We start from the raw sequence: 61,158 nt of genomic DNA, 5'->3' as shown, positions 1-61,158 counted from the left end.
ATCCCACATGTTATCTTTTGTATGGTGCACCACTACTCTGTCATGTTTAGGTCACTAGCTGTGTGTAAACTGAGAATGTGCCCCATGCTGGAATGGCCAGACTGAACCATTTATAAAAGTGAAAATTCTCTTAAACCACACCCGTTTTTAGAATTGTGCAGTTTAAAAATATATACTGACATGAATGTACCAAGTATATTAAAATGCAAAGTTTCTGATGTATTTGGTATGTGTATGATAAAATATAACTTCTCTCTGTGTGCGGAAATATATGTAATACAAGTTTAACATTGGCACAGTAATTTAGCAGTTTTACCATGTTTTCCAATACTTTTTGTGCTGTTATTTGTTTGTATTCTTTTTTTTTTTTTTTTTTTAGGAAATCATAAATGTACAGGTTATGCTTCTCAAGCCAAATAAACTGTTGTATTACTAGGGATGTGTATGCTTTGAGTTTATTCACCATATCAAAACTAGTAAAATGCAAAAATCGTGGGCTGTGAAGCGCAGACCGGACTACGGGTGGGTTCTAATCACGTGGACAGAAGCAGAGGTGGCGAAACTTTGAAAAAGTTTCTGCTCGGAGGGGAGCCTTCATCATTCAGTGGTTTCTCACTAGAGGTACCTGCATGGTTTGAAATCTCCCTCTCTCTCTCTCTCGCTGTTCCCTTGTCTTAAAGTTCCTGTTCGTGTGTGCTTAAAAAGTGAAGAATATAAGGAAATGAATCCTGGAAAAGGTGGGAAGACACAGGATTTCCTTAAGATTTAAAAACTTCAGGATCTGTTCTTGCGGCTCAGTCGCTCAACAAGTTCGCCTTCGCAGTTGGTTTTTCACTAATGTAAAAGTAGGAGCTGCTCGCCCTTTCTACCCTGCAGTTTACCTCTCGAGGTGAAGGAGAGCTGCTGACCCGTTGGAACGTTTTGCGATTGTGAACAGGTAAGCAGTGAGCGTGCAGGTTTATAGCACCGCAAACAAACTAATTGAATAAACTGTATACAATCCGAACAGACGCAAGATCGGTGGGAGGAATGTACTGTACAGACTTGTTCATAGACAGAGAGCTGCTTTTCTCGATGCTTCACTAATCGAGATTTCATAATGCGCAGAGGTTTTGATAAAGTCGTGTTTTAATATTTGATAGAATATTTGATACACACATAGGGAAAACTAATCATAACGCACTACTTGTACGATGTATTATTAAATGTAATATTATATTCTTATTCAGCAAACAGGTTGTCGTAAAATTAAACTCCATATGAATACCTTTTGTTCAAGTTTAAAATGAACGTTTCTGATTATTCTTAGCGGTATGTCAAATAAATGAGAAGCAAACCCATATTTCAAGTGTCCAAATATGTGCGTGTGTGTTTGCGCGCGCGCCTTTGTGTGTAATAAGCAACGGTGGATTAGCAGATTTTCTCCAAAACGATTGGACTGTGAGCGCACTTCATGAAGTGGTCTAGTTTGAAATTGTAAGAAACCACTATTAAATCTGTTCATCTCGGTATACTGTAAAATAGGACATGTGTCATCGCACTTCAATGATTGCTCTGCAACTAAGAAACCCCTCATACTCTAATGGTCAATTCCTGCTTACAATATTTGTTTCACAATGTCCTATTGTTAGTGACTCTGCATATAATGCACAGTTCACAGCTTACCTCTGTAAAGCGCTTTGTGATGGTGGTCCACTATGAAAGGCGCTATATAAAAATAAAGATATATTATTACTATGTGCAAATGGAATTATATGAACTGACAGTATTTGCAATGTAATTATTTGCAAAGGCCCCATATTACTAGTTTATTGAATTCTAAATGGTGAGTTGTACTGTTGTTTAATCATTTTAATTGAAACAATTTAACAATGTTTAACAATTTTTAGTTTCTTTAACATGTTTTTTTTCTTTCATTAGAGTTCTCAAGTTCCCCCTTCTAAAATTGCCTTAACATTTATTGGTGTTCATTAGCATGGTGGTCAACTCCATGATATTCAATTACCCACATCAAGTTTAATTCCCAGTGACTCAAATGTCATGCATATAAATACTATACGTGAGCAGACTCAGAATGCTGTAATTGTATATTACATTAGCAATGCACGAGGGCTGATGCTGAGTCTTAACTGGATGCTAGACTTTTTAGCTTGCTTGTTTAATACTGGTCTGTAATTACAATACCAACACATACAGTAAATCTTTGTGAGCTGTATTTAAATTACTCTCAGCACCAGATGCACCCAGCTCCACATCCCCGTTACTCCTCAATGGGAATCAGTGAAACTAAAATTGAACTCTGTGAAATGTCTTACGGATGTAGCAACATATGAGCTGCCAGGATGGCAGTGATCCAGATGGTGAGTCTGCAAGGGATTGTATTAGGGGAGAGGTGACCTTTCCTTTAGGGGAGTTGATGATGGAAATTTGTGTAGTCTTGGAATCAGAAGCACCTGCCAGCTGAGATCCTTCTATCGGCTAGCAGTCAAAGTAGGTCAGATATCCATTGTGACTGAAACTAACTTGGAAAAGGAAGCTACCTAGAATGTTAGGTTTGTTAAGTTTAACTGTGTTGAAAAAAAAGATTTAAAGACTTTAAAGTGAATAGGGCCCAAAGTGTGTGAAGTAATGTACAGTATTAAAAGTGCCCTGTAATATAGCACCTTATTATAACAGTTACAACTCCCCATAGTGTAGGTTGAAAACTAAGCCTTATATTAAGAGCTGCTCTTTACACTTCCCTTCACCCAGGGAAGCACATTTAGACTTTCTGTTTGGGAAAAACGTGTAGGGGGCAGTGTGTTTATTAGTTTCTGAATAATTGAGATTAAGACTCAAAAAAGAGCTTTTGGCAACCTTTAAATGCTTTTCTACAGTTATTGTTCACTAAGGCATTTGGAAACAGCCCTTAGACAGGAAAGTGGGGTTGTTACCACTAATCTATAGTGTGTCACTTTATTTATTGACTAGTTCTGTTACAGAGTAGGAGGTCATTGAATGGTGTTTTGGTCAGTTGTTGTGGGGGCTAAACCAAAAGTCAGTGGTCACCCATAGCAAGTTGGGCCAACTCTTGTAGTTTTAGCAGCCTGGGCATGCCAGGAATGAAGTCTACAAGATGTTAACAGTCTCCTAAGACATCAGAGTTCATTAATCTTCCAAAGCCTCAGAGTGTGTGCCCAGTGAAACCATAGGCCAAAGGAACTCAAGCCTAAATATCACAGCAGTTCATTGATCTGGATGTACACCTCTCTAAATATCATAGCAGTCCATTGATCTGGATGCACACCTCTCTAAATATCATAGCAGTTCATTGATCTGGATGCACACCTTTCTAAATATCATAGCAGTTAACTGATCTGGATGCACATCTCTCTAAATATCATAACAGTTAATTGATCTGAATGCACACCTCACTTTGCCTGCCCAGTTCCTGGTCAATCCAGTTAGGACCCTATGTGATAAACCTGACCAGATCCCAGCCTATATAGGGCATAGACCTGAAGTGGACATGCACAAGGAAAGAGAGAGATCTACTTTGCACTCCACCATTGCAGAGGTCCATGGTAATACGGTAGTGTCAGTCTTGAGGCAGTCAGTGGCAACAATGATGGCCAATGTAGTGGCATCACAGACACAGATATAAAACTTGTCTGTGCAAATGAATTATATTCACAGAGTATTTCTGGGTCTTTGCTTTTTAAATGAATTACTTAGAATTAATATTTCTTCAGATGTGTTTTGTGTTACCTCAGTTTCATTGTTAAAATAATAGAGTTATGAGAGGGATCCTACAGGTAGAGTTGCATTGAACTGGCGCTCTTGCAAGATTGGTTAGACAAAAAAATTATATTAAAATGTAGGAACAATTTAAAATTAAAATTAAAACTCAGCATGTTTTGTAAGTTACAATGAATTATCTGTATACACTGCTCATGACAGACACTACAGCACTGTGTTCAGAGGGGTTAAGATGTGTTTGAATCAATGGGATATAAAGGGTTAACTGGAGTAGCTAAGCCGGTTATGAATCAGGTTCAGTAAATTCAATGTCTTGAAAGGGGCGGGGCAGATAAAGAGGTAAAAACTTTAGTCTAATGGACTGTGTGTTTCACATCAGATTTTCAGGCTCCTGGACGAGCTTCATTTAATGGATGGGGACACTGATTAGCTTGTCATGTCAAAGTGATGGGAGGGGCTGTGTTACAGAGAGGGTGTAGTACTGAGGAGGCTGTTATAGTGTAGAGTAGGTACCACGCTTGCAGAACTTGTTGTATTCAATCTTCCTTCCTGATTTTCATTAATGTGGAATGGACCTTTTTATCTGCTTTATTTCACCATTCTGTTGAAGAGAACAGAAGGAGCACATTCATACATTACAATATATTTTTTTCCCAGAGGAAAATTTTACAAAATATACATAGCACAAGCATGATAAAGGGAACTTTATTTTTGTTAGATCTTTAAAAAAAAAAAAAAGATCATTTGTATAATTCTTTTGTAATATAGTATGATTGTAGAATATATCCGATTTACATTTGCCTCTAATTTAGAAATGCATACATTTACTTGAGATTGACTTGGTAACTCCCGATAGCATAGGCGCCTGTCTTTGGCCGGAATTGCTCCCTGCAGCCTGGAATGCATGGAACACAAATATTTCTGGCACAGATTCATACCCAGTCAGTCTGACCAATTTCTCTGCAGGAAGCTCTTTGACAGCCTGTCACCCAGAGCGCCACCTTCACCCTGCGCATGCTGGATATAAGCAGGAACAGAGACAAGGGCTTTATATTAAAGTGTTGTAGAACGCCCTCTAGTGTTTACAATAAACACACATCGTGGGTCATGGATCACCTGAACCTGTTTCTAAACTGTCACCCTAGTGCTTGTCATTAGTATTTTAGCGTGTGCAGGTTTGTCGTGAGTATCTTAGTGTGTAGGTTTGTCGTATCTTAGCGTGTGCAGATTTATTGCGAGTATCTTAGTGTGTGCAGGTTTGTCGTGAGTATCTCGGTGTGTGCAGATTTATCGTGAGTATCTTAGTGTGCAGGTTTGTCGTGAGTATCTCAGTGTGTGCAGATTTATCATGAGTATTTTACTGTGTGCAGGTTTGTCGTGAGTATCTCGGTGTGTGCAGATTTATCGTGAGTATCTTAGTGTGTGCAGATTTGGTTCCCTCCTGCAGCAAGACTGCTCGTAGTCTCCCCACAATACACCAATCATTTTAGATTTCAGTAAGATTCATCTGATGAAATATGATTTTACTGTTAGGATTGGAATAGATGAAAAAAGAAGTAAACCAACCTTTGGACCAACTTTAGTTACCAATACCCCTGTATGGTGTGTGGCAGTGGTGTGCTGTTCAAATGAGCAATAAAAAATACAGGGTCTTTGAACGTGTCTGATCATATGAAAACAGTTAAACAAGAGAATAGTAATTGACTGTAATGACCTGTGCAAAGTCCCTTTCCAAGGAGACTTCACCAAATGGGACAGGGCCTCCTTGGTATTGCAATGCATGGTCAAATAGATACTTAACATTACTGTTAATAATTACTGTACAGCACAGCATGGGGCAATAGGAAACCCAAGCGAACTTGCAGAATGTTTACTGCAGTTGGAAAGCTTGATTAATAAAATGTAAATGCCAAAACACATTTATAAAACCAACTTTATTGACTGTGAAGGAAGCCTTTATTGACGTAAAAATATGGGTTTGATGTAACAAGAGAGTCATATAAAGATACACCATGGTATATTTGTAATTGTCCAGCTTTATATTATGCATTTCCATACTTGCCTATGAGTTTAAAATTGCGGCATTGTGTTAACCAGTTTACAAAAGAGCAACGTCTCAAGCAGTTATAGAAATTTTGAATCTGCAATGACCTGTAACACACCCACTATGGTTTACCACAGTAAAGCGCAATTTAATTGTCAGGTAAAACCTGCCTTGAACTATTGCAGTAATAGATGATAACCTTCAGGGCGTATGAAGCTTAAGAATGTGATAATGTTAGTCTTTAAGGACACAAGGACCTACGTAACTCTCCCACAAGGTACCTTATCTAACTGTTCCTTACACATTACTTCATTAATCATTCTTGCCTGCCCTCAACCTTACAGGCTACATCCGAGACCCAGCAGGAGTCAGTTTCTAGTGTGTGTGACACAAAGGAGGTCATGTGATTTGCCTGTGCTTGCAGAGTGAGCCACACCAGGTCTAAGCAAGGTTAGCCATAGTCATTGCTTTCATGGAATCCATCCAGTGAATACCTGGCTGCATCTGGGTTTGCAGAGAAAACCCTCCCCTCTGGGCTACAGTTAAACTATCAACGGCCCAGGTGTCGGTCCTTTACAAAGGAACAAGGTAAGTTCCTATCTAGTACATCGACAAGATTCCTTAGCAATATTCAGTAGAAAGAAAGGTTTATAGTTTGAGTCTGGCTAATCAGTGAAGGCAAATTAACGACTGGGTTTTTATGGATGTGTGCAGGAGTTTTTCTTAAAGATCCCTGCCCTGGTTATTTTAGCCTATAAAAGGCTGCATGACATCATGTATAATAAATGAATACTAGGTTTGTACGGTCAATTACAATAGCTTAAGGACACAAGAAGGATCAGACGCTGGCTCGTTTTTAATGAGACGTGTTCTGTACTGTATAGATCACCTTGAAAAGGTTGGATGGAGAATGATCATCTTGCCACATGTTTGGACCCCTTTGTTTGCAAGTTTTGTACGCTTTAGCCTCATTCTAAGCTGACCTTGGGATCCGAGCTTCCCCTTGTAGTGTAACAAGGTACTCATTATAACAAGGTTAACCTTTAAACTGCAAGGAATTCCTGGAGTATTTGTTTTAATTAAAGGCTTTGTTCACAGAGACATGCAGGTTTTCATGTATGATGGAATGCCCATTTATAAACACTTCTATAAAAACTTGAGAACAATTCACAATCATAAAAAGGCTGCCACGTTTACACTGGCTGACGTTTCATATTTATGACAAAATTAAGGAAATGCAAAACAAGGGATCATCTCACTACAATGGAAAAATGTATAGAAAACTTCTAAATATTTCTTCTACCCGACTAGATGAATTCTCCTAAATCTCATCTCGCATTTGGTCCTTGTGTAAGAGTTGGAGACCCCAGCTCCCAGGTCTCACCAGTAGAGTAGCCGGTGCAGTCAGCCAGACTGTGAAAGCACTGGCAGTGTGAAATAGCAGCTTTCTCTGATATAGGAAGGGTGGCTATAGGCCCTGTTTAACAGTCTAGTTGAAACAATTTAGTGAATAATCAAAACAGTCATTAAAAATATAACAACGAGTTCAAACTGTGAACAGTGCTGTGTGTCATGAAATGGACTGCAGACAAGTTCAAGCGTTGAAAATATTGTTCAGACAAGGACTGCTTGATACAGTAGCACTAGGCAGTGTCTCACCATGTGGACCGCTTCCATCGAAACAAGTTTATGGCTAACCAGCAGCACAGAGCTTAGCTGGACACTGAGCAGATCCATGTTGTTGTATCTGGGCTGCTTACGCAAGGCAAGGTGTGGTTGTGTGGTTGTAGCATGCAAGTTCCTGTCTGTGCTGAGGTTTGAGGTTTGGGTGGGTATGCATGTGAACACAATAGAAGACATTTTGTGTTAAGCAAACAATGCAAGTTTTCAGATATGTATTGGAACATTTAGAATAGTTAAGTGCCTGGGCGTGTGTTGCTTTGTAATATACTGTAGAGTAAACTAATTCCTTTTAACCAGCTCCTTATAAAAACTAAAACACAATTAAGATCATTTCCTGGCTGCTCTTCAAGTATTTACAATCTTAACAACTCCCTCTATTTAGCCTGTGGGGACTTTTTAGGTAATATTTTGTGAGTAAGTTATACTTTATGACCATTTTTAAATGTTTTTATTTAGGCAGCACAGCTGTATTGTTTAGCGTATTTTTCTAAACTTGTTTTACAGCCTGGATGGGGATAAAATGCCCCATCCAGATAAAATCGTGAGAATGCGTGGTCAACAGCTGGTGATTATTGTCAAACACGTATGAAAACCTGTGCCGAATGTGGTCAAGGGATAAACTAGGTAATTGATAGCCAGTTAATCCCTCGGCCACAATATAAAAACAAGCAGTTTTGGCTGAATGGGGGTTAGTGTGATCAGAGGCAGAACGAGACGTGAGATAAAAATAATACATCTAGAAAGCAATTGCTACCCGTGCTGGCTTTACACCAGCACGATACTTGTTGGTTCCGTAGCTGTTGTGTTTGTCTGTTTTGGCCATCATGCCATTTTGTTTGTTCAGTGTTTTGCTTAAATTTATTATTTATAATAAACCGCACATCAGCCCTTCAATCACACCTCAGTGCTGTGTGTGCCTCCTTCCTGGTCTGCCTCAAGCCATCTCACCACAATTGGGTTTTGCAGCTAAGGCCTATTTTAAACAAACTGTGATTGAATCTTTGTTTTCTCTGAAGACAGAAATATATAAATTAGGGAGTGTTCCATTAAAGGCATCAGTCAGAATTCTACAATGAAGTAATAAATAAGCTTATTGCTGCCACCTGCTGGAATAGAAAATGTTTTTTTGGAAATATTTTGTAGTGTGGTGAGCTTCCAGGAGCTTTTTTTGTTTTTTTTCAGAACCTGTTCTGGTCTAAGAGAAACCAAGTAGCCATATTAATTATACTGATAGTTTAAAAAAAAAAAAAAAAAAAAAAATTAAAGGCATATTACACCTTAACTATACAAATCAATCCGAAAGGAGTGAAAATGTTGGCTTATAAAAGGCCAAAATCCTAACTGAACCACAAACGTGTGGTGTGACCCCTGGGATGTCAGTTGACTCCCTCGTAGGTTCATCACACAGTAAAACTGGCTGAAAGCAGCGCTTTATACCAGCTAGCATACTGGTACGATAACATGTTAGTTACATTATACATCTTTTTCTATTAAGTCTTCCACCAGGGCCTGTAACTAAAATGTACTCTTTCAACAGGTTATCTCCCAGCATGGCACCTTTGCCGACTCTTCTCATCCTCCTGTGTGCCGTCAGAGGCGCTTTGCTCTATCATCCCATCTGGAAACCCATGTGGCCGGCGTCCAAAGTGCCAGTGGTATTGCCTCAGCTGACCGAAGATTTAGATGCCCCAGAGTTCACTGCCGAGGCCAAGCTTGAAGTAACATCTCCATGCGGCCCCGAATGTCACAAGAGGGCATCAGTGCCCAGCTACGAGGAGCTGAAAGAGCTCCTCTCCTATGAGACTCTGTACTTCAATGGGAGCTTGACCCAGACCAACGTTGGCATCTACGGCCTGAACGTGGCAGAGCTGGCTAGGACCCAGGGAACCAAAGGGAGGTCAAGGGCTAAGAGGCAAATATACGGCCATGACAGCAGGTTTAGCATTTTTGGGAAGGACTTCTTGTTAAACTACCCCTTCTCCACCTCTGTTAAGGTCTCAACAGGTTGCACAGGGACTCTGGTGGCCGACAGGCATGTCCTGACAGCTGCCCACTGCATTCACGACGGGAAGAGCTATGTCAAGGGGGCCAAGAAGCTGAAGGTGGGTTTCCTGAAGCCAAGGCAGAAAGAGGAGAGCAGCAACCAGACAAGGTCCCACCTCCCTGAGAAGATGAAGTTCCAGTGGATTCGTGTGAAGCGCACCCACGTCCCTAAGGGGTGGATCAAGGGAAACGCCAACGACATCGGCATGGATTACGACTATGCCTTGCTTGAGCTCAAAAAGCCCCACAAGCGACGCTACATGAAAATCGGAGTGAGTCCAACGGCTAAACAGCTGCCCGCTGGGAGGATCCATTTCTCAGGCTACGATAATGACCGTCGGGGAAATCTGGTCTACCGTTTTTGTGAAGTACGAGAAGAAACCTACGACCTCCTGTATCAACAATGCGATGCCCAGCCTGGGGCAAGCGGCTCCGGTGTCTATGTGCGCATGTGGAAGAGGGAGCACCGACGCTGGGAGCGCAGAATAATTGGCATCTTCTCAGGGCACCAGTGGGTGGAGCGTGACGGCATGCCGCAGGACTTCAACGTGGCGGTTCGCATCACCCCCCTGAAATACGCACAGATCTGTTACTGGATAAAGGGCAATTACGCGGACTGCCGGGATGGATAAAATGATATACATAAATGAAACAAATACATTAATACAGCTATAGCCAAAAGTTTTGCGTCACCTAGAATTTTAGGATTGAGACATAATAATAAAAAAATTATATATATATATATATATATATATATATATATATATATATATATATATATATATATATAAACATAATTTAGATATTTTATTTAACATCATGTAATCAAATAAACTATGAAATGATATCACAAAAGTCTACCAGAAACCAGTACAGTATTTCATGTTATATTTTGAAATGTCACATTTTTCAATTGTCATTAAGTATATGGAAAACTACAAAGCGGTTTGTAATTCAATATGTTAACGTTACATTTTTCAGCAGGTTTCATTCAACTATTAGTTCATTCTATAGGGTGATGAAAAACATTTGGCCATAGCTGTACAGACATAAACACTAAAACAAAAAAAGCACTTTTAAGGTAATGAACCCCTCCCTTCTAGAACTCTGCTTCAGATTGCATTACACAGTTACAGGTTATGGGCAGACAGCAAACAAATCAAAGGGGCAGTGGTTGGCTTGTAGAGGCCCTTTTCTGTTCCTAAAATACCTTATGTTAAAACAACCATGCAACTTATGACACTTCCAAGCAGCCATTCAACAGAACGTTTTCATGGCTCCCATGATGTTACAGGTGCACCATCACAGGACACGGACATCCGAGATCTGGAAAGGACAGTTTTGTTTCCCTTTGGTCATTCGCTTGACCACCTTGTTTTTCAAGTTTAGGGTGCTATATAGTGGCTTTTTAAGAATGTTATGCATAAATTAATTTGAAAAGGATAAGGCCTTATGTTATACACAGACACATGTTTACATGAATTCCTGTTGCTTACTTTAAAAGACAGTATTTCTGTATCTTCCAGTCATGTATCATGATTTTAATTAATTTAAGTTTCACACACAGTTCATTAGATTTATTCTTTTTCTAGTGATAAGAACCCATGTCATTTTTTAGTGTCTCCTAATATACAAATGACAAAATATGGCTAACAGTTAAAAGTAGCACTTATTTAATCATCAAAAATGTTTTTGTTCTTGTTTTGAGTCCTGTTTGGGCCGATGAGATGCAGTAGGTAATCCAGGAATACAAAAGCTGTTTTTTTTTAAAATGACCTGCAATGTAATGGAGATTTGAGGATAGTGTTGGTCTGCTTCGTAAAAAACATTAACATACTATACATGAAACAAAAAAAAATAATAATTGAAATCAACTTTACAGCACTAGAATTTGTACATAATTAGTTGCAAAATGTTTAACCAAAGATTTGAATAGAAGCTTGTTGCAATTTTGTTTTGAATGAAAGTGCAGAGTTTATAGAATTAGTTCACTGCCTAGTGTCGACACGATAAAAGCTCAATGGAAGGGGTTAGGAGAAGCCAACTGTAGCAACTCCTCCAGCAATCTGAGAAATTGAGTATCCAGAAATTCAGACCAATTTGTGGTTTTGTCTTGTTGGAATGTCTGTCTTCCTTTGCCTGTCGCTACATTCACCCAAAAACAACCACGTCCTTTTTGATGATTAAACAGCAGCACAACAAGGCACTGATCATTTCATATAGTCTTATTTACTGCATCTACAAAGATTCCTCCCTGACCTCTAAGCGATCGAGCACTGCTCCCGTAGAAATTAGTCTTTTTAGTACTAGTGCTGAACTAGCCTGGCTTACCCGACGAAGACGCTCCCTTTTATTGTGTTCTCTCATGTGCTACCATCATGGCTTCCGATTGGTGAAATTCCATGCCGCAAAATATTATATTTCTTCATACCACATTCCACTCCAAAAGGATTGGTGCAAATAAATCACACACACTACTTGCAGATAGGAATTCCACAGCAGTGTTGCAGCCTGCAAGTCCGAGGAATAGTTTACTAACCACCTTTTCGAAAGTGCAGAGGGACCTTTCCTATGCTGTTTCTACACAATACTGTGATAAGAGACAGAGAGTGAGAGAGACAGAAAGAAATTTGGTTTGTAACAAACTGTTAACAAGAACACTTGAGTTTCACCAGATTTTAAACTTGATGGATTTTAAACATGACTTGCAAAAAATAAAATACCAAAGCCATACATCTGTATCAGGGTTAAAGTTCAGCACTGACCCTACTTCCCTTAGGGTAAGAACCGTACCGATTCTAATAGATTTTTTAAAAAATTATTATTAAAAATCAATGAGATGTGATCAATTGATGGTTTTTTTTTACATTTCTCTGATTACTAGGGTTAAGAAGCAACAGAAAAAAAAATCTTGTTATCTGTAAAGACTTCAATACACAAACTTACACAAACACAACATTTAGTTTTTTGTGTTTGTGAACTTCAGGCTAACAGAATTTCACAGAATAAAAACATGCTGTCAAAGAGGGACCCTTGAATACCAAAGATAAATAAATATAAATGTATGTGTGGTGGGGTTGGTGTAAATTAATGTAAGTTTTTATGGAAAAACAGAAACATCAGCAGACAGCTAATTGCATACCCCACACCTCAGCGCCACCACATAAATGCTTTCATACAAGCAATTCTTTTCCACAAACAGCCAACAGATTCCCCGTTATTAAATGAATCCCATTGCTTCGAAAAACAGTCGCCAATTTGAAATTTCTAGTACTGTTCCTAGTATATGTTTTTTTAGTACTAATCATCACCAGGAAGAACATGACCTACTTTGAGTCATTCTGTTAAATATATAATTCAGGGTTTGTGTTAATACTGTACCGAGTGATGGACAAAAACATTTGTGTAACTGCTTTATTTAGAACCTCCTCATGCAAGATATAAAGGATTGTGTTTTTTTCCCCTTGCTGTTTTAAAAAAGCAACACTGCACAAATCACAAAACCCACCTCTGACATTCAGGAAGAATAGAAAATAATACAATTATGTGGGTGTGGTAGGGTGTGGGAAGACACAAGACCAAGTTCACAGACGAAACGCTGGCACAGGCGCCCAGATTTATTAGGGTGAGCTCAATTGGCAGGTGTTTCCGTTATAGTTTGGGGCACTCTACCAACAATGGTATTGTGCCCTGTCTTCATACAACACACAGAGATGTGTAATCCAAAGTATAAATAAGTGAAAAGGCGAAAGGAAAAAGGAAAACAAAATACTTTAAGAAAAACTACAAAATAAAGTGTGCGCTTTTTTACCGTGGCTCGTTGCTCCCTCTAGTGGTGGGAGCCCCGAGGAACAGGCACTGTTCTGTACCCTATCATACACTGTGGGACGGCTGAGTCCCACTAAACTCGCTATCTAAAATAGTAGGACAGTAAATAACCCGTGTGGCTTGCTTGCACCCCGGGTCTGTAAGCATCGCGCTGGAATTGCCACTCCGTCTCTCCGAGTCGCTGCTCCAGAGCCTCTGATTTTCAGGATTCTGCTGTGAATTCACGCTCCACTATACTTCCTGTATGAGCCAGAGAGGATACAAAACAGTGCCTTTTTATTCATTAATTCACTCCATGTAGTCCCACCCCCCAGCCAATGACAGAACGTCAGCCAATTTCCTCACAGCTGAGTCCTGTCAACAAAACATTGCCTGACAGCGTGGGAATACACAGAGAATACAAACCAAGGGGGCATGATCTGTGATGAGGGTGAAGTGTCGCCCCAGGAGGTAGTACCGGAGTGACTCGACTGCCCATTTTACTGTGAGACACTCCTTCTCGATGGTACTATAGTTTTTCTCACGGGGAAGGAGCTTCCTGCTGATATACAGGACAGGGTGCTCGCTTCCCCGCACCTCCTGGGACAACACTGCTCCGAGACCTGTCTCAGATGCATCCGTCTGTAGGGTAAACCTCCGACTAAAGTCTGGACTGCACAGCACTGGTTTGCTACACAGTCTCCTCTTCAAGGTGAGAAAGGCCCTCTGACACAGCTCCGTCCACTGGACCGTATTTGGGGCAGCCTTCCGGGTTAGGTCTGTCAAGGGAGCGGCGAGAGTTGCAAAGTTTGGGATGAACTTACGATAATATCCCGCCAGTCCCAAGAAAGAGCGCACCTGGGTTTTTGTGGTAGGAGTCGACCAGTCAGCCAAGGCTTTTACCTTTGCAACAAGCGGTCCGATCTGGCCGTCTCCTACCCGATACCCCAAATACTCCGACTCACTCTTCCCAATTGCACACTTCTTTGGGTTAGCAGTGAGTTCGGCCTCCCGCAAGGATTGCAGTACTGCCGCTACCTTACACAGATGACTCGGCCAGTCCTCACTATGGATGACCACATCATCTATGTAAGCAGCAGCGTACTGCTGATGGGGCTGCAAAAATGCGATCCATCATCCGCTGGAAAGTGGCCGACGCTCCATGCAACCCAAAGGGCATGGTAGTAAACTGGTATAACCCGAAGGGAGTCTCAAACGCTGTTCTCTCCCGTGATTCTGGGGTTAGGGGTATCTGCCAGTACTCCTTCATTAAATCCAGTGTCGTCATAAAGTGAGCCGTGCCCAGAAGCTCCAGCAATTCATCTACCCGGGGAATGGGATAAGCATCAAACTTTGATTTTTCATTGACTCTCCTAAAATCAATGCAAAATCATATCAACCCGTCTGGCTTATCTACTAAAACGATTGGACTATTCCAGTCACTTTGGGACTCTTCTATTACCCCCAGCTTGAGCATTTCCTCAATCTCCGCTTTCACTACCTGCCTTTTACGTTCAGTTATGCGGTATGGCCTTTGACAAACTCGTGTCCCCGGCTCAATTTCAATATGATGATGGGCTACTCGAGTCTGCCCCGGGACTGGAGAGAACACGTCAGGAAAAGCAGCCACCAGATTTTGAACCTCGCGTTTCTGTCTTGGTGTCAGGTTATTACCAACCTGAACTGACCCCATCCTCGCCAAGACAGAAAGATCAGGTCCCAAATCAGTGAAGTCATCTGTGGGTGATGCTAACGTCTCCCGTTGCACCCAAGGCTTCAGGAGGTTCACATGATAAATGTGGCAGACCTCGTAATCCACCGTACCAACCCGGCATGTAACCTCAAAGGGTCCTTGCCACTTTGCCAGGAGTTTAGACTCAGAGCTGGGTAATAATAAAAGCACTTTATCCACCGGCTGAAATGTGCGCAAACGGGCCCCTCTATTATAATTGGTCTCCTGTCTGTGTTGTGCCTGCTGCAGATTGTCACGAGCCCATTGACCTAGAGACTCAAGACGTCTGTGCAGATCCAACACATACTGGACCATATTGGTCGAATTATCCTGCTGTTCCTCCGACATCTCTCTGACGAGATCAAGAACGCCCCGAGGTCTCCTCCCATACAGCAGCTCGAACGGGGAGAACCCCATGGAAGCCTGCAGTACCTATCTAATCGCAAAAAGGAGGGGAGGAATCAGCTTATCCCAGTTGCGCACATCACTTCCAATGAACCTACGCATCATACTTTTTAGAGTTTTATTAAAACGCTCTACCAAACCATCAGATTGAGGGTGATAAACTGGTGTCCTGATAGTCTTAATCTCTAAAAGTTTGCAGACCAGCCGTGGCATAAAATTGGTTCCTTGGTCGGTAAGCATTTCTCGGGGAATCCCCACCTGGGAGAAAACTTTAACAAGCTCGTCGGTGACAGATTTAGCAGAGGCAGAGCGAAGTGGTATGGCCTCTGGATAACGCGTAGCGTAATCCAGGATAACCAACAGGTGCGTGTATCCTGACGCACTTCGCTCCAGCGGTCCGACTATATCTACCCCAATACGCTTGAACAGAGCTTCCACAAGTGGCAATAGCACAAAGGGGGTTCGTGGCACAGCTCTGGGGCTGGCACATTGGCACTCTGGGCACTGCTCACAAAACCGCCTCATGTCGCCATCCAGCCCCAGCCAATTGAACCGTGCCTCAAGTCTCGCTTTAGTTTTGTCCCTACCCAAGTGACCAGACAGGGGAACAGCGTGAGCCAAATGCAATAAATCTTCCCTAAAAGGCTTTGGGACAAGCAACTGGCGATGCACCTCTCCGGTCTGGTGCAATTTATCAACCCTATATAGTAGGTCACGGTCAATTTCAAAGTGTGGGTGCGCGGCGATGCGACCAGGCTCAAGCACCCGACCATTAACCAGCACCGCTTGATCAAACAGCCAACCTAGCGCGTCGTCACGTCCTTGATCGAATCGAAAGTCACGGGAGCGAGCTAAAAAATCAGCTCCCATGTCTTCCAACTCGGGGTCGGGTCGATCCCGAACGGAGGTGGAAGGACCAGGCTCCTGCACCCCCCCCCCAGAATCTTCGCCAACCTCCCCCACCCAAACCTGACCGGACTCCCTCCATTGTCAACCCTCATTCTTAGTGGCCTGGCGTTCCCTTTTTGTTTTACGGGGTTTAAATCTATGACAAAACCAAGCAGGGTCGCGGAAGGGAAAGATATCTCCAATTACTTCCTCCTTCTGTACCAATGGGGTAGGCGGGGCAACCGCAGCACCTACCCAATCATTGAATTGCTGGCAGTCCCGCACCAAAATGACAGGTTGTGGCAACTGAGGAATCAATCCTACCTGTATGCGTGTCGTTATAGTGCCAATTTGTAATGTTATCCAGACTTTAGGGTAGGTGTGAATATCCCCATGTATACATTTAATGTTAACCCGTCCCAACAATCGCTTATGCCCCGGTGAGATCAACCCTTCTTGTATCAGGGACTGACCACACCCTGAATCCAAGCAAGCCTGAGAGCCTGAGTTTGTGTCCCTTCCACTGTCACAGGAAGAACAAAACTCATTTGCTGGAGTGACTGAGACAATTGAACATGCTTACCTGATCCAGCGAGGTCACACGCCATGGCGGGGCAGTCGCGAGCCAGGTGACCCAGGTCGTGGCACGTCCAACAACTTGGTTGACTGCTTTCTCTCCCTGAAGCCTCTGCCGAAGGTTGAAAAACTGGAGAAATCAAAGGGCTCCAACGATGCTGTGGCCGCCCGAGACCCCGGCCCAGTTCCCGGACCAGAACCTCGTGCCGGGATCTAGCCATCCCATGGTATAATTGCGGAGACGGTGGGGGCCAGTGTATGGAGATGTTCCATCTCCCCTAACTTCCCCTCCCGGAGTCTTCGTCAGTACCATTCAGGGGTGGCTCCTACTCTATTGAGAATAGCCGTTTTAACGGTGGCATAGTTCCTCATCTCCTCTGCGGACAGAGTTTGGGCAGCAGCTTGCGCCTCCCCAGTTAACTGCGGCAGAAGGTAGCTCGCCTACCGGTCCTGGGGCCACTGATTGGCCTCCGCCAAAGCTTCAAACAGGCAAAGGTATGCCTCCGGGCGATACTCTGCCGTCATTTTAGTTGGTTGCTGCCATCTGGAAGCAGCTCCAGTCCCTCCCTGCACCGCTGCTGTCAGTGTCTAGCGTAGAAAGGTCATCATTTAACCTTCAACTGTATTGCATTCATTCTGATGATTTTTTTTTTCTTCCAAATGGGCACTGCTGTGTCTTGGCAATGCCAGTTATCCCACTACTAACACCACGTGTGGTAGGGTGTGGGAAGACACAAGACAGACACCAAGTTCACAGACGAAACGCCGGCACAGGCGCCCAGATTTATTAGGGTGAGCTCAATTGGCAGGTGTTTCCATTAAAAAATAAGTGAAAAGGCGAAAGGAAAAAGGAAAACAAAATACTTTAAGAAAAACTACAAAATAAAGTGTGCAGTGTTTTACCGCGGCTCGTTGCTCCCTCTAGTGGTGGGAGCCCCGAGGAACAGGCACTGTTCTATACCCTCTCGTACACTGTGGGACGGCTCAGTCCTGCTAAACTCACAAACTAAAAATAGTAGGACAGTAAATAACCCGTGTGGCTTGCTTGCACCCCGGGTCTGTAAGCCTCGCACTGGAATTGCCACTCCGTCTCTCCGAGTCGCTGCTCCAGAGCCTCCGATTTTCAGGATTCTGCCGTGAATTCACGCTCCACTATGTTTCCTGTATGAGCCAGAGAGGATACAAAACAGTGCCTTTTTATTCATTCATTCACTCCGTGTAGTCCCACCCCCCAGCCAATGACAGAACGTCAGCCAATTTCCTCACAGCTGACTCCTGTCAACAAAACATTGCCTGACAGCGTGGGAATACAAACCCCCTACAGGCTCCCGCATGCACCTGACGGTCAGTCCAAATCCCTCCCCTCTCACAGTGGAGAATCTAAATATTTCCATAGTAAAGCCTTAAAACATATGCCTGCATCTACATAGTTACAATTTCTGTTTTGTTTTTTCTGACAAATTGAAGCAAAATAAAAAAAATTCACATTTTTCAATGTTTGAATACTTGCTCTTGCATGCTACTGTCCCTCCCCTTGAGATCTTTCAATATTCCCTTTATTACATCATGCATAATAGTTCATATTTAGGTGCCCCATATTGGTTGCCTTGGTTTGGTGCATGTTCTCCTGTTACACCCCGGGCCTCTACATTATATTACTCTGCAAGGCAAGACAAATAACGATCAAAGACAATAATGCACGACTCACTGTGCCAGAATTGTGTACACAATCCTTGGATGTCAATTCAGTTGAGCATGGTTGGGATGAACTTAAAACATGTATTCAGCTACTGATGCACCAGTTGTGTGAAATATAAATGTTTGAATAGATTAAATACCTTCCAGCACCTTGTGGAATCTATGCCACGATGTGTTAAGGCTGTGATCAGGACAAACGGGCCCAACCCAATATTAGATGCATATCCTAATAGAGAGGCCAGGAGGTGTGTAATATATATATATATATATATATATATATATATATACACACATACACACAGACGTGCTCAAATTTGTTGGTACCCCTCCACAAAAAACGAAGAATGCACAATTTTCTCTGAAATAACTTGAAACTGACAAAAGTAATTGGCATCCACCATTGTTTATTCCATATTTAATAGAAATCAGACTTTGCTTTTGATTTTTTATTCAACATAATATTGTAAATAAGAAAACAAATGAAAATGGCATGGACAAAAATGATGGGACCGCTAACCTAATATTTTGTTGTACAACCTTTAGAGGCAATCACTGCAATCAAACGTTTTCTGTAGCTCTCAATGAGACTTCTGCACCTGTTAACAGGTAGTTTGGCCCACTCTTCCTGAGCAAACTGCTCCAGCTGTCTCAGGTTTGATGGGTGCCTTCTCCAGACTGCAAGTTTCAGCTCTTTCCATAGATGTTCGATAGGATTCAGATCAGGACTCATAGAAGGCCACTTCAGAATAGTTCAATGTTTTGTTCTTATCCATTCTTGGGTGCTTTTAGCTGTGTGTTTTGGGTCATTATCCTGTTGGAGGACCCATGACCTGCGACTGAGACAAAGCTTTCTGACACTGGGCAGTACATTTCGCTCCAGAATGCCTTGATAGTCTTGAGATTTCATTGTGCCCTGCACAGATTCAAGGCACCCTGTGCCAGGCGCAGCAAAGCAGACCCAAAACATAACTGAGCCTCCTCCATGTTTCACTGTAGGTATGGTGTTCTTTTCTTTGAAAGCTTCATTTTTTCGTCTGTGAACATAGAGCTGATGTGACTTGCCAAAAAGCTCCAGTTTTGACTAATCTGTCCAAAGGACATTCTCCTAGAAGGATTGTGGCTTGTCAATATGCATTTTAGCAAATTCCAGTCTGGCTTTTTTATGTTTTTCTTTCAAAAGTGGAGTCCTCCTGGGTCTTCTTCCATGGAGCCCACTTTCGCTCAAAAAGCGATGGATGGTGCGATCAGAAACTGACGTACCTTCACCTTGGAGTTCAGCTTGTATCTCTTTGGCAGTTATCCTTGGTTCTTTTTCTACCATTTGCACTATCCTTCTGTTCAATCTGGAGTCAATTTTCCTCTTGCGGCCGCGCCCAGGGAGGTTGGCTACAGTTCCATGGACCTTAAACTTCTTAATAATATTTGCAACTGTTGTCACAGGAACATCAAGCTGCTTGGAGATGGTCTTGTAGCCTTTACCTTTACCATGCTCGTCTATTATTTTCTTTCTCATCTCCTCAGACAACTCTCTCCTTTGCTTTCTCTGGTCCATGTTCAGTGTGGTGCACACAATGGTACCAAACAGCACAGCGACTACTTTTCTCCATTTAAATAGGCTGAATGACTGATTACAAGATTGGAGACATGTGTGATACTAATTAAAGAAACTAATTAGTTTGAAATATCTCTATAATCCAATTATTTATTATCTTTTCTAAGGGGTACCAACAAATGTGTCCAGGCCATTTTAGAATATCTTTGTAGAATAAGCAATAATTCATCTCTTTTCACAGCTTCTTTGCTTTATTCTATGACATACCAAAGGCATGCAAGTATACATGATAAAATAGCTTTTAATTTCATCACTTTTCAGGAGGAATGAAGCATTATTTCAATGAGCTGTAAGGGTACCAACAATTTTGAGCACGTCTGTATATATATATATATATATATATATATATATATATATATATATACACACACACACACACATAGAAAGTCTACACCCCCTTTCAAAATGTCTACCTTTTGTTGCCTTAGCCTGGAATTAAAATGCATTAAAAAGTTTATTTTTTTTCATTTACTATTATTATTATTTGTTTATTTAACAGACGCCTTTATCCAAGGCGACTTAGAGAGACTAGGGTGTGTGAACTATGCATCAGCAGCAGAGTCATTTACAATTACGTCTCACCCGAAAGACAGCACAAGGAGGTTAAGTGACTTGCTCAGGGTCACACAATGAGTCAGTGGCTGAGGTGGGATTTGAACCGGGGACCTCCTAGTTACAAGTCCTTTTCTTTAACCACTGGACCACACAGCCTCCTTATCTACACATCCTACCCCACAGCTTCCAAGTGAAAAAAATATTCTAGAAATTTGTAGAAAATTAATTAAAAATAAAAACTGAAATAGCTTGGTTGGATAAGTGTCCACCCCCTTGTAATAGCAATCCTAAATTAGCTCAGGTGTAACCAATCGCCTTCAAAATCACACACCAAGTTAAGTGGCCTCCACTTGTGTTAAATTGTAGTGATTCACATGATTTCAGCATGAATTCCGCAGTTCCAATATCCCAAGCACTCCACAAATCTGGCCTGTATGGTAGGGTGGCAAGAAGGAAGCCATTACTCAAGAAAGCCCACCTTGAATCCCGTTTTAAGTATGCAAAAAAAAACACTCAGGAGATTCTGTAGCCATGTGGCAAAAAGTTCTGTGGTCTGATGAAACTAAAATGGAACTTTTTGGCCTAAATGCAAAGCGTAATGTTTGGCGCAAACCCAACACAGCGCATCACCCAAAGAACACCATCCCTACTGTGAAGCATGGTGGTGGCAGCATCATGTTATGGGGATTTCTCATCGGCAGGGACTGGGGCACTTGTCAGGATAGAAGGGAAAATGAATGGAGCAAAGTACAGAGAAGTCCTTGAGGAAAACCTGCTGCCCTCTGAAGAAAGTTGAAACTGGGACTGAAGTTCACCTTTCAGCATGACAACAACCCAAAGCAAACAGCCAAAGCATAAGCTACACTGGAGTGGCTAAAGTCCCCAAGGTACTTGACAGAGCTTGAACAGTTTTGTAAAGAAGAATGGTCAAATACTGCCAAATCTAGGTGTGCAAAGTTGGTAGAGACCTATCCCAACAGACTGCCAAAGGTGCTTCCATCAAGTATTAACTCAGGGGAGTGGAGACTTATCCAATTATGATCTTTCAGTTTTGTATTTAATATATAATTTTTTTTCTCAATAAAAACTTTTTTCCCCCTTAACAGTGTGGAGCATGATGTGTAGATAAATGGGAAAAAAATCCTCATTTAAATGCATGAAACTCTGACACAACAAAATGTGAAAAAAGTTCAAGGGGGTGTAGACTTTCTATAGACACTGTACATGTATTATATATATATATATATATATATATATATATATATATATATATATATATATATATATATATATATATATATATTATATAGACGCACACACACACACTCTCCATTATTACAGCATGTTATTCAACACACAAATCAGTTGCATTTATTGATTTATTCTTCCCAATCATTGCTACAGCATGGCGTCCGGCTGTGACAGACTTGGCACTTCAGTAAATTACTTTCATCATTTAAAAAGGTTGAGCAAAGCGTATGTTCTGTGATGGCAAAAGTGATGGCAAGTGCTCAAAAATAATGATAACACCTCCAAATGCAAAGACCTGGAACTCTTGAAACAGTATACAAAATATAAAATATCTTTAAATAGATATAAACATGAAAAATAGAACCGTATCAAAAAAAAGATTTTTTTTCTGGTCTCTCTCTCGTTCCCCTCCACCCCACCCAAACTCATGTCTGTTTAATGAGACTTAATTCCAAAGCTGTTCAAAGGATAAGAGTACGCTTTTCCCAGGACTATTCTGTCCCTAAGCAGTTTAAATAAAACATAATAATTACAAAAAAGAATTAAAGCCAAAGAAAGAGTGTGGTTCCACTTTTCAGACCGCAGCAAAGAGTAGAGCTGGTAAAGCACCACGCTGCCTTCGATCAGAATCAGAATGTTCAGGATCCTTAAGGGTTTGTGAAATAAAAACTGCAACAGAAAAAAGAAACATGGGTTTAGATTGGACTCATAACCTGATGATTTTGATTCTGCTCAAACTGGAGCACACTGAAACCTGTGACCTCATACCAGACAGGCTCAAATGTGGTTTCAATGCTGTATGTCAAATTGTAGGAGAAACCAGTTAAGGCACACAGTTAAAGAAGACCATTAACAATTAACACCTTCAAGAAGTTATTACACCAACATTCTACAGACAAGTTGCACTGTCTTTCACTTACTGCTACAATAGCCTCTGTATGTAAAGCTCATGTAAAATTTAAGCATTTTTCACAAAGTAGCTAAAATCAATATTGTTCAGTATTTGTGTCCCGACATGGTGAAAAGTACTTAAAATGCCCCCTCCTTAGCAAGCTGTGTCACAAGCTGCCCAAAAATTGCCACTGCAATTTTTTCATGGGCCTTAGGAGGTGTTAAATTAGAACTGGCCACCAGAGGGCAGCAACATCATATGCATTAAACAAAAAAGGTAAAAAGAATGCACATCACTCTTCAGAAATATATCTTTTGTACTCAGTGGCTTTGTTTAGTTACACTCATAAACCACTTTACGGCACTGTATTGGGGGTATCTCTAGGCTGCCATACATTTGATAAGAGAGGAGTACAACTTTCAAAATTGTAATTGTAAACAGACCAAACACCACCTGAAGCTTTCTCAGTATTCTATCACTTCAATACGGTTGCAAAGAAAAGTGATGGGCTGTAGCAAAACAAACATTTACTGTGCCTGTCCCACTCCTGTTCCTCTTTCTAAACATCTCCAACAAGACCAAGTGAATCAACAGCGGTGCAAACAGGAATCAGTCTAGATTGTATCTCCTGGTTGATCTTCATAAAATTTTGTTGAAGCAACTTTAGAATGATTCAGAAGATTCAATCAAGGTTCACAAATATAATTCCATATACTAATAATGGCTGATCAAGTTACAGAGTATGCCAAGCTCATTAAATCACTTGCTCCAGTGCAAAACCTAACGTGAGGCTTATTTTGACATTGAAGTTTTGTGGGTCCCTCCCTCTTCCCACCATTCATAAAAATGTAAATGTTGAGTGAAAACAGATATACTTACATAAAATCTGGCATGGGATACATCTGAAGGCACTGCAACATTATAAGGTCCCACAGCTTTGTATAAACACCGACTGTGTCGCACCAGTACACCTTGTGGCCATATTGTATTTTCTGACCACCTGCAACAGTAAAAACAACCATCAACCATACATAGCACAAACATATATCTGGATTTCTCTCATTTTACAAGCGAACGTGGTACAAAATACTACAAATTACTGCAAGAAGAAACAACTTCCTCAGCAGATATTGGGGTATACCATAAGACAGAAAATATGCAACAGCTCACTTAAAACTAACAGCTAATCTCAAACTTAATGACCAATTCATTGGACAACACCGATAACTGGCGTTATTTGAAAAAAAAATCATACAAAACAGCACCAACTGAGTGTGATCTGTCTCATTGATGCGTCAAAAAATGTGGCAACACAGGCAATGGAACACTCATAAGACTAGAGCTGTGTACCACATATTGAGACCATATACCCCAGAAACGTGTACATTACATGACCTCAGTATACAGTAGCAGCCATTTTAGGTATGAGGTCATTGCCATGGTCACATTTACATTAAGCACACAGTATTTATAGAACTCTTCCTCAGATGGTCTCAGAGATAAGAGGCGGTGCCATTGTGGCAGTGGCAGCAGCAGCTTAGTAAAATGACTGCCAAAAGGATCATGTTCCTCAGGGAATCTCCATAACATTTAAACTACGAATTTAGCATCTTACATGAGATATCACCAGCAGCGGAATGACAGCTCTACAGAGTTTAAAACCCTCAGGTTAGTTTTCATTATACTCTGCATGCAAGTCAAAACATTGGGACTGCCCATTATTTATGCATACAGGAGCTTAATGACAGTCATACTGCCTTATAACTAGAGGCAGGCCAAATTTGCAGACAATGGATTTCCTCACAGAATTTGCAGTCTTCCACAGATTTGCCATACTCTGCAGCTACATCGTCATCATAATTATCATTAAAAGCTCTGTTCACACTTGTATCGGTACGATACTAGTACAGTTTGTTTCGGTATAGAATATACCAGTAAGAAACCACTTTGTCTCACTTTTCAATACCGGTACAGTACCGATACAGTTGTGATATACCTGTCCACATTCATGCATGTTTAAAATCGACAGTGTTAGGGTTCTGAACTCGACAACCGCTGTCACTGCTATTAGAAATGGATCCATTGGGCTCACGAGTGGCGCATCCAGTAAAAGCACTCGCGTAGAGTGCAGGATGCGCCCTACAGTCTGGAAGTCGTCGGTTCGAGTCCAGACTATTCCTTTGCCGACCAAGGATGGGAGCTCCCAGGGGGCAGCACACAATTGACAAAGCACCCCCCGGGGGGAGGGAGGGTGAGGTCGGCCTGGGTGTTCTCGGCTCACCGCGCACCAGCGACCCCTGTAGTCTGGCAGGGCACCTGTGGGCTTGCCTGTAAGCTGCGTTGTCCTCTGACGCTGTAGTTCTGGGTGGCTGCACAGTGAGTCTGCAGTGTGAAAAAAAACGGTCGGCTGACAGCACACGCTTCGGAGGACAGCGTGTGCTCGTCTTCGCCACTGCCAAGTCAGCGCGGGGGTGGTAGCGGTGAGCTGAGCTAAACAAAAATAATTGGACACTATTAAATTGGGGAGAAAACTACAAAAAAAATGAATTGGCAACTACTAAATTAAAAAAAAAAAAGAAAAAAGAAATAAATGTACAGTATTTTGTTTTGGTGTTCAATCATTATTAAGAGATGAGCAGAATGCAAAAGAATGAGACGAACAAAAAGGCGAAAACAATTAGCCGTCTTTAAAAACATGAGGTTGTGAAGACAACGGGCTTGCATCACGGCTTTGGGAATGCATGTTTTTATTTTTTTGCTTTTTGATATTCCCTCACAAGGGATTTTATTTGCGTGGCACTGCTCTGCAGTACACTTTACCTCATAGTCATCATCACTAATTTTGTGGAGATTATTTTGTCACTTATTTGGGTGTAGCCATGATAAAGGTACTGCAGCTCAGCGTAAAATGTAAAGCTGTTTAAAGTATTTAAACTGTAAAGCAAGACATGCACGTGCTTCAGAATATTAACTTAACTGTATCGATACCGTGTCGGTTTACCTGTCCACACTTAAGTGGTTCCAAGTCGTATCGAAACAGTACCAGTACAAAACCTGCTCTTTTTTGAATTTCGTACCAATACATTTATATCGATTCGACACCGATAAGAACTCCACTCTGGACAGATGTTTCGGTACAGTTCCACAACAATACTGGTATAAAATGCTAGTGTGAACAGGCATTAGAGACTGCTAAAGTGACCTGAAATATATGACTTAGATGTTCAGTTCTAGTTTTGTTAAATTAACAGATGTTTTGTCTCCTTCAAAAAGTAGGAGTTAGTTAGTTGAAAATGCGGCCCAATAAGAAGTCTCATGTGATGTGATATTTTGTTTGACGGTTTCTAAAGGTTTTTTTTGACAAACAATGCTTGATAAATTAAACTGGAAGTAATTAACACATAAATTGTTTGATATGATTATGTTTACTTGATTTACGTTTTTATAAGCCATTATTAATACAAATTCTAAACAATTAAGATGCTCCACGGGACACTCCGCAGAGATCTACTTAATTTCTGCAGTTTTTTTGCATATTCTCCCGCAGATTTGGACTGCCTCCACTTATAACCAGTTCAGTGTTATAAAGGGTTGAAAGATTGGAGGGAACTTACACGTGTTGTGGAGCATTGCTGTAAGAGCCATGTTCTAGTTTCTGCCATTTGCCGAGATGTGCTGCGGATCTATGCAACAAATTACAGTATTTTGGAGGCAGCAACTGACTCATTAACATGACAAAGGCATTTATCCAGACCATGATGAGGTGCTCACATGACCACCGCATGTCATAGTACTGTGTACTCTGCAAAGAGAAGAGAGAACAATTCTTTAGCATCACACGGCAGTACACTGGGAATATGGATGAAAAGGGGAAAAGGCTGCAGATCACAGCCTTGCCAACTCTCATTACACACGTCTTCCTTTTAATTGAAATCTCAACTAGAGAAATCCTGTTTCTCTTGTGGCACCAGATGAATCCGGGTCCTGTTGAAAAAGGAGGGTTTCATGCAGTCATTATGCAGTGGCTGCTGTACAAGACAAGCAGACTTTCAACTGCAGTTGGCTACTGAAGACAAGTGTGTTTGATACCATTTGTAATCATGACTCAAAGAACTCATTCTGTTCATGACTGCTAAAGAATGGGATCTGTGTCACAAGCCCAGCAGTATACACCCATAGCAAACATGCTAGACACAGCAATAAACACTGTTCTTTTTTCTTTTGCTTTGTGCTGAACAGCAAAAGTGCCATAGTAGATATAGGCAAGCTTCACTACTCATCCTTTTCCATATTCATGCACTGGCAGGATATAAAGTTCCTGAAAATAGACAGACTTTACATAATATTGGGTTTTTCACCCATCCCTTAAAGCCTGCCAAATTATATTATATATATAATTCTGTAAGTCTTTGTGAGGAGATTAACCAAAAGGTTTAATATATTTGACTGAGCCTACTCTCATGGAAGCTTTGTATGTGCTGAAAAACACCAACAAAAACAACTGAAAAGCTGTATATTGAGGGAGTCCTATGCAGATAAGCAGAAGTAAAAGACTAAATCACAGTATGTCTTCTCAGAATTGTTTTCTGCTTCCCATAATTAGTGATATAAATACCCAGGGAAGAACTGAGCTACACTGTATAATGTAGCTTAGGTGCTGTTCAATAAAACTGATTCCATGCCAAGTACAATTAGTGTGGGGGTCAGTCATCGGGGGCTATTCAACTGGTCTAAAAAAACTGTCAGTATTTAGATCCTTTTAGACAACGGAGAGGACCACAGTGACTAAAGACATTTATCATCCACTCCACTGAATGAATATTCCTGGTGACAGGCATACATGTAAGCTCTTTTTTTAATGTCTTACCAACACTAAGTACAGTCTGCGTTATTTTTATTATGTCTGTTACGAACAGACCTCATTTTATTGGTAATCATTTTAATCATGTTAATTATAATTGCTGAAATGATTTCAAATAATGTATTATATAATGTGTTTATATAATTATATTTAGTATTGGAAGATAACAGGTTAATACTGCATTAGGTTTGACATTTAGTGTTTCTCTTTCTAACAGAGCTCCTGAAAATAATTAAAGAAATCTGATTTCCTTTTGCTGTGGAGAGCGTTCTGTTTGAATGAGTATGAGAAAGGAAGTGAGAGATGCTTACAGTTTGGTCACTCAAGTGGGCCAGGTGCTATTCTGAAACAATCATTTTAAATGTAATTCAATTGAGATATTCTGTATTATTGGTTAAACAATGTTTGGGATTAATACTCCAAAAATCGATATTAACCTATGTCTATCGTAGCAAAGAGAAAATGACTTACTTTTACAAAACAGAGAGGCAGGAAGGCTACATAATAGGCACTGAAGAGGGAGTTAAAAAGCACTTCTTTAATCCTCTTGTTGAAGTCTGATTTGAGGCACTCCACCTCGTTTCGAATCAGATCCGGCGACATAGGGCAGGAATGCACTGGGATGGACGTGGGGTTATTAAACTGTTCTTTTAAATTCTCCCTCAGGAGCGCCAGGAAGTCCTTGGATTTAATCAGAGGGCCATCAAGCTGCTCCTGGTCCAGGTAACCGCAGTCTGTAGGGAGCGGCTGCGACCGACTCTCCTGGTGGAAGCAGCACAACGGCACATACACACCAAATCTGTGGGAAAACAGGAAAACGGTTGAACCAAATAAACACATCTGACCACAGCAGTTCCTCAATTCATGCATTTGAATTTAAATATTTGTTTACAAAGTAAATGGGCTATTTTATTCCAAATCTGCAAATCCACACAGTCACCACCTTAGAATGCGATAAAAGTTAAATCATACTACAATCCCAAAAAACCTATTTACCTAGCTGCATTATTTTTAGGGATAGGGACATTTTTACTGAATTCGCAAATATGCTTTATAATAATAACCTGTTAATAGTGGCACAATTTAACAAATCACATGGGTAGAATAATTCTACAATAACTGGCATCTCAATCTCCAGCAGTACAATAGACACATATATAGTATGAGGCTGTAATGAGCGTAACTTGCATCAACAATCTCTGTAAACCATCATAGCCGTCATACTTACCTCTTACTTTAAAAAAAAGGCTGAATTATGAAATGTAGAATATCACTCTGATTTTCTGATGTGTACTGTATTATTATTTATTATTATTTGTTTATTTAGCAGACACCTTTATCCAAGGCGACTTACAGAGACTAGGGTGTGTGAACTATGCATCAGCTGCAGAGTCACTTACAATTACGTCTCACCCGAAAAACAGTGCAGAAGGAGGTTAAGTGACTTGCTCAGGGTCACACAATGAGACAGTGGCTGAGGTGGGATTTGAACCAGGGACCTCCTGGTTACAGGCCCTTTTCTTTAACCACTGGACCACACAGCCTCCATACTGTATACAAAAGTGCTTTAAGTTACACCCATTTCCTAATTCAGCCTCATAATGTACATTGGCCCACTGTAATGCAGGAGGCTGCAATTATTTAGACAGTTTTTATGTAGCATTTCAAGGGTTCAGTGAGAACTCCACATCGCAAAAAAACACTGCCTCTTGGAAACTGTGATGTTGGGTATCATCATGGTATGAAGGACTGAATGTCAAGCCCCTGGGTACTGTGATCGCAGCTCTGCTGGTTTAGCACCGAATTGGTAAGATTTCTGTAGAGAGATCTCCTCTATGAATGTGTTTGTTTTATACCTCTTTGTCCTGCCATAAGAATCTACACTGTGACTGTCTTTCACTGCATTGATTAGAAAGATAATGTTATTCCTTACAGGGTTTTGTCAATTCAGCTGTTGAAATAGGTTTCTCCCCAGCACTGATCTACACGGGAGACACTTTAGGACCTGTGATTTGTTTGCTGCTGAACCTGGTGTCTTGCCTCAATCCCTTAGCATTGAACATTGATTGAAAGAATATACAGTGGCTCTCAAAAGTATTCACCCCCCTTGGACTTTTCCATATTTTATTGTGTTATAACATGGAATCAAATTGGATTTAATTAGGAGTTTTTGCCACTGATCAACACAAAAAAAGTCCATAATGTCCAAGTGAAAAATAAAATCTACAAATTGTTCTAAATTAATTACAAATATAAAACAGAAAATAATCGATTGCATAAGTATTCACCTCGTTTGCTATGACACACCTAAATAAGCTTTGGTGCAACCAATTGTCTTTAGAAGTCACATAATTAGTTGAATGGAGTCCACCTGTATGCAATTAAGGTGACTCACATGATTTCAGGTTAAATACAACTGTCTCTGGGAGGTCCCACAGTTGGTTAGTACATTTCCTAACAAAAACTAAATCATGAAGACGAAGGACCATTCAAAGCAAATCCGGAATAAGGTTCTTCAAAAGCACCAATCGGGTGGATATAAGAACATTTCCAAGGCACTGAATATCCCCCGGAGCACAGTAAAGTCCATTATTAAGAAATGGAGAGAATATGGCACAACTGTGAATCTGTCTAGAACAGGCCATCCTCAAAAACTGAGTATCCGGGCGAGAAGGGCACTAGTCAGGGAGGCCACCAAGAGGCCTATGGCAACTCTAAAGGAGTTACAGTCTTCCACGGCTGGGCTGGGAGACACTGTGCATACGGCAACAATAGCCCGGGTGCTTCACAAAACTGGCCTTTATGGGAGAGTGGCAAAAAGAAAGCCATTGTTGAAAAAAACTCACATCAAATCTCAGCTAGAGTTTGCCAGAAGGCATGTGGGAGACTCTGAGACCAAGTTGAAGAAGATTCTATGATCTGATGAGACCAAAGTAGAGCTTTTTGGCCTCAACGCTAAGCGCTATGTTTGGCACAAGCCTAACACCGCACATCATCCTGAGAAAACCATCCCTACTGTGAAGCATGGTGGTGGCAGCATCATGCTATGGGGATGCTTCTCTGCGTCAGGGCCTGGAAAGCTCGTGAAGATAGAGGGCAAAATGGATGCAGCAAAGTACAGAGAAATCCTGGAGGAAAACCTGCTGAAGTCTGCAAGAGACCTGGGACTTGGGAGAAGATTCATCTTCCAGCAGGACAATGACCCCAAACATACAGCCAAAGCCACACTGGAGTGGCTTAAAAACAAAAAGGTCAATGTCCTGGATGGGCCCAGTCAAAGCCCGGACCTCAATCCAATTGAGAATATGTGGAAAGAGTTGAAAACTGCTGTTCACCAAAGGTCCCCATCCAACTTGACGGAGCTTGAGCAATTTAGCAAAGAAGAATGGGCAAAAATTGCAGTGTCCAGATGTGCAAAGCTGGTAGAGACTTATCCAAATAGACTCATGGCTGTAATTGCTGCCAAAGGTACCTCTACCAAATATTGACTCAAGGGGGTGAATACTTATGCAATCAATTTGTAACGAAATTGCCCTAATAATAAAGTTCGGGCGCCAGGAAAGTATATATAAACTTCCCAATAAAAAAAACAACTCGTTACTCGGACCTTGTAGCAAAACTAAGTTTCTACCTACGCGACCCTACAATATAAAAATTGCAACTGACTCTTGATAACTTAAGAATAGGGTTTTAAATAAACACCAATTAACATTTATTCCATAACCAGTACTGTCACTCATTTTCTTATTTTTACACTACACGAAACACACATTTAAGAGCATTCTTCCTTGGCACCTTTAGTACTCAATTAGTTCCCAATTACTGATAACATATCTATTAAGAAACATACAATGGTATATTTCTCAATTTACATGGTCTCCGCATTATCCTAAGCATAGCACAAGCAATTAAACTGAATAGCCAATAAGATTTTTTTTTATAGTTAAATGGTAATTAAATTACTCATATTGAGCCCTCCTAATGGATTAACTATGGTCATTCCTCGGATGCAGTTCTTAACACACAGCAAACATTCACAAACCATCTATATCACATATTGAGAAAATGGCAATTCAGTTTAACCGATTCATATGCAAAGAATCAATTTTATGCCCTTAATACAACAAACATTCATAAACTATTCATATCACAGGTTATGCAAATAGCAATTCAGTTTAGCTGATTCATATGCAAAGAAACTCAAATGGAGAGAGAGAAAAAAAAAACATTAGTATGAAAATAATCAAACACTTTCTTTAAATCTGGTCATAAATATACCTGGTTTCAAACAGGCAATATTTTCCAAGTCATTACACCAACAACCAACATACAGATAATAAACAAGCAGTTTGCATCAAGGTATGTAACGGTAATAATGACCGAGAGGCTATAATAAAGTCAAGCAAAGTAAGAAAGGAAGTGACATAGATCTAAACAGTCATTTTCCCAAAAAAGAAACGACGGGAACTTCCATAATACTGGTTAAGTCCCGCTACAGTTGTCAGCCGTCCTCCTCAAATACACGTGCAGGACAACTCTATAACAATCCAGCAGGCAACAAAAACACAAAAAAAACCAAAACAAAAACAAAAAAACTCCAGGTTTCAGTCTCGCCAGTAATAGAGCAATATGCAGAAAACTCCAGGTTTGTCCAGCTAGTAGTACAGCAGTATGAAAAACTCCAGGTTTCAGAATCGCTAGTTTAAAACAACAAGCAGAATCCACGTTGCTTTCACAGACTCGTGCAACAAACCACTACCCGCAGCTTCAATGGTTTGAACAAAAAAAAAACTCACTATGGATTGCTCTCCACGCATTAAATAACCATTTGTGTATTCGAAATTGCAAACCGTGTCGGCGTCTTCACTGGTCCTGCACGTTTCAAATCACTCTGCACTTTATTCCTCAGTCGTTGACTTGACATCATTCCTGTCCCAACGAGTTTCCCATACACAAAACATCCGTGGTGTCAAAGCTATATTTCATATATTAATTAACAGTAAGCTTAGACACCAAAAAAAAAAAAAACACTATTACAACTTATTGCCATACTGCATTCTCTCTCTCTCTCTCACTGCGTCAACTATTACGTCACTTCCTACGAACATCCTCTCTCTTCCTCCACCCGACGTCTTTATACAACTTTAAAATGATTGACAGCCAAAGAGGCTAGTGCTGAATTCAATACGGCACAAATTATTTTCTGTTTTATATTTGTAATTAATTTAGAACAATTTGTAGATTTTATTTTTCACTTGGACATTATGGACTTTTTATGTGCTGAGCAGTGGCAAAAACTCCTAATTAAATCCATTTTGATTCCATGTTGTAACACAATAAAATGTGGAAAAGTCCAAGGGGGGTGAATACCTTTGAGAGCCACTGTATCTGTTAGTAATTTGAACACCCTACCATGAGAACACCATATAGGGTTAGGGGAATAACAACATTCACTTACGGGTACCCAAGAAAGAGCAGGTTGAGCACTGAATGATTCCTGAAGAGGTTGACTAGTGTCCAGCACAGCACCCAGCCACACAAGGTGAGAAGAACACACCGTGCTGCAATCAACACTGTGTAGCGCACCACTGATGTTGGTCCTGTTTGGGTGGCCTAAAAAAATAATAATTATAATAAAATAATTGACAAACAATTCTAATCTTTAAAAGGTGGACAGGCAAGCCTGAAATAAATATTGTTACAGCAATAAATAAAATAGGACCATATTTCACACTAGGGAGGGTCTCAGAGAGGTGTGTGTGTTCTTCCTTATTGCTGCATTTACATGAAATTGAATAATATTTTCAAATTTAAGATCAAAGCTGTGAAATGAATTCCTTGTCCAAGCAGGAATCAAAAGTGCCCCTTTTACTATCCTCAATGTGAAGCAACTGTGTAAATATATTTAGAAAACCGTAAATTGACATTTACTTTTTTAAATGTTAAGTTCAGTGACATCTAGAAGTCAAGAGACAGTCGCAAGGACTTTTAAGGGTTTTTAAAGTGGCTTTTTGCTAAACTAAACCATAGAGCTTTTGTCCACAAAAAGTATATATTACTTTTTTGGTATTTCACTAACACAACAATAACCAATATGTAACCAATAAGTGTGGCTTGATAAATTGTATTTGTAAATACATATATTTAAAAAGAAAAAAAAGGGTTCAACTATACTGAAAACATTACCTCCGAAATTATTGTCCATACTAATCTTCGGGCCAACATGACTGTAATAAAGGTTGCCAGGTGGTAATCAATTAGGTGGAAATTCTGGAATAATGCAAGACATAAGCAACAGATTATTACTGCATTAGTATTGTTTCACCAAAATCACTTTCAATACAGAAAAGTAAAACATCAAAAATGAGATGTTTTTCAAAGATTACATAGTATTACAATTATGCAATACACTACTTGTTCAACTAAGATGCAGGACTTCAATATGTGTTCATACTAATGTTAATAGCTTGCTTTGTTAACTTTACCTACAGTATGTTAAAAGGTCTTTTTGTTATAAAATCAAACACAAGTGATTGTCTAATGGCACCATCTGCTTCTATGTATTTGCGAATAACTCATGAAGAGTTTCATTAAATCCATACAATGCCATGATTATTACAATTCAGTGGAATCTGCCTTTATTTGCAGCAGTCTGTCAATATTATAGCTCTCTCTGCTTTTATTTAATCACAAGACAAGATCTACACATCTTGTGATTAAGTGACAGAATGGTTTGCAAACTACGTAAAATGGATATACGCGAAATGAGTGATTGGGAAGTGGAAGCCGTATAAGGATGCATCATTAACTGATTATGAAAGATTGTTAATCAAGTTCAAGGTCAGTGCAACATTGTGCCTATAGTAGTTTAACTGAACACCGTGGTACAAAACATCCCCCCCCCCCCCCCCCCCCCATTTTTTTTCCTTATTACTGACAATGAAATGAGTAACTTATTTTATTTATAAATATTTATTTTGAGAAAATAAAAATGTCCATTGCTTATAAAAGACCCTGAGAATAAATGTGTATTATGTCATTGCAATCACTCAGGTGAAACAATGTCTTGGAATCTGCCCAAACATCAATATTTTTCAACATAACGTGCAGGAATAATTGCAAGGTCCCTCAGGTCATAGTATAAAGCTTTTTTATACATGTATCTCTAAGCAGAATACATAATAAAAATTACTTAAAAAAATATTGTGTTAAAAAAAAATGTGTATGGTTCCTGAAGTACTTTATAGTGTTCTGAAAAAAAGACACCATTTGCAAGATGCTACTGTAAAAAATGGATTTTAGTGACTTTTTATAGGAAGAGTCAACTACAGCCAAAAAGCACCTGGTCCTGAGGGGGCATCCCACTGAAAAATGCTTGGTCCTGAAAGGGTTAGGAATGATTTTAGAATATAATATTATCTATACACACAAACACACACACATTTCACCTTTTAAGTGTACAACCCATAATTAGACTACACTACTTCAGGTACACCGAAGTGAAAATAGACTTACAGTACAACTGATGGTCCAAATTAGTTCTTAAACATTACTGTGATTGAAGACTTATTCAGCAGGGTCAATTCAGAATTAAACCATTCTAACTTGTTGGTTGCAACTGACCAGTAATGCTTTAAACATATGATTTATGGCTGTGCAAATAATAGATTATTACCAGTGAGGTAGAGGCAGCAGGGTGGCTATAAGGGTACCACCAGACAGTTTTGTAGATGTTTATGTACTGGACGAAGAGGGCAATCAACAGGTAAATGAAGAACAGGAACTCGAAGAGGAGGCTCCCGTCCAGGGGGAGCTCAGGGACACGACGGTGGCGGACAGGCTCAGGGGTGATGAGGGCGGTGATCGGTGGGGCAGACAGACCGACAGAAGTACTGTTCCTGAAACACAAAGTGAGCATCCATGAAAAGGCAGGGGGAAACAGGGTTTGAGTCAGAAGATTACATTTCCATGCTATGGCCCTACATACAATACAATTATGATTGCAGTTTTTCTCCTTCTCATGTACAGGGTTTTTCAAAAGTCATGTCAGCGGGACCCAGTGTTTGTACAACTGTTCAGTAATTAATCTACACTGAGTACAGATAGTATACAAAACATATAAACACAGGAATGAGCAGCAGTGTGGAGTAGTGGTTAGGGCTCTGGACTCTTGACCGGAGGGTTGTGGGTTCAATCCCCGGTGGGGACACTGCTGCTGTACCCTTAAGCAAGGTACTTTACCTACATTGCTCCAGTAAAAACCCAACTGTATGAATGGGTAATTGTATGTAAAAATAATATGATATCTTGTAACAATTGTAAGTCGTCCTGGATAAGGGCGTCTGCTAAGAAATAAATAATAATGCCTGGTATTTTTAACCATGTCTTTATTTTACATTTTGCCAATAGACATGTTATTGCCAATTTTTATAAAGATGTTTGTACAGTACAAAACTTAGGGGTTGTAAATTAAGGGCTGGAAAACATGTTTATTTCAATGGAGATATGTTTCATAGTGCAACTGTATATAGAACCAGATTAGAAAGCCAGTTACACAGAGAAGCATTCTATAGCTATTTCCTATATGTTACCTTACTGAAAAAGTATAATTGACCAATTTTGTTTCTTAACCACCAATCTATCAGTCTAATAATTGAATTCCTAAACTGCTGGCATGATGGTATGAACCAGGCAGAAAATAAACAAAGGATACTGTATCAGTCTAGCAGGGAAAAAATAACTATTTTCAATGTCTGATTTGAATATTATACAGATTGGTTTCTAAAAGAATGCTCTCTGTTGGAATGCTCTCATCATAAACAGTTCTAGCCATGTTCAGACATGCATGAACATTCCTCAAGGCTCACTTCATGAAAACCACAGAGCATGCTGTAGGCACTGACACCACACTGCACAAGGCAGGCTTATCATTTACCAGGATTTTATTGTATTGACTGATGAATATAAAAAGACAACTGCAACACAGGACTTAAACTCGAAGTAAAAATCTATTTACTGACAAAGGTGTTGAGCTTGGCTTTACAACGTCTAACGATATGAGCATAAAATTAGGGATGTACTTTTTGCCATTATTTCCCAAGTAACTGAAATATAGAAAAATATTTAGTAAAATATTTATTTTGGATTCTCTCAATAACTAGTTTAATCAAACTTGTGTAATAAGTTGATGGATGAACAACGATACCTGTGGCTTATGCCAGTTCTGTGGTCAATTCAATGCCTGTCTTCTTTCTATTCCTTAAGGATATTATCTTCAAGTACTGCTCATCCTTTTTAGACAGCTTTTTGGGTCTTCCAGTCCTGGGTTTGTCAATTACAGATGATGTTTCTCTGTACTTTATGATTATGCTTCGGATACAACACCTTGAAAATCAAGTGATGCGAGCTATTTCACTCACTGCTTTTCCTTTTTTATGCAAGTCAAAGTTGTTATAATAGTAGAAAGCACTAGTGGAGGTGTTCATGCTCATAATGCATCAGAGTACAAAAATGCAACAGGGTCATTCCATGCAAACTCAACCAGTGCTGTTGCCCGTCCGTCTCATTTTCCTAGAAAAATTCACCTGGGGGTTTTCAGACATGCTGAGTTCAGAAATGATAGCCATTATTATTATTATTATTATTATTATTATTATTATTATTATTATTTTTTAATTCCCCTTCGACCTGTGACCTTGTAAAGGTCAACCTAAAGTGAGAAAGGGACCTTGACCAGAAAAAAAATCACCCTGGGTGCAATTTAGATGCTACCATCATGTGTAGCACCTCGTTCTACTCGTATTGAATAGGGCTTTGCAGGAGTACCCTACTCACTTCTGGCAAATTGCCAGACGAGGGGTAACTGACCCCTCGAGTTTTATTCGAACTTCAGCCTAACCTTTTACTTTGTAGGGGTGTGGGTCCTAAAATGTAAATATTGCTGTAAGAACCTTAGGAACCAGTCTTCCAAATTCTGTGAAAAACTTTTGGTTTCAAGTCCCACTTTGCAAGGTCACAGGGGACATTTAAAAAAAAAAAATGGCTATCATTTCTGAACTCTGCATGTCAGAAAACCCCCAGGTGAATTTTTCTAGGAAAATCTGAGACGGACGGGCAACGAAATGTCCCTTTTCTCGTTGAGTTCCATGGAATGACCCAACATGTCTAAGACTTTTGCACAGCAGTGTAAATTTTTATATATTAAGTAAAAATTATGATTTAATGGACGCAGTTCTTGGTCACAGACCTGCAACGGCTAGTATTTCTCCTTTAAATTGTTTAACGTTGACAGGTATCATTTATAAACCAGTCCTTAACAGAAAAAATAAAATAAAAATTAAGATACATATTGGAAATGTGAAAAGTATCTGAAAATCACATTCAATGTGGTAATTAAAAAAAAAACATATTTTAACATTGCATGTATAAAAACAAGTTGAATAAAAATATATGTTTAAATATATGTTTAGATTTTGTTTTTAATAGGCCTACTTAAAATCTATAAATCTTTACTGACAAGTTATTATTATTATTATTATTAGTAGTAGTCATCATCTATCTAATATGAAATTATTCGGTTTGTATTTGCATTCAGCAACATGTGAAAGACAAATGCAAACAAGAGAACAGCAACCTCTGGATCCATTCTCAAAACAAATCCACACCACTCCTCTGTGCGCCTGTGTCCACTGAATTTGACGTCACGTTCCACAGTGCAGCTTCTACTTTGAACAGTAGTGCGAACACACCCCAGCCCAACTGGGTGGGCCCGGCCTTGTTCAGGCTCGGCTCAGCTCGGTTGTGTAAGTGTGAAAAGGCTATTATAGTGCTCAATTTATTCTAAATAACAGTAACATTAATGTGTTACATTAAACACATCACTGCAGATATGTACACGGGTCTAGAAAACATACTGTATCTTCACTTAACTTGCAGACTGCTATAAGACTTACTGCAAAGATAACTCCATTAGAAACTGCAGACCAATTGACATATACAGGTGCACTCCACTTATAACGGATCCTGTTACAAAGGGGTTCCGTTTACAATGAATTGAGGAGGCATGTCCCTGCCAAAACAACGGATGGAGAATAGAATAAAATTAGGATTTCGCTGACATTTCACTGACCTGTTTAAGCGTTAAATAAATCTAAGTAGACAATATTTCAGAGCACTATAAAAGTCTAAAAATAGTGGTACTTGCTTCCTTAAAAAAACAGAGTGCAGTCATTTGTTAAAGGCATCGCCCAGCAGTTGCTGCCGACCAGGGTGATAGCTAGGAATGGAAATTTGGGTGGGCCCCAACTTCAGGTGGACAGGCAAGTACCTAAGGCCTGATGTCACAGGAAATAGTTTACATTACAAACATGATTTAAATCAATTAAAACTCTGAATACATCAAATTATCTCCCAGGGTTTGAGCAGAGGAAAGTAGCCAAGACTGAAAATGCATGGTGCCGAGTGAAGCAAGGCAAACATTTTTTGCAGTTTATAACAGTAGTTGTACGTATACGCTACAAATACAAAGCACATATGCATACATACAACCTACAGAAACAAACACACTGTGCACAATAACTGCAAAAACCGTTTCATTTGACAAAAAAAGTGCAAACAGAAACTAAAAAAAATTCTGCAAACGAAAAATTGTATTGCTTTTTTCCTTAGCTGTATTGTATTATCTTAGCTATATTGTAATAACTTGTTACCTCAGTAAATCGCCCTACATAAGGGCGTCTGTCAAGCAAAAATTAAAAATCATGCTATTCTCCTGCTGCCTTCAAACCAAAACTAAAATCTTAGCTGTGCTCAGAATACCTTGTTTCCAACTATATATGGCTGCTTTTGTTTCACTGCATTTTCTCAGGTACAGCTAAACAAAGATATTGCGTTGGCTGCAAAAAACGTAACAAGCAAACAAAAACAGCCTTGAGTGACAAATTCTGCATCATTTTTCAAGTTTTGTAAACCTTTTAAAATTATGTTGACACTAATGAAAAGGAACGTGCACCATATTTTGCTGCCTTTAAAATAAATTTTACACAGGAGAAACGTTAACGACGAATCTTAAATGACAAAAGCCAAGTTTTTGTATTTCTTTACATTTCTAATACTACGTAGAAATAATTATGAAGTTTTAAAACCACAGATACCTTCAAATTATTAATAAATTGTAACATCATACACTGACTCGCTAGGTCATTGTAGTATGCCTTGAACACCAATCATGAAGTCGGTATTTGTTTGACCGCGTTGCCACAGTAACCAAATGCATGGCGCTGATAGAAGCATGAATCCACAGTGTGAAATACTGTAAGGAAAATAAAATACCTATTTTTTCACGGTAAATTGCATCGATTAGCTGTCGAAATCAGCTGGCGATTTGCCAATGCCCACCATTGCTACAGTACACATTCCAAACACACATTCATTTTTCATTTCCCAGAATATTTTAAAGACTGAAGACTGTCTATAGACGGAACACTCCCAACCACTATATCTCCCATGTAAACCATTTAAAATGTTTTAAGTAGACGGAAAATAAATGTACTTACATATATTCGCACTGAATGCACTTTAAAAAAATCAAAACAGGCAGCATCACCAAACCAGCGAGAACACAGTATTATATTTTAAGCATTACTAAATACAATGAAAGTCAGTCGGTTACTTACCATTTGCCTAGTTAGTAACTTCTCGTCTTTGCTCCACCTTACACAAGATAAAGGGCCGGGGCTTGCAGTTACAGTCATGAAAATCGCACATATCTCTTCACAGGACAGCAATTTTAAGGTATTTGTCAGTATTCGGCCAGCTGTCTTAATCCTGTTCACTCGAGCATTTCTACTAAACTAAACTCTTAAAAGTTTGTGCATATCTGTTTTGCGATGTTGACCGCCGCACTACTACTAACTTACTTTAAAAATGCACATTAAAATAAACGTCTGGGACTTTAACAGACTTTCAACAGATCCGCGCCAACTGCCTCGCAAGCTGTCAATCAAACGTGGCTTGCACATGATTTGTTGTGTGAGAGGAAGATCCGACTCAAATATTGCATCACAAGTAATAGTTTGATTTGATTGGCTAAAGCCTGAGGCATTTAAAAAAAGTAGCATATTTGACCTAAACTTAAACACCCGCCTTCCGGGCGCACAGTTGACGTTTATTTATTTATTTATTTTTTATATAAATGTACTTAAACTTGGCATTCATATAGGCGCAGATTTGGGTGGGCCTGTGTGCAGGCCCACCCGTGGCTACACCACTGTTGCCAACATTCTCTGTCTGGTGTGGACTTGCCCACACATTGAGACTGCACGTTCTTGTCACAAGGCTGGCTGAGTGGTGACACGTCAGACCCGGAAGAAACACAGACAGACAGTAGTGGTGAGTGAAACTGAGACGCAATGGTAGCGTTCAGAAGGTTTATTGCAAAATAAAAAGGTTTTAAACACAAAACAGGACACGGCACTTGAGCCAAAATAAACAGACAAACAAAACGGATTAACACTACCAAACGGTGGACTAACAGACAAACGAACAAACACGGTGAGTGAAAACATATATTTACTTTTTCCTTGGTTTACTTTTTATTTTCTCCTTCTCCACACCCGTTCTCCACTCACCGAACACACAAACCCCGAGTGAGTGAAAAAATGCTGTATTTATGCTGTTGTACCGAGTCTCGATTGCTAATCAATCAATCAATTGGAATCTCGGTACAACTGCACGTGAATTAATTAAGTGCAATCCCGTGACACACATTACACACATTTTATCTGCATGTGATGTGATGTGCAATCCTTGTGCCTAACTACAATTATACATTTTAAATACTCGTGCTGCACACACCCACTTATATCCCGTGTACCAACTACAATACACCAACATTAACACAGCACACGTAACATATAACAGACACGGGGGCGGGCACACTGCCACAGTTCTGCATCCACTGAATTGGTTGGAAGTGCAAGGCAAAGCTTTGCCAAGTTATACAGATGTGGAAATTGATTAGTAACACTCCCAAAACTCGGTTACCCAAGGGCATCTGGCATACTTTCATAAAGGCAATATATGCAGCACGTTCGTTGTCATGTTAAATTTGTCCCATCCAATAATTTATTTTATTAGGTACCGAGTCAAAACAAAGAAAACATGCCTATTCAGGTCTAAAATTCTAACTGTGTTTAAAAAGTAAGCAGCAGGTTGTTTGAAGCGAGGCAGCTGTGCTAGATCGTACCTGTAGTACTGATTTAACTTGGCTACAACCGACATTAATACTTTTTGTCTGCACTGACTTTCCAGTTTGTTTTCTAAAAGCTCTTTATTTTATGTTCTGTTCAGCAGCCTCTGTAGTAGCCTTTCGTTTAATGTGTGATTCTTAAGCTAAATAGCGATTGATCGTATTTTCTCCAAAGACACATTACAAGATGTGCAAAACAATTACCTCCATCTGCATGTACAGTTTCTTTGGGAAATATCTTGACACGATCATCAGCCAAAATATACTTTGCATTTTTTGCTTTTTCAACATCCCTGCGAACACTTTGTCAACCATAATGAAAAACTGGGATACAATAATACAGGCCTATGACCAGCAATTTCTGATTTGCTCAATACCCTAATGTTGAGGATGCCTTGCTTTTGCAATGTATACTTCAAAAGTTCACTTCCAATTGTATTTACTTTTAAATTTATAATACTTTTCATTGAACTGTAATTGAAACACAAAAATATGGGTCGCCATGGGGGAGGGGGGGGGGGGGGTGTTGAGAACTGCTGGCCTATAGGCTACCGCTAACACAAAATAAAAAAAATTTAAAAAAATATATATTATTTTAAAATGAAAATAGTTTTAGCGCACTTTCTTTAATGTAGCCTACGTAGTACACAGTTAATACAAATATAAATCACGGTGCCACACTGACACTCAATGATAGTATACAGTACCTTACATATACTGCACAAACTTTACAGAAATAAATAACTTTTAAAATGTACATAGGAAACTGTGGCAATGTGCCCCGCCCCTGTGTGCATATTATGTGTTGTATGTTGCGTGCGTGTGTTAATGTTGGTGTATAGTCATTGGTACACGGGATATAAACGGGTCTGTGTTTCACGTGTATTTAAAAAAGTGTAGATTTGTATTTAGGCACGAGGAGGGCACAAATCACTTCACGTGCTGGTTAAATGTAATATGTGAGCACGGGGTTGCACAGAATTAATTCATGTGCTGGGATTCAAGTGAATAATTAATTAGAAATTGAATCCCAGCACAACAGTATATATAGAGACACGTATCATTCACTCGAGGTTGGATGATCGTTGAGCGGAGAATGGGAGAGAGAGAAGGAGTAACCAAAAGTGAAAGAAAGCGTAAATATAAGTATCTGCTCACCGTGTTTGTTTGTCTGTCTAGTCCGTTTTGTTTGTCTATTTATTTTGGCCTCAAGTGCCGTGCCCTGTGTTTTGTTTCAAACCTTTTATTTTCTGTTCTGTTTATTAAATGCTGAGCGAAAGCATTCGCTCAGCTTCACCAAACCACACCTCTCTGTCTGTTTATTTCCTGCTTCTGGTCTGACGCCACCCACTCCGGCCGTCTTTGTGACAGAAACGTATACTGTATGCAAATAAAACAAATATCCTATCTGCTACTTTTGTTTTCTGTTGGTAGGAGTCATTTTCTTTGCAAAAAGCAATTAAAGACTTCAAATTCAGAATTGTAGTCTTGTGTTTCGAACCACTGGAGTCCGCCAGTATTTCTGAAAGCTTCTCACCCTTTTCCAACCGATAGATCGCAGTTAGTTTATTTTCATCCTGTCTGTGGTGTCAGTATAACACACGGTTTTTGTTTTTCTCAGTGTCTTTCTTTGGATTATGGATTCACAGTGATCTAGCGCCACACTTAATTGGATATTACTGGGGGACACATGTTGTGTCCAGCATATACGAATGTATGGCATAATGGTGTCTGTATGGGACTATTAACCAAATGAGCAAGATGGGCCGAATGGCCTTCTCTCGTTTGTAAACTTTCTTATGTTCTTATACTGTGTGTGGTTATATATATATATATATATATATATATATATATATATATATATATATATATATATATATATATATATATATATACACAGTACTGTGCAAAAGTTTTAGGCAGGTGTGAAAAAATGCTGTAAAGTAAGAACGCTTTCAAAAATAGACATGTTAATAGATTATATTTATCAATTAACTAAATGCAAAGTGAGTGAACAGAAGAAAAATCTAAATCAAATCCATATTTGGTGTGACCACCCTTTGCCTTCAAAACAGCATCAATTCTTCTAGGTACACTTGCACAAAGTCAGGGATTTTGTAGGCATATAGTCAGGTGTATGATTAAACAATTATACCAAACAGGTGCTAATGATCATCAATTCAATATGTAGGTTGAAACACAATCATTAACTGAAACAGAAACAGCTGTGTAGGAGGAATAAAACTGGGTGAGGAACAGCCAAACTCAGCTAACAAGGTGAGGTTGATGAAGACAGTTTACTGTCAAAAGTCATACACCATGGCAAGACTGAGCACAGCAACAAGACACAAGGTAGTTATAATGCATCAGCAAGGTCTCTCCCAGGCAGAAATTTCAAGGCAGACAGGGGTTTCCAGATGTGCTGTCCAAGCTCTTTTGAAGAAGCACAAAGAAACGGGCAACGTTGAGGACCGTAGACGCAGTGGTCGGCCAAGGAAACTTACTGCAGCAGATGAAAGACACATCATGCTTACTTCCCTTCGCAATCGGAAGATGTCCAGCAGTGCCATCAGCTCAGAATTGGCAGAAAACAGTGGGACCCTGGTACACCCATCTACTATCCGGAGAAGTCTGGTCAGAAGTGGCCTTCATGGAAGACTTGCGGCCAAAAAGCCATACCTCGGACGTGGAAACAAGGCCAAGCGACTCAACTATGCACAAAAATACAGGAACTGGGGTGCAGAAAAATAGCAGCAGGTGCTCTGGACTGATGAGTCAAAATTTGAAATATTTGGCTGTAGCAGAAGGCAGTTTGTTCACCGAAGGGCTGGAGAGCGGTACACGAATGAGTGTCTGCAGGCAACAGTGAAGCAGTGAGGTTCCTTGCAAGTTTGGGGCTGCATTTCTGCAAATGGAGTTGGGAATTTGGTCAGAATTAATGGTCTCCTCAATGCTGAGAAGTACAGGCAGATACTTATCCATCATGCAATACCATCAGGGTGGCATCTGATTGGCCCCAAATTTATTCTGCAGCATGACAACAACCCCAAACATACAGCGAAAGTCATTAAGAACTATCTTCAGCGTAAAGAAGAACAAGGAGTCCTGGAAGTGATGGTATGGCCCCCACAGAGCCCTGATCTCAACATCATCGAGTCTGTCTGGGATTACATGAAGAGAGAGAAGCAACTGAGGCTGCCTAAATCCACAGAAGAACTGTGGTTAGTTCTCCAAGATGTTTGGGCCAACCTACCTGCCGAGTTCCTTCAAAAACTGTGTGCAAGTGTATCTAGAAGAATTGATGCTGTTTTGAAGGCAAAGGGTGGTCACACCAAATATTGATTTGATGTAGATTTTTCTTCTGTTCACTCACTTTGCATTTTGTTAATTGATAAATATAAACTATTAACATGTCTGTTTTTGAAAGCATTCTTACTTTACAGCATTTTTTCACACCTGCCTAAAACTTTTGCACAGTACTGTATATATATATATATATATATATATATATATATATATATATATATATATATATAATCACACATACACACACTCTCCGAAAGATCTCTACCTGTTCCTGAGGCCAGTCCCGTTGCTGCAGCTTCCTCCCACCAGTGTCTGCAGAGAAGGCAATGCTGACCTGCTCAGCTGCTGCCTGCTCGGACCCCGCCTTCCACCAGGCATGGCAAGGAACCAAACCGATTCAGGAGACACCGGGACGGGCCACCCCGAGAACTCAGTGCTGATCCCAGTGCTGCCTGACCTCTGGAAAACAAAACGCATGTATTTCGCTTGAGATCTGCCAGTGTTCACGACACATAAAGCTGGAAGACTGAAAACAAACTATTGTAACACACTGCAGAGACCAAACCAGAGAGGTTAGCAAGTATTTTTTTCATCACACTGCTTGTGAGATTTATCTGCCCTGTACTGCACTACCATGCTCTTGAGGAATTCCCTAAAATAGTTGTGTGCTATAATGTGCTAATTCAACTTTCAGAGCTTTTCTTATGAAGTCAAAAGTACTAATGTATACTGTATCTTTAATAACTTCTGGGTATTTGTTTTCCATTATTATAATTTAAAAAAAAAAGGTTTATAAAGCCTTCACTTTATCATAGACGCCACAGAGAAAAAAGCAGACCGCAATTACATAGGTGAGGTCAGTTGTTTACAGTAGCCTGTATTTCCAAAGAATCGTGTTAAGGTAGGAATAAAAGGCTTTTGTGGGAAAATGTTATCAAGACCACCAGAAATAACACCCCATACTGTAGACTCTGTGGGATCTTAACCACTTCAACACCATGACGTACACACGTACGTCAAATGAAAACCCACTTACAGTACCATGCCGTACCTGCGTATGTAAAGTTTCCCATTCTATTCTATGATCGGTTTCTCAGTCTAGCGTTCCAGGTTTCATTCTCTAAGGCAGTGCTAGTACTGTGGAATGTGCAATGAAAGTCAGGGGAGGGTCAGGTGACATTTGTATCCAATTGTGTGTCACGTAGCGATCGCAATCTACATGTGGGCGTTTAGAAGACTGCGATATATTGCTGGAAGCCATTCAATATATATATATACAGTGCCTTGCAAAAGTATTCAGACCCCTGACCAATTCTCTCATATTACTGAATTACAAATGGTACATTGAAATTTCGTTCTGTTTGATATTTTATTTTAAAACACCGAAACTCAAAATGAATTATTGTAAGGTGACATTGGTTTTATGTTAGGAAATATTTTTAAGAAAAATAAAAATCTGAAATATCTTGCTTGCATAAGTATTCAACCCCCACACATTAATATTTGGTAGAGCCACCTTTCGCTGCAATAACAGCTTTAAGTCTTATGGGGTAAGTACGTACCAGCTTTGCACACAGTGTCGGAGTGATTTTGTCCCATTCTTCTTGGCAGATTTGCTCCAGGTTGTTCAGGTTGGTTGGACGACGCTTGTGGACCGCAATTTTCAAATAGTGCCACAGATTCTCAATGGGATTGAGATCAGGACTTTGACTGGGCCACTGTAGGACATTCACCTTTTTGTTCTTGAGCCACTCCAATGTTGCTTTGGCCTTGTGCTTGGGATCATTGTCCTGCTGAAAGGTGAATTTCCTCCCAAGCTTCAGTTTTTTAGCAGACTGAAGCAGGTTCTCTTGCAGTATTTCCCTGTATTTTGCTCCATCCATTCTTCCTTCAATTTTAACAAGATGCCCAGTCCCTGCTGATGAGAAGCATCCCCACAGCATGATGCTGCCACCACCATACTTCACAGTAGGGATGGTGTGTCTTGAGGCATGGGCAGTGTTAGGTTTGCACCACACATAGCGCTTTGAGTTTTGGCCAAAAAGCTCTATCTTGGTCTCATCTGCCCACAAAATCTTTTCCCACATCGCAGCTGGGTCACTCTCATGCAAACTCCAGACGTGCTTTCAGATGGTACTTTTTGAGTAACGGCTTCTTTCTTGCCACCCTCCCATACAGGCCAGTGTTATGCAGAGCTCTTGATATGGTTGACTGGTGCACCATTACTCACTCCCAGCCACTGAACTCTGTAGCTCCTTCAAAGTGATTGTTGGCCTCTCTGTGGCTTCTCTCACAAGTCTCCTTCTTGTTTGAGCGCTGAGTTTTGAGGGACGGCCTTTTCTTGGCAGTGCCTGGGTGGTGTGATGCAGCTTCCACTTCCTGATTATTGATCCAACTGTGCTCACTGGGATATCCAAACACTTGGATATTATTTTGTACCCTTTCCCTAATCATTTGTATTACTTTATCTCTAACTTCTGTAGAATGCTCTTTGGTCTTCATTTTCCTTCAGATTCACAGCCTGACCAATGATCCTTCAACAGTGGGGTTTTTATCCAGAAAATGTGAAAGCAACTTTAATGGTTCACAGCTGGAGGCCAATGGTAAGGTAATTGTGTCCTCATTAGGGCAATTTCTTTCATCAGTGTAAACTGGGAGCTTCCACAGCACAGGGGTTGAATACTTATGCAAGCAAGATATTTCAGTTTTTTATTTTTCTTAAAAATATTTCCCAACATAAAACCAATGTCACCTTACAATAATTGATTTTGAGTTTCAGTGTTTTAAAATAAAATATCAAACAGAACGAAATTTCAATGTACCATTTGTAATTCAGTAATATGAGAATTGGTCAGGGGTCTGAATACTTTTGCAATGCACTGTACATATATAGTGTTTTAAATTATTATTTTTTTTGTTTTATTATTCATTTTACTTGTTTAGTTAGTATAATTTTTAGCAAAAGCTAAACATGGCAACGTACGTGGTCTTTCTATAATGAGCAACGGGAGTGAAGTTGGTTCCGAGGATTTCGATACCAGCGACAGTGATGCTAACTTATCACTCAGTGTTTTTATCTCTATATTGAATATGGGTATGTAGTACACAGCAGCATAAAGGGTTAATGAAAAACACAGTTTAGGTCATTTATTTTTGTTTTATTCATCATATATTAACATTTTATAGCAATTACAGGTTTGAAAACATTATTATTATTATTTTCTAAATCTGGTACCTGGGAAGGGGTTTAATTTTTACATCAGGAGTTGAAGAGGTTAAATGTCATCCAATCAGATGCAAGCTTTCTTTGACACTGTACCTCTCAACCAGTTTAATGGATCCCCAGACATGATTCTTAAGCCATGAAAGGCTTTGCTTTATTGTGTGTACACACTTACTGGAGGTTCATTAATAAGTAACACAATCATACAGCAGACTAAGCTATCTTTCAATAACAATAAAGCAACAGGGGATAAGCAATCCATGGCCGTTAGAGATATCCTAGTTCAGTTTCACTGTTCAGCAGTAAAAGCAGCGCTGCTGGGGGAGACTGTCTGGTGTGTTTACTGTTTATAACTTCAGGCACCAGGCAAAGGTCATATGATGTCTGTTAATTCTGTGTACAATATTGTACAGGCACTCTAAATTAAATAGTACTTGCAGACTGTGAATGAAAGACTGACAGATTATTTTCTGTGTATTTCCCAGATATTTCTTTACAAATACAACTTTTTTGAAATAATAATAATCTATTTTTATATAGTGCCTTTCATAGTGGACCACCATCACAAATCGCTTTACAAGATATGAGACTAGGGTGTGTGAACTATGCATCAGTTGCAGAGTCACTTACAACAACGTCTCACCCGAAAGATGGAGCACAAGGAGGTTAAGTGGCTTGCTCAGGGTCACACAATGAGTCAGTGGCTGAGCTGGGATTTGAACTGGCGACCTCCTGGTTACAAGCCCGTTTCTTTAACCACTGGACCACACAGCCTCCTGGGAAATGAGAGTTTTGTGGAAAACACAATGTATCCTCAGGGGCATAAAGTCAGGGGAAAGTCTTAACAGTTTTTAAACAGGAAGTGAAATGGATATGTGAAAAATCTCTGTATTACTGATATCTTCAGAGGTTAAAACAATGTGGCAGTGAAAAGCAATGGAACTTCATTGAGAGAATCCTCTGAAAAGCAATGGAACTTCATTGAGAGAATCCTCTGAAAAGCAATGGAACTTCATTGAGAGAATCCTCTGAAAAGCAAGTGGTCTGTGTCATTGGTGAGGCCAAATTTCAAAACAATGTGGAACTGAAACAAATCAAGCTTCACTGGACACCACCTGTAAGACTGCAAAGAGCAGAAAGAAGTTAAATATTGGTAGCCCACTCATAGTTCTGCATTTCAAGCACAATGATGCAGCTAACTGCCTCTGGCTAATAGCCAGTTAGCCCAGCAGTGTGGAGTAGTGGTTAGGGCTCTGGACTCTTGACCGGAAGGTTGTGGGTTCAATCCCCAATGGGGGACACTGCTGTTGTACCCTTGAGCAAGGTACTTTACCTAGATTGCTCCAGTAAAAACCCAACTGTATAAATGGGTAATTGTATGTAAAATAATGTGATATCTGTATAATGTGAAATAATGTATAATGTGATATCTTGTAACAATTGTAAGTCGCCCTGGATAAGGGCGTCTGCTAAGAAATAAATAATAATAATAATAATAATAATAATAGTCTAATGTTTTCTTGTCCTAATCAAGCAACCTGAGTCAAACATATACAGAGCATCAAAAGCATCAAAAGAAACTTATCACTATTATAGGCTTGCAACTTTTCGATTGTAATCGGTAAAGGTTGTTAAACGCCAAATTCCCCAAAAATATGAGTTCGACTGAAATAAACTTATAAGATAAACGTTGGTAAAACCACTCACTATTTAATTATTTTTTTTACCAAAAATAATTATTTAAGAAATCATCTCGTCTGTCCAGTTTTGATACTTGCCGTCAGTCTCCGTTCCACTCTGAATGGCTAGGGGTCGCTCTCAGTCAAATCAGTGGTTCCTTAATAGGCTAGTGTAGTTTTACCATCAGTCATTTCATCCTGTCCTGACAGATCTCGTTGGCTGAAGCAGTGTAGAATGCTCTCATTCGTTTAAATGACTGTCGATCATCAGACCGACTGTGCACTTTCATTTGCCAGCTGTAGCCCGTCATTCAAAATTTGAAATTAGTGGGTTAAGGTGTATGTAAATGTTTGCTATTATAGGTATATACAGTGACAGTTACTAGTTTGATTTGAAAATGGGGCGCAAGATGAAAACACTTAATGAGTATTGTGCACAATACCCTGATCGACGACAGAAGTCTCCGCGGTAGGACGAAGCAGGCCAGTCTGCCTTGCCTCCAGTGAGTCCAGCTGTGCTTAAGGAGAGGGGCAGAGCTCGAAATAAGTGCAAGTTAGTTCTGTTCAATGCTCTAATGTTTTGTTCTGTCTGTGCATATTGTTTTTACTTGTAAATGTATGCTATAAAAGTATTTCTAATACACTTCATATGCTGCGTTTTCTACGGTTTATTTGAGACATTTTTTTTAATTTGTGTAGGATCTACAGTATATCTAGGTATAGATTCGCTGTGACCAAACGTTATTTCAATTAGAATGTTGTTAACCATGGTTTTGTTGCATGTAGAATATGATAAAGGGGTTTCTCTAAGAGAGACGTTTTTCAATGGTATAAAGTCGTTTTTTCCTTTTTTTTTTTTTTTTTTTAAAAAAAGGTCGATTTCACCCATGCTCTGCTTGATTTGAAAAATAAAGATCGAAAAAAACGTTATTCTTTAAAAAATAAACATCGATTTTAATCGTCGATTTGGCAAAAAAATAAAAATCGAACAGCAGCAAGCCTAATTAACTCATTTATTTTCGAAAAAAAATAAGGTATATAAATGATGGACATTGACTAAATGTTTCTGGTTTCTTTATCACTCGATCATTCATCCTTGACCATGACACGCTTGAGTGACTATGACTGAAGCATATGCACTTAATCACCTAATTAGTGAGACAGTTGATTGGACACTGGATATGGAGTGATTTCAGCTGTTGAATTGCAAGCTTGAATAAAAGCAATAAAGAAAATCACAGAAAAAAACAATATGCCACGTCTGTCAAGAGAGCAGCGCCTTCGTGCAATCGGCATGTTGGAGGCTGGACTAGGGCAGCGTACTGTGGCTTACCGTCTTAGGTGCTCACAGCCAGCAATTTCAAACATGGCGAGACAGTATAACCAGACACACTGTCAATGACAGGCCACAAACTGGGATACCTAGAGTCACCAACACCTGCCCAAGATCGCCAGATAATTTTGCAGCATCTTCGTGATGATAATTGTTAATCAGCACAATAAAAAGTCAATGCACCTGCTCTAAAACAGAGTTTGTCATTTTTATTACATCTAGTGAATTTTATCCAAATATAAGTGATAAGTTTCTTCTGATGCTCAAATATAAGTGATACATTTCTTTTGATGCTCAAATAAGTGATACGTTTCTTTTGATGCTCAGTATATATTTAATTAATAATTTTATGTTGACTGATATTAGAAAGCAAGAATTGTGGTCGGTGTGAGGGAATAGTTTTGGATACAGTACACAGTAGAACAATATATTACCTATATCTGATTCATATCCTGCAAGCAGCTTGCTATGGTAACATACTCTGACATTCATTTAAGCCAAACTGGAACATGTACAGCTGACACCAAAGAAAATGGTGCGAATTGCTACAAAAAGGGGATGTGTCTAACCAAAAAATTATTATAGTGCAATATGGAGCATGTAGAATAGAATACAACTTTAAGAACAACTTTCTCTGACGTATTTAAGATTCAGCATAAGTTATGTCAGCCAGCACAAAATTATTAATAAAGGATAATTTCTTGACAGGTTAATCTTGAGGTTAATATTTAGTTGCGGTACACTGTGGATTTAGGAGGAATTTATAGGTCAGACTATAAAATGTCTACTTTATAAACTTTTGCTAAAATTCCCATTATGGGTCTGAAACGTGTTTCAAACTTGTTATAGTTCATTGTTTTATTTAAGTTAATACAATAATGTCCATGTCTGCTTTTAAAGTAAATGGAGGTAGCTTGTTTTGAAGTGAACCCCATTCTAATAAGCATCATGACATTGGAGGTTGCGTATTACTGTAATAGCTAATATCTTGCATGCATAATCTACACTATAACTCATCCTTGGCTGCACAATTGAAGTATGTGCCAGTTTAAGTGTTGGTTAGCACTTTAATAGAAACAAGGGTTAGAAACTAACAATATTGTGCTGCTAGTCCAAAGGACTAGTACCTTTTGAAACTTGCTAGTCCTTATGTGACGTGCCTAAGTTGGAATCAACAACAGCAGTTGAGGTCCCTAAAAACAGGCTTAGATTTTATTTTGCTAAAAAAATACACTGTTATAAATTCAGATTTACATTTTTTTTTAACAAAGCACCTTTGTTAATGCTCATACAGATCGATCACCTGTTTGCACCTCCTTAGGAGCGACTACTGTACTGTGTGCGGAGAGCACCAGACGGGATGACAAAGGAAAAAATTCTCTCAGCTGGGTCACCTTGCCGACCATGAAGTTCCACCTGGAATTGACACCGATGACACAAATAAAATGTTTAATTTTGTTGTACATTACATATGTTGCTATTTACAAAAATGCTGGCTGGCTATGAATTAATATCTACAATAATGAATGTACTCACGTACACACGCAGTCTTCACTAACCGCTCAGCAGTACTGTATTGGTATAAGAAAGTGTGTTTTAAAAAAAGTAATTTCAGCTTCCAATCACTTAAAATATACTGACGATAATGTAAAAATCACCAAGCCACAGACAGCGAGTCCCAAGCTTTAAACGTGTTACGGTTTACAAATAAGAACAACTTTTATGACTATATTGTGTTATGTTTTAAGCAACATACTACGATAATGTTCATTACGGTAATTGTTAGTTTATTAGTTTTAAAATGTTTAATAAAACGTGGCCTATTGTTTGAACCTGTTCGTACAACCGGCATCCTTTGCTAATGACATCTTCAGTCACGGTCATAACCCAGTATAAAATCAACACATTTTTGTAAAATGACTTTACACTTACTTCAAAAGATGCAACGTGTTTCAGTAAATTCAAACTTCACATCCCGCGCAGAGGGTGAACACAAACGTAAAACGTTGTTAAGTTGGGTTGGCATTGCAGTGGAGATGAAGGGGGGGTTTCAGTTCCGATCGAGTGACTGTTTTCTAAGCATTATTTGTAAATGCTTATTCACCACTGCTACACCCCGTTAGAAAATTGACTTTCCTGCATTTTTTTAATGCAAGACTGAACGTGAGAGTATATGTGCACATTTGTTTTAAGTACTTGCCCAGAGGACTACTGAGACACACAGAAATCAACTAGTCCTCATCAGATTTAATTCGCCTCGGGTGAGCGGGAGAATCTGAGAGCACATGCAATGTTTTAAAAATCAATTTCCTTACTTCATAACATTTTCGTTGACCCCCCATTTATTTCAAGGAAGGTCTTTTGGTTTGTTGCTTTTTTTTTTTTTTTATAATTTAGGATACAGATATTTTTTCAAGACCAACAGTGCTGATGTTCCTGTTTCAACATAGTAACTAATCACTTCCTCCATAGCCATTGGCTCACTGGAGTAAGACTGATCTACTGCACTGGGAGTCATCTGTATCAGAAAGCAGCAGCAATTTTACAAGTACTGTCTTTGAATATAAAAATCCTTCTGTTTTCTGCCCCTCTTTCAACAGAGGGCAACAGAGACCCCACCAACTGGTTGGCAAAGTCTCTCTTTCCTAAAATACAAAACCTGGACCATAATAAAAAAGAACATCCATGCTTTACTGATGGCTGGAAAAAAAAAAACATGTGAAGGTATAGTATACTCCAAAACTATCAGAGAATTGCAGAAGATTTATCAGAACATAGTGTCCAAAAAGTTATGTATGTGGTCCAGTACTAGAGTTGCCCACACTTGTCTCCTTAAAACCAGGCGAGGTTTTAATGTATCACATATAAAATATGATATATTATATTCTGAAATATGTTTTTTTAAAAAGTAAATAAAAACCATCTCTGATGTTGAGAAACACCTGCCGAAACAAGAGGGCAGATTACAAAGTTTCACTTTCATTTGTTTAAGAGGCCAAATACCACATAAACAGCGCAACAGTACTAAGCAATAAATGTAAGAACTCCGACACACGCCCACACAGAAACACTGCACTGTCCTACATCATCATACAGTTTGATATTGGTATTGTCCTCCTGATATTTTGAGCTTACTATAAACTGGCTCTATACTCTGCACTGATCATGCGTCTGTTAATAGAAAAATATTCAGAAAATCATTGCCAAAAATTATTTAAACATGAATGCGATAACAAAAACATTCAAAAAATGTTTTAAAAAGACACCAGTAACCAGCCAGTTAAAATCTGAACCAGTTAGAATGGGCAGTATAGAGTAGCACACCATAAAGTTCTGCAGTAACTTCTGCTCCCAGTTTTATGCACCACCTACAGTAAAACACTCTGAAACAACTATAACCAGCTTCACAGAGGTCTTAATAAAGGAAACTGCCACTGACCTTTGATCGTTCTTCAACTGTAAACAAGTGTTACTGCTAATGACTATTGTTATCTGTATTGTTGTTGTACTGTGTTTTTTTTCTTTCTTGTGTATACAGTGTTTTTTTTTTTTTTTTTTTTTTTAATTAATTCCTCGGAACATAAGACCTGTCGTACCTACCACTGGCTATTGCCACCTTTGAAAGCTATCAGGATGCTGCCTGACCAGTTGCAAAAGTGCACTGAGAGACTAACTTCCTTGCAATGGGAGTTTACCATGGAATCCCACTAACTGTCCTTTATAGGTGAGGTGCCTGACCTACTACCCAATACAGGGAAAATCATGTCCTTGGTATACTGCATGTGACAAAGAACACTGGCATACAGACCACCACAGCAGACCTACACTGTGGAGGATATTTTACATTAGAGTAGATTAAAAGACATTTAAAGTGAAAGGGTTGTATGTATACTGTACTGTATGAAGCCTGTTTCCATAGATAACCTGCCTGTGCTTATTTGTATTGTTTGGTACAGTATGATCAGAGCTTTGTTTATAAAATATATGAATTGACTTTTAAAATCTGTCCAGTCTTTATGGCCGCTGGCATAGGTATAACGTTATAGCTTTGTTCAGCCTAAAACGTGTGTGTTTTGGGTGTTTATTAATGTACTGTAATATACACTTTATTTATATCCAGTACAACATGACTGTCTGCCAAATCAGACCCTAGCAAACAATGCATTGCGTCACTGAAAGACATAAAATAAACGAAGTTACTAATATACAGGTAGAACCAAAGATTTGAGCAATTTTGTATTGGCTATCAACAACACATCTTTTTAAAAGTCTCATCAAAAACATACTACTACTACGACTAATAATATTTTTTCACAATTACGTCAGTAAGTACATAATTGTGCAAATAACTAGACAGTTATTGGTATATTACAGTGCTTCATTTCCTTGGACTGTCACTTTTAATGCAAATTGATTTGATAAGCCTTGGCAGTTTTCCATGCAATAGTGATTTTTTTTTTATTAACATAAAGTGTATTTCTAATACAAGTAAGTACGTTGTACAGCGCATGTTATTGTTAAGAATGAATTTATGAAAAATAATTATCGTATTTTCATGTAAGAGATGCAACAAAAGTACCCTTTCGTTTCGACTGTCAGAGATAATAAACTGTACTAATAGTTACTGCCTGGATTCTGAATATGCAAACACATAACTACATTCCAAAACTGTCAAATGGACGCCGACGGTTACTTGTTTTCTAGTGTATATTATTGTAGATACATTAAACACTAAACTAAATGTCAGTGTAATCCCCGCCATGTGCTAAACACAGGAAACACCATCAAGTAAAAAACAAACAAACAAACAAACAAAACACAAAAAGAACTTCTGCAATGCAGGCGAGGAAATGCAACACACAACTTTTCTTACGATTTGAAAAGTTTCACTGGAAATTAAATCGAGTTTGTAGATAAGAGTACATAATAATACAAAAACAAAAGTAAGATCTTTACTCACACATAGATGTGCAGTGGTTGGAGCTGACGACGTTCAAACATCTGCTGTGTGTAAAAATTGGTTGTGGTTTGAAACTGTACACGTCCAAAAAGCAAAGGAGCATTTAATTCACTATTGTTCGTTCTTTGTGTTGACTTATTTTACGAAATGAATACTTATTTACGGCCGCGGGGCTTTAAAAAGACTTCCCCTATTTATTTATTTTTGAGTATTTTAAACAAAATGCACCCATGCCTTACTACCTCACTTCAGACCTGCCGCTGCCACAGAGAGACGTGGCAAACCAGAACTGCCTTTCTGCGGCGTCATCATGCCTGCGACGTGGATCCCGGCGCATTCGCAGTGCTGAAGCGAAACACTGAACAGAGTGATAACAGGCGAAATTTTGAATAACTGAACTGGGCCCTCAGGTGTCCCACACGTGATTGGAAAGTCCCTAAACTGTACGTTGACAGGCTTCCTCTATGCATTTCACTGCAAGCAGACTTACAATACGTAGATAAGCATACAAATGTGTAAGGTACCAAACACATTAGTCAGTAACTACTGCATTGTGTTGCTAATTTTGATGCATTTGTATGTTGCACACAGCGAGTTTATATTTGAGTTATCAAAGATGGCCAACAGTTACATGTAGTGTGGCTTTATTATTCCAATTACATGTGCATTCATGTTTATTATTATTATTATTAGTATTATTATTATTATTATTATTATTATTATTATTATTATTATTATTATTATTATTATTATTATTATTATGTGGTTGTTTCAAAGTGACCACATCCTCCATACTGGGTTACAGTTTACTGAGTCATTATTGGGTGTAGCAATCAATTATGTTTTTTTTTTTATTATTATTATTTAAAAATGTATTTTTTTTTTAACTTACCCCCTTTTTTTTTTTTTTTTTTACCTTACTTCATAACACTGAGGAACAATGAATACAATTGGTCAGTTTGGCGAGTTTGAATTGAACAAGCAGTCGCAACACTAAATAGTGAAAACCAGCATTGTATTTAAATTAAGCGCGTACAATTTTAGTCAATTTAAAAAAGAACATTCCAGATTACATAAAGCTAAAGAAATTGCTAGCTGACATTAAAAATCAATCTGGGGCAAAAACCTGTAAAACCCCTTAATCTGGAGGATACATTAGTTAGACTGTCCTGTCTTGCTACCTTGACTCCTCAGACAGTTTTACACAGTGGGAAGGAAAGTTGCTCATATCATGCATCTACTATGGAGTTGGCAATTTACCAATAGTGTAAAAAGACCAGGTCTGATTTAGGCATTTCCCTAAAAGCAGGTTTTACGTTAATTTATTTTTTTGGTTAGGAGCTGTAATCTACTGATCACCAAAATCTTAGTTTATCTGGCCCACAGAAAGCATCTTTAATGTATTCTGGACAAGTTTGCTACAGTAATCGACTCGGCTTTAAAATGATCTTCCTATATAAAGACCTCAGAGAAAATTGTTAAAATTGACAATAGCTTTGCAAAATTTCCATTAATTGAAAGAAAGCATTTAGCAACATTGAATTGGTAAACTTCATTCAAAACTAACACAATGCAAGAAATCAATGTATTTTATTCTGTAGTCTGTCAAGGCAATCATAAATACAATATAAGATCGGTGATGTTTTTTTTTATTTTTCATTCACAGGTCATTATATCGTTTTTCCTTTGAAGATATCCTTCATTTGAGAGTCTTTGTTCACTGAATCATTTAGGTGGTGGTAGCAGTAGCAATTTTTTTGTGTATTTATACCCTTTCACATTATAAACAGTCTGAAATACCTACAAAACAATGCCTTGCCAAAAGGCGAACCCAGAACAGTTAGAAGTTTACCCACAGCTAGTGCCAGTTCATGCTCATCTTCCTGCACACCCTCCTCGGAAAATACCAAAAGAGTGATCTGACCCTTACCAAATCATTTTCAATAGCAAACCAACTGTTCTGTACTGCAGAGTAAGAAGGGCACAGGCACAGCTGCAGTGGTATTGCCCATTGGTAGAATTATTATGCTATCACCTAAATTGTAATGTAATGCCTTTTCCACACACAGCAGGCTTGTGACAATAAAATGTGACAAAAAAATCTATGGGTTTTTTTCTTCCTGGTGATAGAAGATACAGTGGCAGCAACAAGTGGTGCTGTATGGGTCAGAGTGACAAAGAAGACAGTCCAGTGTAAAATGAGGATGCGGGTGATGATGGCGATGATGAAGAAAACAACATTTTATAAGTATTCTAATTGACATAATGTGGTTTGCAATGCACCTGTGGCTTAGTCATTATTTCCTGCAGTGCGCGGACAGAAGTCAGAAGCCTGTTTAGCACAGAAAAGTCATTCAGATAAACTGATACCCCACTGTGAACTAGATGAAAGCTAGTCTAATGGATTGCTCAATTGCCTGAAATAGGAGGTTAGTACTTTTTATGTTTCCCTGTACAGTGAGTGTTGTATGTCTAAAACAGTTTTGCTATTGTTCCAATGCATTTCAAATCCCACTGATTTAGCATCCCATAACCATTAGTCTACATCACAAACCCACTGTGCAATGAAGTGTCTGCTTGAAGGGAGTCACTGGACTGAAGCACAGGGGTTGTTCAGAATAGAAAACTCTGGTGCCAGCCAACCCCATGCTTGACTATAGCCAGTGGCATTGTCTGCCACCTAGAGCATGAGCACTAATTCACAAGCACTGAAGGACGAGGGTCTATAATATTGGAATTTTTGGCCTCTATTCAAAGCCTAACCTGTGAGTTATTTAAAGAATATTGTTGTAAAACCCTGTTTTTAATAAAATACAGTTTATATTTCATATCACCGTTCTACACTGTTGTTGACTTATTTAAATAAAAAAAGTAATCTACAAGAACAGTCTCATAAAAAGCCAGTTGTATTTTGTTCAGAATTACGAATAATATTTCAATAACCCAGCCATTGAGTTTTTGTGGAATAAAATGCTGTATTTTAGTTCAATTAATGTTTTATACTGTGATTTCTTCCTGAATAACATGAGCAGTTCAATGTCTGTCTCTACAGTTTTTAGGATAGAATCTCTGAGGCTGACATTTGCCTCTTTCCAGAGACAAGTTGTCAACTCAAGTTGAGTTTTATGGCCTTCCCCAGACCCACAGACACATTCCAGATTCTTACAGCTGAGGTCACTCAGCATGAAATTGAGTTATTTAGAAAAGCCAACGTCAATTATGCTACTAGAGAGGCCATATGGTCCTCGATAGTGGAGAAAGTAAATGTTGTCGATGTTACCAGGACAGTCAACCAGATGATGAAAAGTTGAAATTCAGCGATTCTGTCTAGAATGACCTGTGGAGTGAGACAATAACGTCTTAGCACCGCATCCTCCGGCATGTTAAAAGTGACCCTGGGTTTTAATATACAGTCTTCTCCTTCGAAGGTTTTCCTACTGGTCCTCAACAAGAGCCAAGCATCACCGCATCACGAAGTGTACCACAGCAGCCATCCTGAGGCCAATGATAGGTCTCTGAAGGTGTGTGCTTTTATACAGCTCTTCGTTACTCGCTTCTACAATGGTTTATACCTTGTAAGAGGTACAATATTTTTGGAAGGTTAGCAATTGCCCAAGTGCAAAATCTTTACATCTCATTATGTTTGCGCCTGCTTAGTATTCCAGATCCCCATTCAATTCCATGCTATTTTCTTCATTTGAATACATTTCAATATCATTTAAATGGATTAATGATGGCCAAGTGCTAATTTGATAGTGGGTGCAGAACAGCAGGTGAAAACCATTCTTTCCATGTGGCTAGTGCATGCAAAATACAGATTTTGGCCGCAATATGGGTGTTTTGCAGCCACACATCATTTTGCATGTTTCCTTACATCAGCCCCTTAGTCTTAGGAAAGAATGTGTTCATGCTGCAAATTGGTACAGGCTGATGCACCTTAACATATAGCGTTTACTCTTCTATCCGATGGAAATAACAGCTTAAAAGAAGGTTGTTTTTGCAATTAGTACAATTTGCATCATAGAAAAGATACCATTGTATTCTACATCCTCAAGGTAAGCTCACGGACTACAGGTTCATAACCACAAGAATCTGCTTTAAAATGAAGGGACGTTGCATTCAAGCTCAATCTTAGTCTGAGTGGCCATCATTGTTGTTCATGGTACCAACTTAAACGTTAGGATAAAATGTTGATATCTACTGTACCTGATAACCGCATATGTTGTTTTTTTTCACATTGCCACTATGTTAGTTATTGCTCAGTCTCTGTATTGATTGCAGTTCATGAATAGTACTTGGATTAACATCTGTTTTAACATTATGATTCTCACAAAAGAGAACTGAAAATGTTAACTGAACAGCCAAATCTATTGGTTTTAAAGCTACTTTCATAAAACAGTATTTGTATTACTTAAAAAAACAAGATATAATAGTTGCATAGGAGGTCTTTATGACCTTCATCCATAGTATGTGCAATATAATCTCTTAATTACCTGTGCACAGATGCTGGTAAATTCTGAAACAAACACACACACATTAGACAGACAGATAGATAGATAGATAGATAGATAGACTGTATATGAATGAGCTGGGGCTATACATTGTTAATATGGAATACAAATAT

At 39.3% G+C, this 61,158-nt stretch overlaps 2 protein-coding genes across 7 annotated transcripts; one reads left to right on the top strand and one right to left on the bottom strand.

Moving 5' to 3' along the window:
* Nucleotides 1–576: 576 nt before the first annotated feature.
* Nucleotides 577–12,241, top strand: LOC117405500 (serine protease 23-like). Of its 2 annotated transcripts, none has more exons than XM_034008597.3 (2): nucleotides 577–937; nucleotides 9,003–12,241. In XM_034008597.3, the coding sequence occupies exon 2, from the start codon at nucleotides 9,016–9,018 to the stop codon at nucleotides 10,138–10,140; it is 1,125 nt and encodes a 374-aa protein (XP_033864488.1). In that variant the 5' UTR covers nucleotides 577–937; nucleotides 9,003–9,015; the 3' UTR covers nucleotides 10,141–12,241. The 2 variants fall into 2 exon arrangements, with proteins under 2 accessions (XP_033864488.1, XP_058886518.1); XM_059030535.1 differs by lacking the exon at nucleotides 577–937 and adding an exon at nucleotides 6,050–6,370.
* A 9,905-nt stretch (nucleotides 12,242–22,146) lies between these two features.
* LOC117405370 (transmembrane protein 39A) lies at nucleotides 22,147–56,914 on the bottom strand. Of its 5 annotated transcripts, none has more exons than XM_059030532.1 (10): nucleotides 56,777–56,914; nucleotides 45,605–45,798; nucleotides 35,461–35,683; nucleotides 33,972–34,055; nucleotides 33,244–33,398; nucleotides 28,257–28,584; nucleotides 26,539–26,726; nucleotides 25,253–25,414; nucleotides 23,804–23,924; nucleotides 22,147–22,701 (listed from the first exon to the last, which is right to left on the bottom strand). In XM_059030532.1, the coding sequence occupies exons 2-10, from the start codon at nucleotides 45,715–45,717 to the stop codon at nucleotides 22,468–22,470; spliced, it is 1,608 nt and encodes a 535-aa protein (XP_058886515.1). In that variant the 5' UTR covers nucleotides 45,718–45,798; nucleotides 56,777–56,914; the 3' UTR covers nucleotides 22,147–22,467. The 5 variants fall into 5 exon arrangements, with proteins under 5 accessions (XP_058886515.1, XP_058886514.1, XP_058886516.1 ...); XM_059030531.1 differs by having other exon boundaries at nucleotides 56,535–56,913; XM_059030533.1 differs by lacking the exon at nucleotides 56,777–56,914 and adding an exon at nucleotides 52,878–52,987.
* Between the last annotated feature and the right edge of the window lie 4,244 nt (nucleotides 56,915–61,158).

The sequence above is a fragment of the Acipenser ruthenus genome, chromosome 9 (genome assembly GCF_902713425.1).
Source record: "Acipenser ruthenus chromosome 9, fAciRut3.2 maternal haplotype, whole genome shotgun sequence".
Taxonomy (NCBI): domain Eukaryota; kingdom Metazoa; phylum Chordata; class Actinopteri; order Acipenseriformes; family Acipenseridae; genus Acipenser; species Acipenser ruthenus.
This window is presented reverse-complemented; position numbering and strand designations above follow the sequence as displayed.

What these genes read in the sequence shown, in the direction of transcription:
- LOC117405370 (XM_059030532.1), bottom strand. Translation starts at nt 45,717, where the DNA reads ATGCCTGGTGGAAGGCGGGGTCCGAGCAGGCAGCAGCTGAGCAGGTCA. An exon ending in TGCCTCTCTGTTTTGTAAAA is followed by an intron (nt 26,727 to 28,256) that starts GTAAGTCATTTT and finishes TTCTCTTTGCAG; the next exon opens with AGTACACAGTACTATGACAT. An exon ending in AGCAATGCTCCACAACACGT is followed by an intron (nt 25,415 to 26,538) that starts GTAAGTTCCCTC and finishes ATTTTTGTTTAG; the next exon opens with CTCAGCTCACCGCTACCACC.
- LOC117405500 (XM_034008597.3), top strand. Translation starts at nt 9,016, where the DNA reads ATGGCACCTTTGCCGACTCTTCTCATCCTCCTGTGTGCCGTCAGAGGC.